Source organism: Benincasa hispida, chromosome 10 (assembly GCF_009727055.1).
Source record: "Benincasa hispida cultivar B227 chromosome 10, ASM972705v1, whole genome shotgun sequence".
NCBI lineage: Eukaryota > Viridiplantae > Streptophyta > Magnoliopsida > Cucurbitales > Cucurbitaceae > Benincasa > Benincasa hispida.
Genome location: NC_052358.1, coordinates 50,534,076 through 50,606,164, shown reverse-complemented (window position 1 = coordinate 50,606,164; position 72,089 = coordinate 50,534,076). Strand labels below are relative to the sequence as shown.

Genomic DNA, 72,089 nt, shown 5'->3' with positions numbered 1-72,089 from the left:
CTTGCGCGGAAGGTTCACTCGATCTCAAGGTTAGCTACGAATTCTGATTCAGCACCAGGATTCATACACCATCAGGCTGCTCTCCACGTTAAACAGTCAGTACAATGAGATCTGTCCTGCAAAATACCAAAAACCACTCAAACAAGAAACCGTTAACCAAGTCCCCGAAAACGGCACCATAAACTTGTTGATTCAGAGTGTGTATGTATGATATTAAATTCTCAAAATGATGCGATACTACTTCTATTTATGCATCAATTAGGAATATTCATGTAGTATGGTCTGCGTTGTCACAAGTTTCCTTACGATGGAGCCAAGTGTAACTCCACCGCAAGTTTCTCAGTATGATCCGAGGTCGAACATGGGGAACTGGTTTTCGGTTATTGCAGTATGTTCATGGTATATGCGACCAGGTTTTCAATTCTTTATAAAGGGGTTTGTACAGGTATGTAAATTGCGGTAAAATAGAGGAAAGAAGTAAAGATGCGATAAAACATAAAATACAATAACCTAAGCTAGATGTTACAGGATACAGACTTCATGTACAAGATGCTATGATTAAGGTTGGCTGTGAAGGTTGTGCAAAGATGTGGGATATGGCGACAAGTCTTATGAACAGAATAGAAAAAGAAAGATAAGTATTATAAACAACACAAGTTCTTAGTTGGATTGAAGATAAAAATACTGTTTCGCTCTTCTCTTGGCGTACACCTCTCGGTGATCGGCCATGTTCCCCACATGTTTATGGTGAAACAGAGTCTAACGTAATGAACGCAAGGTTGCTTCCATGTCTGGAAGTACTACTCGTTTTAGTTAACGCACTCTTTTGACCCTCTCTCGATAGATCAGAATGACATCTTCACTTCTGCTCTCACAGGTGAAGATGCCGTCTAGCATGGCTAAACGTATTTTATAACTTTAATACAGATTAAGTTCTTGGTGATTCATATTGCTCATCAGGAGATTTAAGAAAACTTCATGAAGAAAGTGACTAACGGGTGAATGAAAATAGACAGAAAATGGTAGATGGAATCTATGGAAACATTTATATTTCTACTAAACGTTTGATACATGATTTGTGAATGAAGAGGTAAAGAAAATATGAAATACAATGAAAGAGAGATAGAACATATACAAAAAAGTGCCAACGTCTTGGCATAGATTCAATGGAGATCTGCTTGCCGGATCAGATGGTTTCGATGGCAGGAAGAACTTCCCTCTCAGGCTTGCTCCACCGGTAGCAGGGAGTTTCGATTAGGTGTATGGCAGGTCGGATCTGAGATTCACCTTTCGGCCTTATCTCGTTCTCTTCCCGGATTTCTTCTCTTCAACACTCAGCTCAGCCTTTTCTCTCTAAAATCTTACAACACTTAGCCCCGTATCCAGTAGCATAATTTTCTCTAAAATCAATGGGGTATTTATAGGAGTAGATCCTTGACTCTGGCCTTGTGGTCCCCACTTGATGGTTATGGTAATTCCGCAGATGGAGGGATATTATTCCTTCTATTATGCAATCAGACCATCAATTCTGCACAACTGTTGTACACATGTCGCAATCCTCCGCTCTCGCGTTGCTCAGTTGCATCTTTTGATCATAGGTTCGCATGTAGTGTTTATTTTTATTATCGCATGCGGTCGAAGCATAGCTCTGGACCGACAATCGCCTTACTCTATCACGTCAATAATCGTCTCTTTATGGTTAATCGATGGGTGCAATTGTGACATAGATGCGTTGTTTAGTTTCTCATGAGCCTTGATCGCAAGCGGTGACTTGGTCTCCTGTAAAACAGGTAAAGTTTGGCTTGTCTTCCATCTTTTTGCGTTAGTGGGTGTAATCACAAACATTTATAATTATTGTCATACTAGGCTAATTTTCATACAATTGGCGCATAATTACTAACTTTTGACCGCAATATCTAGATAAGGTGGCATAAATAACTTGTATTTCTACAAGTTATCAGCCATCACCTACTTACATGTAAGTTGGTTGTATATTCACCTAAGCATGTCCAACACATGCTTACCTTTGAGATGGTTGTCCCAAATTTCGCATGCCCAACCTTGCATCTCCCCTTTCCACTTTCTACTTAAATTTGTCAAGATTTCATCCGAAGAAGTCACATTCTTCACATTGTTGCCATCCACCTTTGTTCAACGCATAGATGCTCCTTGTTGAGTGCATGGTCTCCTCTTTTATGTGTCCAACTCCTCCAATTCTTACCCCTTGAGTCTAGCTTCCTTTTCTTAGCATGGTTTCTCCCTCTGATTATGTTCAAGGTACTCCAATATGCAAGGTATGCGCCCACTTCCTCTCCCTATGTGCCCAACCTTCTCTTTTCTAGGGTTTCTTCATTTTTGTGTCCTATGTTGTCCAACTCTTAGCCAAATTCATAACCTAGGTTTCCCTGTGCGTCCACTTCCAAGGACTATATGTCCAACCTTAGTTCTTCCACTTGGTTGTGCATAGTTCAACGCATGGTCTTTCAACATTAAACCAACTCTTTCCTTACCCTAATTATCCCAAAACAACACCTCCTATGCATCCAAAACCCTCTAGTTTATGTCCAATATGCCCGAGTATGCACCCAAGGTAGTGTTCCTATGCTGTGAGTTGAACTTAAGCAACATTCCTCATTCTTTCCTATGATATGAATTCAATTCTCATAGCATAGTTTAGATACTTAGCCAAATTTTTTACCCCAACCTCTTATGCCTTCACTACTTAGAAATTTTCCTTTCATCGAGGTATAGTTTAGGTACTTAGCCAATCATTTCCTTCCAAGGCTTTTAAGTCTAAGCTCTTTTCTCAACCTAAGGAATACTTTGAGGACTAGGGTGTCACAAAAAATATATCTAAACTTTCAAAAGTTGCATTACTACCCTTACTTTAAAAAAAATGGTGTTAAAAATGCTCCTATAGTTTATCTACACTCTATCACTTCCCTCTCTCATTTCTTTTCTCTCCCCTACTTTAATCTATCATTTTAACACTTCTTTGTTTTCCCTATTTTTTTCCTCTCATTTCTTCTTTAATATCCTCTTATTCTCCTTCTTTGTTTCGGTTGTCCCTTGATTCTCTTCTTGTTACTGATTATGTTGTTTCATGTTAATTGTTCAATATTTGTTTATATGAATAAAGAAAAGAAAAAAAAAACTACCCACTTGAGTTAAGGCATATAGACTATAGTAAGAAGAAAGAAAATAATAGAATCACTAAGAGACCTTTTAGGACTTAAATGTTTTGACAAGGTTATATGTTAGTAGTTGAATGTGTGTTAATGTGTCGTTTGAGTTTAATATACAATAAGATAGGCACATAGAGATATAGAGACACATTTAGATTCTGATCATAATTTTGAGAATAATTTGTATGAGAGATGAAAAAAAAATGTGCATTACTATATTTTTAGCAAAAAATACTTTGTTGAACATTTTTGCAATTTAAGTTACTCTATTTAGTGTGATCAGTTAAGAAGCTTCAACCGAATATGATATTCTTTTGTTGGTCCTTTTTGTATGTGATCATTTATCATTTTGCTAAGTATTAAGAAGAGATTTTGCTCTTGGAGATTTTGTGGGATTTTATGTTTTAACTTGAAGTTTTGATTTTTAACTGGTTGCTAGAAAAAAATTGGTGTACAAATTAGTCAACTGAGAGAAAAATGAGAATATCTATATGAAAAAAAGAGGGTATTTATATAAGTTGTTTTAAAATTAGCTCTCTTCTAACTCAAGATAACCTCAAATAAATTAATCACTATACTAACAGTTGAGCATTTTTAAACTTTTTTTAAAAGGTTAAGAATATTAATATGAAAATTTAAAGTTCAATGATATTTCATGAAACGAGGTATTAATAATTTTATCCACATAAAATGATAAAGGGTATTTTTGAACTTTTATAACGTTTAGAGGTACTATTAAACTTTTGAAATTCAAGTGTACTTTTCTAACAAATTACGAACGGTTTTTATCCAAAACTAACGGTAAGAATATTTTTTTTTAACTTTTTTCTTTTTTAAGTTTAAGATTATTGTTGAAACTTTTGGAAATTCAGAAATATATATTTTTACTAAAAATACAAAGTTAAGAGATATTTTTTATAACCTACTCTAGAGTATATCTTTGAAAAGAATTTCATGATGACACCAAACTCTTTCCTCCAAAGTATAACCTTTAATCAGAAAAAAATGATTAACTAATCAACTAAGAGTAACTTTTACAAGTAGATTTATTTTTAAAGAGTTTAATATCACTCAAGGTTTGGACATTTAGAGTGTATTTGGTCCAAGAAATTGTAAACTTTTCTCCTCGTTTGGTTTAAGGGGGTGTTTGGGGTAAGGAGTGGAATATTGAAGAGTGAGAAGTTATGAAATCTAGGGAGTTATGAATTCTTGAGGCCCATTGTGTAAGTGGTTGATAAGATATAAAATTGATATTTTTTTGTCAGTGGTACTCACCAAATTCTTGGGCCAAACAAGGATTAAAGTTCATATACTTAGGCTTCATTTGGGATTGTTGTAGCTTTTAAAACAATCTCTGGTAGTTGTGCTTCTAGAAAAATATCAGTTGTTGATAGAAGTAAAAGAGTGTTTGGTATTTTAATTTTAAATTAAAAAAACTGGTTAAAATGTTTGGAAAATTAATACTAAATTAGTGTAATTTAATTATATAATTATTTTAAAATATATATGATTTGAATTGTAACCATTTTTTTAATTAAAAAAATTATAAGAATTTGAACTAATTAAATTTTGGAATAAATGTGATAAAATAAAATAATGAAATGAAAATTTGAGATGGGTAAGGGAAGGTACTAAATTTTTAGGAAAACTAAAATCTAGAAGCCCATCAAATAACTTTTGCATGTTAGAACAATTTTAAAATTGATTTTGGGTAAATTAATAAATAAGTTGTTTTACCAAACACCCTAGGCGATTAAAATTCTCATAAAATAGCTTTTTAGGATTTCAAAAGTAATCCCAAACTGGCTTTTAAACTTCCCAACTCCTTGGGCCAAACACACTCTTAGAAGTTAGGGTTAGTTGCATAAATAGAATTTAAGCCCAAAATTAGAGAATATGTCCTACATGAATAAAAGAATTGCATATATAGAACAAAAAATGGTAAAAGATAAAAAACCCCACGCCTAGCCACCATTTTGTGCGTTGCTTCCTGGTTTTCTCAAATTAAAAGTTATCGCTGATAGCTGCTATCAGTGATAGTTTTCAATTTGAGAAGTGTGTTATCAGTGGCTATCATCAATAGTTGTTATCAATAGCTATTACTAATAGCTGCTATCAGTGGTAGCTTTTCAATTTGAAATGGTTGCTACTATCAATGAATATCACTGATAGCTGCTATCAGTTATAGTTTTCAATTTGAGAAATGTGTTATTAGTTGCTATTATTGATAGCTGCAATCAGTGATACTGCTATTAGTGATAACTTTCAATTTAAGAAATGTGTTATCAATTGCTATAAGTGATAGCTTTCAATTCAAGAAATGTGTTATCAGTTGTTATTATTGATAGTTGTTATTAGTGATGTTGCTTTCAGTTATAACTTTCAATTTGAGAAATGGACTATTAATTATTATTACTGATATGTTTCAATCAATGATAGCCAAATAGTGACTATTGCTGATATTATTCTATTGATGGTAATGTTTTGATATTTTTTGTTGTTTAAATTTGATATCATGTTAAACTTGTGATGGAACATAAAGAACAACATGCACAACGAAAACAAGGATCGATAATGTTCTAATTAAATAAAACTAAGAATAAGCATGCATAAAAGGTTGGAAAATACAACCTTTGTAGAATCCTCACTATTCTCCGGTTGAAGAACACGGTGGTGGGACCGTTTTGTTAGTGAAGGCGATGGAATTTCACTCTAGAAAAGTCTTCGTAGCATTATCTATTAGAAATGAATTTTCTAACATCTGACTCCATACCACTGAAGGATTTAGATAGTAAATAGATTTTGATGGAAAAGTCAAGTGAAAAGTCAAAGAAGCATTAGTCTTTTACACATTTGAAAAATCAAACTATCTAAAGACAAATTTCATGCAAAATCCTATTTTGCATGTTTTTCACCTAAAAAACCACTACATGTAATCTTTAGGTGTTAAGCTTGGGAAATGTCACTTTTTGGATTTTTCCACTAACTAATTTAAAAAATAAATAAATCAATTTTTATGAAAAAACATTTCCATAATTTAGAAAATATTTAAAAATAAATTTAATATCATATATTAAATTATTTTTACATCTAAATTTGATTCATCACATTAATCAAGTTTAAAAAACACTTGCATGCTAATGTTCAAGAATACTTTAAAAAATAATTAATAAATTAATTATTTAATTTATTATATCTCATATAAAATACAATTTTTTCTAATACCCAGATTTGAACATTTCAAATTTTTACTTCACTTAGTTCTTCAATTTTGTCTGTAGTGAGCTAGTAAGGAGACCCGATAGACCTACAGATCATGGGCTCCAACGATCCGAGACTAACCGGTCAAATTCTTTAACCTAGTTAATCAACATCCATTAACTAACAGGACTGTCCACTATAGCCTGTAATTGCACTCCCCTCACTGTATATATATTATGTGTCCATTTGATATAACTATGATAAGTAAGTCAACATTTTCACTGGTTGTTCGTAATAACAGCTAGGTCATAAGTTGTTTTACCCTCGAGATTACATCTTGCTCCTTAAGTCTCTCTGTTCCTCTAATGAACAATTGTTTGTGATCCGATCACTAAATCGAGTCCCTCTCGGACAAATGAGAGGGTGGGGCCACTTGTTCAAGACCCGGAGTCAACACTTAAGGAAACAACCTCTCTACTATCCCTAAAAGTGGGTATGAGTGAATTAATTCCCCAGCTATTTGCCCGGTCTTACCCCTGATATGGAAAGTTTATTGAGCTAGCGCTGTTGAGCCAATCCTCACCCATGAAAATTTAAGGATAATCCTGAATAAACAGGAGTTCATAGTTAGCTCAGGATTAAAGTCAAGTTACCTAGGTCATCGCTTTGAAATAGTCGGTATTAAACAGTAAACAATGTTATAAAGTAAGAGTGACTTAATTCTTGGTCCGACATTATGCAAACTCATTGCGTAGGACGTCCCCACTTTTCATTAGAGATGTCCACAGAGTGGGACGGAGCCGGGGATGCCATTCCCAATCCCCATCCCCACTCCTCATTTCATTTCTCATCCCGTGAAATTCTACATGGGGATTAGAGCGGGGATTCCCGTGGAAAATTCGCAGGGATTGGGTTTTCCACGAGGAATTTTTTCTAGCTACTTTTTTTTGGTAAAAAAACAATTAATTTAAATCACTAATGTGAATTTTTTTAATTAAATAATTAACTTTATCACTAAATTGTTTATTATGGTTAGTTTTATATGATAATTTGAATTTAAAGATAAATTACTCAAATTTTGGCTTAAAGAAAGCTAATTAATTTTTTTAGTAAAAATAAATAAGTATAAATCAAATTATGCACATATATAATCTAAATTTAAATATTCAATTTAAACATATTTATTATCTTTTCCAATAAGTAATCAAATTTGAAATTTAAATGTAATATTTATATAATAATAATAATACCATAACATAGATAACTATACTAAATAAATATGTAGAAGCTAATCGGAACAGGGGCGGGGGCGGGGGTGGGGAATACATTCCATGTCCCCTACCCTGTTTAGCTCATGGGGAATTTTTTTTTCTCCCACTCCCTCCCCCATTCCCCGTTTAATCGGGGAATCCCCGCAAGCCCCGTCCCTCGTGGAAAAATTTGACATCTCTAGTCCTTATGTCAATACATAAACGAATCAGGATCACTTCGTTTGTAGCACTTTACAAAAGATTGTAACAACTACAGAGTGGGCTGCATTCGATAATGTTACCAGAATAAGGTATCCAGCCTTATTCGTATACTATAGACCATTTTGGGTATTTACTAAACTTGATCCACTTTTATGTTTCCACATAAAGTTCATGTACTCATATAATACACATAGATCTTTAGTTTATTGGATTTAGACTTTACAAGTGCAATTCACATATTCAATAATAGTTTTATTAAATAAACGTCAATAACATCTTTACGATAATATAATATGTTTAACATGGCAAACTACGAGTTTTAGGACATACAACCCAACAACTTGTTTCTAAATAATCAGGATATTTGGTTCATTTGTTGATACATATAGTGTGCTTGTATGTCGTTATTGATGCATATAGGTATAGAATGATATCCTTCTACATTGATAATCATAAAGGATATCATTGATAGTTACTATCAGTAATATTTTCTATTGTTATCAATGTAAATGATATCGTTGATAGTATTTATGTATTATGTAATGTTTGGAGAGATGGGGAGATTGGAAAGATAGAAGCAAAAACTTGAGAAATGAAAGAAAATAAAAATAATAAAAATAATTTAGAGAAATGAAAAGAAAATAAAAAAAATAAAAAATTGGAGAAAGAAAATTTAAAAAAATAAAAAAAAACTGGAGAAAGAAAATAAAATTAGACAAAGGAAAAAGGAAAAAAAAGTTTTTCAAAAAAAAAAAGGAAGAAAGGAAAGAAAAAAATAGAGAAAAGGAAAGAAAATTAAAAATTAAAAAAGAAAATGAACAAGAAGGCATATAGCAAACAAGGGATGACAAAATTGAAAATTAGAAAAAAATTCAAAAGTTGATTAGTTAATACTTTCATATTTGCAAATATTTTAAAGATGTACTATATTTTTAGATTTTTTCTCCTTATTGTTCTATCTCTTACAAATATCCTAGAAGTTATGACCTTTTAATTTTAAGATCATATACTTAAACTAATTGAATTATGCTCAAATTAATTTAAATATATTTTTTCAAAAAATAATCTAAATGTGTGGAATGAGAAAATCGAATTAACAATATTATAAGTTTTATACTAAGTTAAACTAGGTTCAAGCTAGCAATCTAAATATATTACAAAAATGAAACTAGAAAAATTAATGAGTACTTTAAAAGAAAAAAAGAGAGAAAATTAAGCAATAAAGGTTACAAAATTAATTCATAACGTTGGGAAAAAACATAATGTAATGTAACACAAACTGAATTTTAATTTTTAATTCATAAAGTTTTGTTTTTAAAAAAGAAAAATTGGAGGAAGACACGTGTTAATTGGAGGGGTAAAATGGGTAATTGGATCTACCTTACAGTTTGTCGTAAAAGAAAATGGTTATCTTTGCAAATATTATACACACCCGCCAATTTCCCCCTCTTCCCATTTCACCCTCTTACGTTACCGTCTTCTTCTTCTTCTTCTTCTTCTTCTTCTTCTCGGATCTCACTTCCTCAGCTTCCCCATTTGAGAATTTTCCCTGCAACTCTCTTCCGTTCCGATCTGTCACCGGTTCTTCCGCCATGGCTCAGCCTCTTGTCAAGAAGGACGACGACTACGACGACGAAGGTGCTTACTCCTTGTTCTTTGGATTGCGATTACTTCCATCTCTCATTGTGCTTACGGAATTCGATCTGGTTTTTTTTGGAAATTTTGAATTAGTTTCATGGTTTTCTTACCTGCAATTTGTGTTTCTATTGTCGAACTTTGGCAGATCTCACTGATTTTGTCATTTTAGAGTTACATGTTGATCTAGTCTCTTGATCGTATTATGGATTTCAGTCTTACTTTAGTTTTTTGGATGTAGTATTCGTCTTCTTTGCGCGTGAATTGAAATGTATGTGTTTGTTTTATTGATGTGAATGGAATTGTTAATGTTATGCTGCTCCTGGTTGTAATTTGGTGGATTTACCTGCGTTCTGATGTTTTGATCTCTACATGTTGATCTATACCCATTTTGCCACTGTCTTCTGATGCTGGTTGGGTATTTCTTTTTTTCTTTTCTTTTCAGAGGAATATTCTCCGTTTTTGGGGATTGAGAAAGGTACTGTTCTTCAGGAAGCAAGGGTATTCAATGATCCTCAGCTAGACACGAGGAAATGCTCCCAGGTATATGTTTTGAACCAATGGAAATGGTTGATATTTTAGACATCAATTTTTCATTTCTTCCTAGTTTAGTTTTTGCTTTTCATCGCTTTTATGTCTGGTACTCAGGTCATAACGAAGCTTTTGTATCTTCTCAACCAAGGTGAAACCTTCACAAAGGTTAAGTTGCCTCTACTTCAATTGCTCATTAACGTTTTAGTTGTTTTTCTTCCCATATTATGTTTTCCATCTTACAAATGAATTGAGTATAGACAGACACGAGTTTTTGCTTTGTGTATTTTTAGTATCTCATTATATCCTTATTGATCTCTGAATTATTATAGGTTGAAGCTACAGAAGTGTTCTTTGGTGTGACTAAGCTCTTCCAGTCTAGAGATATAGAATTGAGGAGAATGGTTTATTTAATGATAAAGGAGCTCTCTCCATCTTCTGATGATGTTCGTACTTGTTTGATTTTATTTCATGAGTTTACAGTATATTGTGAATGCAGAAATACAAACTGACCATTCTTAAATTTTCATAATTGAAGGTTATTATCGTGACAAGCTCCCTGATGAAGGACATGAACAGCAAGAATGATATGTACCGTGCTAATGCTATACGTGTACTTTGTAGAATTACAGACGGTACCCTACTCACCCAAATTGAGCGGTATCTGAAACAAGCAATTGTGGACAAAAACCCAGTGGTTGCTAGTGCAGCCTTAGTTAGTGGGATTCATTTACTCCAGGTATCATCTAGCTGTGTTTAATGGTAACAGACAACCTTTTTACATGGTAATTCTATTTAACAATGTTTGTCTCGTTACTTAGACCAATCCTGAGATTGTGAAACGATGGAGCAATGAGGTCCAGGAAGCTGTTCAGTCAAGGGCACCACTTGTGCAATTTCATGCCTTGGGTTTGCTTCATCAGGTATGTCAAATTTAGTATTCTAATTTATTATGTGCTTACTACTTAGAATTCGGAGGGCATGTTTGGATTGACTTTCTAAGTGCCTAAAAATATATTTTTTTGCACATAAAAGTCAATCCAAACAGGCTAGGAGTTTTTAATTTTATTTCATCTATCACATTTTTCCAATGCTATTGATTTGTAGATTAAAGGCTTCAACTTAGAATTATTTTCATATTTGATGTGTTCATACTGCATATTAGAGTGGTGATTAGCCTGATAGCTTTAGCAGTTTTCTTACTAAAATTAAATTTGCGCCAACCATGACTTATTTAGGCTTCTTAAGCAACCCAGTTTTTTTCCCCTTTTCTTTTTTTGATGAGAAACAGTGTCAATTCATTTCCTTGAATAAATGAAACCACAAAAAGGCAATACGCCATGGGAGTTACAAAAAGAATTTCCAATGAGTACAGAGAGATGTGAGACTATAAGGGAAAAGTTTACCACCATGAGAGGGCAATAAAAGTAAGATGGTAATAAAGAATCAAATTCCTTCGCATTGTCAAGGAATCAAATTCCATTGCATAGTCGAAGATGTGTCGGTCGTGCTCCAACCACCACAGGCAAAAGAAGGCTCTGGTGAAATTTAGCCAAAGAACTTCCTTTTCTTTGTAGAATGGATGGTCCACAAGGATGAAGTCCAGCAAAGTCATTGGGGCCTGGCATAAAGCAATGGACCTATCTCCACAATCTTTACAGAATGATTCACCACATGGACGAACAAAGAGATGCAAGTCAAATTCACAATTTTGATAGCGAAAGACATGCAAATGGGGAGCCGACCAGAGTCATGGAGGTTTTCTTTAGATAATATCAGCCATTCTAATGAGCCATGACTAAGCTCCCTTAAGAAAAATTTTATCTTCTTAGGATAAGATCCCTTTCAACTGGACTGGCTGCAATCCTTTTTTAGATAAAGAGTGACAGAGAGATTTTTTGGAGAAACCATTCTTGTTGTCAGGTCTCCATAGCCAATGGTCTTTATGATTAGGGCAATTCATGTTTGGTAGGAGAAAAGACAGGCCAGCCCATTCAACAATTTCAGCATTAGTGAGGTTGCTTCAAAATCCCAAAACCCAAAAGCCTTCATCCATGTTCCAACATTCTACTACCGAACCATCTTTCTCCAAGGAAAGAGCATAAGTACAATGAAAAACCAGCTTGAGTGGGGAGTTACCAACCCAAGTATCAGACCAAAAATTGAAATAGTGTGGAGAAACCATTGCCAAATTCTTAAGTATTAAATCCTGCTGCCTCAAAATTTATTTTCAGGGATCCTTGGAGTAATTGAGCTAATGACAACTTGGCTTATTACCAAAATGTGTAGAGACATACTTGATTGCAATGACCCTCGTCCATAATGTGGCTTTTTCAGTGTAGAATCACCAAATTCATTTAGATATGAGGGCCTTGCTCTTCAACATAATGCCCAGAAGGCCCAAGCCACCATCAGATTTAGGGAGCTTTACCTTTTGCCAATAAATGCGATGAATCTTGCCATTTTCCTGTTTTTCATTCCACAGAAATCTATGAAAGTGCTTTTCACTAGTGCTAGAAGCCGTGGATGATAGGTAAAAGAGGGAGAGGCAATAGGTAGGAAGATTGTAAAGGGTGACTTGGAGAAGAGTACGCCGCTCACTTTGGAGATATAAGATTCCTTCCAATTATTTAGCCTCCTAACCATACTCTCGATGATTGGCCCCATGGGATACAGTTTGAGGGTTTCCATTTAGAGGCAGACCTAAGTAAGTGGCTGGCCAAACACCCAATTCGCACCCAAAATCAGTAGCAAGTGTAGTCAACATTGTTGACCCTAAAAATTCAGATTTGTGATGGTTAATACTCAAGTCGTATATATCTCAAAAGAGTGAATGGTGTTGAATAAGTTTGTAAGAAAAACTAGGTCTGGGAAGGAATAGTGTATCATGTCTCTGGCGAAGAGAAGGTGATTTATGGATAAATTGCCATTTCCAATGTCAATTGATGCCTCATAAGTAATCATATGGCTCAATACATCCAAAGCCAAGATGAATAAGAATGGAGATAGGGGGGGCCCTTTTTTCGATGGACACGAGAGGGTAATATTTTTTCCCTTGGTGTCCCATTAATGAAGATCGAGACGTTTGCCAAAGAGATGCAACCACATATCCATCTCCTCCATTTTTGACCAAAACCTTTGGCCCTAAGAATGTCATTGAGAAAGTCTCAATCCACCGTTTCAAAAGCCTTCTCAATATCAAGCTTAGTGATGACCCCCTTCTTCCTTCCCATCATCTTGTATTCCTCAATGAGTTTATTTGCAACAAGGGAGACATCAAGAATTTGTCTCCCTTTGAAAAAAGTGGATTGGTAATCTGTGATAGTGGATGGAAGAACTTTCTTAAGCCTTTTTGAAAGCAACCAAGCTATGATCTTGTAGAGGCAAGATGCAAGACTTATAGGCCTGAAAATTCCTCATGGTTTTCACATCACTTCTCTTAGGAATAAGGAAAATATTTGTGTCATTTAGGCTTGTTGATGATAACACTCTCAAATAAGTCTTGGAACACCCTCTTGATATTGACTATGAGAATGTTCCAAATCTTTTTATAGAATTTAGAAGTATAACCATTGGGCCCTAGAGATTTATTAGTACCAAGATCCGTAACCCCATGCCAACTTTCTTGGTCTGAGAAGGATCCCTCAAAATCTGTGGTTTATTAGGGGATAATAGGATCCTTATAGTCAAGGGTTGGTAGTGGACCATGCCTCTGCCTTTTTGTGTACAAACCCAAGTAAAAATCCAAACACTCAGCTTCATTGTCTCTGTCAGTGACCCAACTAGCTCTTGAATGTAAAGGAATCTCCACAATTGTGTTCATTCTTCGCCCATAAAACATCAATCTATGGAAGAACGTGCTGTTTTCATCACCCTTGATAGCTCATTTCAGTCCTGATGGCAGCCCCTCTCTGTTTTTGTTGAGAGATCAATACCCTCATTATCCTCGAGCAACCCAGTGTTTTAAATTAACTTCTTTTCAAATCTGCAACTATTCCAGTATTTCTACACAATTTTGCTCGATATAGAGAGCTAACAGTTTGTCTGCAAATTTTTGCCTAAAAACTTTGTTCTTTTTCCAAACATCAGTTGTAAATCCTACTATATTGCTGGATATCTCTGTTCGTCAATTTATTATTATTTTTTTTTTTTTGATTTGTAATCGTTATGTATTTCTGTCTCTAGCAATGCCACACAAAAATGGGCTGAGATCTGGTGAGAAAGTTTCTTGATAGCTGTATGATGCGCATGAAATTTGTTGAGATTGGACATTATAGTAATGATTTAATATTTGTGTGCATAATGGATACTATTGATCTCTGGGTTAGAATTTTAAATATATAATGAAAAATTATATTTCAAAACTGCAGATTCGTCAGAATGATCGTCTAGCTGTTAACAAGTTGGTTAGTAGCTTGACACGGGGCACTGCTCGCTCTCCACTGGCCCAATGTCTTTTGGTTCGTTATGCCAGTCAGGTGGGTTTCAGAATAGGGTCATACCTAGCACCAAATTTCTCTTTTATGTTAATGCATAAATGGAAGTCATGGAAGTCTTTTGCAGGTTGCTAGTGAGTCAGCTGCTAATAGTCAAACTGGGGACCGACCTTTATATGATTTTCTCGACAGTTGTCTGCGGCACAAATCAGAGATGGTCATCCTTGAGGCTGCCAGAGCTATTGCAGAACTAAATGGTGTGACAAGCAGAGAAGTTACTCCAGCAATTACTGTACTTCAGCTCTTTTTAAACTCTCCCAAGCCAGTACTGAGATTTGCTGCCATCCGTACTCTAAACAAGGTCCTGTACATTTGAGTCATGCTGTTTTCTGTAACAAGTTTAGTTTCTTTTTCTCTTAATAGATGGTTAGGCAATATGAATTTACTTGGCAGATGGAAATATGGAAGAGAACTATTTCTTTTGTTTTTGTGTGCCCCTTATTTAATTTATTTAATCATGGGATCTAATGTGGGTTTTTCTCGTATTTCTACTCCATTGTTATTACTACCTTCTTGACGTCAGTACACAAATAAACTTGTACTTTTACAGGTGGCAATGACACATCCGATGGCTGTCACAAACTGTAACATTGATATGGAGAGTTTGATTTCAGATCAGAACAGAAGCATTGCAACTCTTGCAATAACCACACTTCTAAAGACTGGAAATGAGTCAAGCGTGGATCGCCTGATGAAGCAGATAACAAATTTTATGTCAGATATTGCTGATGAATTTAAAATTGTAGTTGTGGATGCCATTAGATCCCTGTGTTTGAAGTTCCCATTGAAGTACAGATCTCTGTGAGTAAATATTGTTTATAATTTAGTGTTTGAATATTACATTTTTTGCTCTTAGATTGTTTTCTTTTCACTATAGTAATACACGCAAGTTTCTTATATATAAAAAAACAATATTATAATTTATTGGGTGCATACCTACGGTATGTAATTTACATTTTTTTTACACAATGCACTTACTAATGTGGTTTGTGTTTTTGTTATCATAGGATGAACTTCCTATGCAACATTCTCCGAGAAGAAGGTGGATTTGAGTACAAAAAGGTGATAGTTGATTCAATTGTGATTCTTATTAGAGATATCCCTGAAGCAAAAGAAAATGGTTTGCTTCATTTGTGTGAGTTTATAGAGGACTGCGAATTCACTTATCTTTCTACACAGGTGAATCTTCCATCATTATTTTGATAATTGGTTGAGAAATTAGATCTTCTATTCCTTCTAACGTTGTATATAAGTTTGCTCTTCTTGTATTAGATACTTCACTTTTTGGGAATTGAAGGTCCCAAAGCCTCAGATCCTAGCAAGTATATACGTTATATATATAATCGTGTACATCTTGAGAATGCAACTGTTCGAGCCTGTGCAGTGAGCACTTTGGCAAAGTTTGCTGTCATGGTTGATTCATTGAAGGTATTGTTTCTGTGCCACTCACTCCCATTAAAGTGAAAGTGCACGTTAACTTTTTACTGTGCTAAACTGATTGAAAATTTTCTAAAACTGTTACAGCCCCGAATATATGTTCTCCTTCGACGATGCCTTTTTGACAGTGATGATGAGGTGAGTCTATTATTTAACGGGTAACTACAATTAGTTTTTTTATTTATAAATATTGTATCAAATACATTTTAAATAATTTTTTAAAATTAGAATCTAATTTTTTAATCTACTACCAATCAGATATTTGAAAGCATAAAATACAACTTTGTTTTCATTAATTCCCTTGTTTTCAAATTTTTGTTTTCAGATTTCCTACCAAACAGACTCTAAGTTAATTGAAATGGACCCTAGCTCAAAGGGTTGCTCTAAGCTATGAGTTAATTGAAATATTACCCCCTTAAGGGAGATTTGAGCAATAAAATAGTGTTTTTGTCAGTCAGTCCGTTGTTGACCAGTGATCACTACGAATAATAGCCTTTCTCTAAGAGCTTGTTGAAGGATAAAGAGTGAAGACAAAGAAAGTATTCGCTATATTCTTAACACACATAAGGTGTACTATGATTTGAACCAGTTTTGTTCACCTAGTCGTAGCCCTACTATCTAATTATATGAAAATTAAGATCCAGTTTTTGGTTTAGAATGTCTTGAAGTATTTAACAGAACTAAACCTGGTTAACCTCGCTAAGTCTAATCATAATGCACTCTAGACTTATTCATGGGTGGCACCAAAAAGTTGCAATCATAAAGGGAAGTTCGTTAGCTCTTCCTTTTGTGAGCAATCAATAGGAATGATCATAAATAAGGTCTACAAGTTTTCAGTTGTCTAACTATGAGGGGTTAGACTTTCTTTAAGTAGTAGAGTTGAAGATAGGGTTGTAGCTAACATCTGCTTGCCCATCCGTATATCTGACTTGATGATATGTAGTTATGTTGGTTTATGCATAGTATAGTAGCCAGTTATCACGAACATTTGTTAAAAATTTGAGTCTTAATTACTGAAAAACATGAAAGAAAAAGAAAAGAAAATTAGGGGAGAACATGCAGTTGGTAAAATGCACATCCCTACATGATATACTATTCCTTGATCATTATTAAGTCATTTATCATCATATCTTGTTGTTACAAATTTTGCATTCAATGTTGATGCTGTGTATCTATCATCATTGTTATGGTGGTTCTATTGCTTTGCTTTTTCTTATTTGTTTGGATTTCAGAAATGAACTCCTTTTGCTTATTTCTATTTCTCTGAGAATATGAACTTGGTCTTTTCCCTGAACAAATGTGCAACTATGGACCAATTGTTCGCCGCAGGTTCGTGATAGGGCAACCCTTTATCTTAAGACACTTGGAGCAGATGGTTCAATTCTTGAAAATGAGAAAGACGCCCAAGAAATTCTTTTTGGCTCTCTAGACTTGCCACTGGGGAATCTAGAGACCAGTTTGAAAAATTATGTAAGGTGTTTTAACCTGGTGTTCTTAAATTTAGTTTACCACAGTCACTCTCTCATCCTCATTGCATATGGGCACAGGAACCTTCTGAAGAACCTTTTGATCTTGATTCTGTACCTAAGGAGATTAAATCCCAGCCACTTGCTGAAAAGAAAGGCAGTGGTAAAAAATCAAATGGGCTTGGGGCTCCTCCCATTACCCATGCTTCTTCCGTTGATGCTTATGAAAAGATGCTTCGCTCCATTGAAGAGTTTGCTGGCTTTGGGAAGCTTTTCAAGGTTCTTTCATCAGTCATACAAAATCTTATATGCTAGTCTGCCATGTTTTTATTCTGGGAACTTCTTTGTTGTCCTTGCAGTCATCCGCATCTTTGGAGCTTACAGAGGCAGAAACAGAGTATGCTGTCAATGTTGTCAAGCATATTTTTGATAGACACGTTGTCTTTCAATATAACTGCACGAATACAATTACTGAGCAACTACTAGAAAATGTAATGCCTAAAATCAAATGCAACTTTTTGTTGAACCACCCAGAAAAATGCTTTTATAATATTGTCTACCTCTGCAGGTCAATGTTATTGTGGATGCCTCAGAAGCAGAGGAATTCTCGGAAGTGGTATCCAAGCCACTCAAATCTCTTCCTTACAATTCTCCTGGGCAAACCTTTGTGGCATTTGAGAAACCAGATGGAGTCGCTGCAGTTGGAAAATTCTCAAATATGTTGAAGTTCATTGTCAAAGAGGTATGGAATTTTTCCGTATTTCTCATATTGTGCAGCATCCTTCTCTGGTGAAGTATTTTAATTAATTTTGAACAAAGCTTAGTCTCTCATTTAAGCTCAATCATTTTGTTGTGCAAGTCTTTGTTAGTTCTTTGTTATCGATGGATTTGTGAGTTCTATTATGGCATTTCACTGTAAGAATGAATGTACAGATGTTAGATGAACGTTTTTGTTTTTGAGACACCAAATTTCCATGTTCTGCTGCTATTTGTAGTTATATGTCCAAATGTTGACTCTTCCTTCAAAACTTCTTTTCATCCACATCACATTTGTATGGAGAGAATTTAATGCTCGTAAGCCCTTGGAGATGTACTTTTTCATCAATAATTAAGCATTCAAATAAACTACCACGGGATATCTTATTCTCTATTTGGTCTTTCTAGACTGATTCATCTTTCTTTTTCTTTTTCCTTCTCCTTTATACTTTCTGGAAAAAGATTGATCCGTCTACTGGCGAGGCAGAGGATGATGGTGTTGAAGATGAATATCAGCTTGAGGATGTTGAGGTGGTCGCAGCAGATTACATGTTGAAAGTAGCAGTGTCTAACTTCAGGAATGCATGGGAAAGCATGGGTGAAGATGGTGAACGAGTAGATGAATATGGATTAGGTCCAAGAGGGAGCTTGGCTGAAGCTGTGCATGCTGTCATAGACCTTCTAGGCATGCAGCCTTGTGAGGTATGTGCATATGGATTTATGTCGTACGTGCATAAATATTTCCATCTTATGAAACTCTTCTGAATAATTGAACAGTACAATTAATGTGTAAACATTTGGGAAAACAAGTTAAAAAAATGAACTGTTATTAGCGGTTCAAGACCTTTCTGTTTACGATGTTTTTCTGAACTGGTGACAATTAACTGCTTTAGCTACATGGTAACAACATTAGCAACTTGGGTGTTTTTTATGGGTCAATGTTAAAAATGAATGTTGAACCTATTCGAAGGCATGGCCTACCTTTTGTTTCATATCTTTTCCCTCTGCTGCCCGATGAAGTCAACCTATCCATTTGCTCGATAATTTTGGTAATTAAGGCACTCATTTTGTTTTTGGTTTTATGATTTTGAAAAATATGCTTGTTTCCACCCAAATCTTTTTTGGTAAGTTTTCCATGTTTCTTAAAAGCATATGTAGATGCTAAGCAACATTTCAAAAACTACGTTTCTTAGTTTTTATAATATGTTATGGTTTTTGAAAAACATGTTTTAAAAGTTGGTAGTAAAGCAAGAAAACTATAATTAGAAGTAGTGATTCTAAACTTAGTTTTCAGAAGTAGAAAACAAAATAATTATCAAAGATGTAATTTCTGTTTTTTGTCTCTTCGTTTCATTGTATCCCAGGGTACAGAAGTTGTCCCAAGCAATCTGCGGTCACACACATGTTTACTATCTGGTATATTCATCGGAAATGTGAGAGTACTCGCTCGTCTCTCATTTGGTCTCGATGCTTCAAGGGAGGTTGCAATGAAGCTGGTTGTTAGATCGGACGACGAAACAGTCAGTGATCTCATTCACGAGATTATCTCCAGCGGCTAAGCCCGTCCAGTCCCTTGTCGGAAATTCTTTCTCAAGTCTTGCTGTGGATCAAAGGTTGTCGGTTTAAGAAAGATCAACCATGAAACCACTTCATTTTTGGGCGTTAGCCTTCCAGGTTTACTTTTCATTTAGCTGTGTTATTTAGCTCCATTATATTTCAGCTAAAGCATCATATAGTATAGTCCAGTCCATGGGAAGACTTAACTCCTGCTGTGTTAATTATGACCCAACCTCTACTTTGTCAGCGTATTTTTTTAATCCTCTTTTTAGGTCATATGTTACCTGGAAGGGGCAGATTTCATTCGTTGGGGGGAGCAATCAATTTGCTTCACAAATATATGTAAGACAACGCAAATATATCTTGCCATTAAACCATTTTTCCTTACTGTTGAGAAAAGTACATTTCAAATCTTCAATAAATTTCGTTCCGAACTTAGTTACTCTTTGAATTATACGCAGCCAAGTGGTTTCTGTTCCAAATAAGATTTGGCATAATATTCTCGATTGTAAGAAAGTCGATTTTCAGGTACTTGGTCCAAGGAGTTGGAGTTGGGGAGTTGTGAAATTCACTACTTGTTTGATCGAAGGAGTTCGTGAGCCCCATGACTAAAAAAACATAATTTCTTATTCTGTGGGTCTCACGACTTATAACTCTTTAAACTTAAATTCATACTTTATGGACAGATTATGCTACAAGTATTTGACGCATTTACTACCTAAGTGGTTCTACATCAAGAACTTTGAGATTAGAAGATTAATTCCCTTGTCCATATAGTTTCCTCTCATTTTGGAGAATAATATATTTTCTTCAAAACTTATTATAACTGCAATATTTCTGGAAAATAAAATTCCAAGAACGGGCCAAAAATGCTGGATTTGATTGTGGGTAAAATAATCTAAGTTAAAAAACACTTTGGTCATTGAACTTTAATTTGTAACGCTATACTTCTTGAATTTTAATAAGTGATAATAACGATATAATCTCTATACTCTGAAATTTATAACAATTTAGCTTCTATTGTTATTGTGTAATGAAGTCTTAGTTTATAAATAATTTTGATCACCGATCAGTTGATTGAGTAAATGTGCCAGCAATTTTATAAAATTCTAAAAATGTTTTTTACAAGGGGCAAAATCACTATAAATTATTAAAAAATACCAGAATTAAATTGTCAGAGATTGAATTATTACCAGTTTGAAATTACAATGACTAAGAAATAAAGTTCAAAGAATAAATCATTTATATCTATAAAAGTTTAGAGTCAGTTTTTTTTTAATCCACAATTAGTCCAGTTGGATTAAAGTGGGCGTTTTTATAATTGAGAAATATCAGATATAGTGCTCGCAGTTGGATGAAACACTGGTAGATTCGAAGGGAAAAGTACTACACAATCTCAATATTCATTATATCAAAACAAAACATAAAGACGTTTGGGACACTGAATTGAATTATAAAGTCTAGAATTGATATCTGTGAAGTTATGAGTATCCGGTATAGTTTTTGTAATATAAAAAAATATAATTTTCTAGTGGTTATTTTTGTTTACTTAACTTTTTGTTTAATTTTTCAATTGCACATATCTTTTTCCAAATTTTCAACACTTAATTGAGATGTAAACTTGAAACTTTCACATATATTTTACAATTTATTTACATATAATCATTGTTCTTAAGGTAGACAAAGAATATTGTTTCATACAAACAACAAATTAGAATATACTTTCATACTAATGGAATGTATGAGTGTACTATGCACAAAAAAAAGATCATCAACGGGTTCATGGCTTTTTATGGTCATCTTATGTCAAATTATAAGTTAGGGTTTATTATACATGTATGTTGGTGTTTGGGATGATAGAGTATATAAAGGCGGACAATTCGAGTTTGTTTGGATTGTCTAGGAAAAAAATGTTTTCCAAAATGTCATTCACATTTAAACATTTTCTATAAAAACCGTTAAAGATAAAAACATGCAATGTTTCTATTAATATCAAATTACTATATAAGTCAACTGTTAAACACTACGAACTAATAATTTCAATTTTGTATTTAAAAATACCTTCATCGGCCTTTTTATTTTTTTATTTTTTGTTCTTTTGAGTATATGCTCGGTTGAGTTGGTCATTACTGTTAGTTGTTAGAATTGATCGATAGAGTTGGAGGACGGACTTGGTCGTTGGAGTTGGAGTTGGATCATCAAAGGATGGCTGTTGGAGGAGGTACCCTAGCAAAGTTGGACCTCAGAGGTGATCACTAAAGATGATCGTCGAAATCGTTTTTCACCAGCTATGGTTTTAGAAGTTTGGCTGTCGAAGGTGGTCATCAGAGTGTGTCACCAGAGTGAGGTGGCGGTAGTCGCCAACAGTGTTTGTTGCTGAAGTTGGGCGTCTGGAGGTGGTCAATAAAGTTAGGCCGCCAGTCGTGGGAGCATATCCCTAGAGTGAGACAGCAATAGTCGTCGACATGAATTGCTACAAAAGTTGGGCGTTGGAGATGGTTGCGAAACATATCATTAGAGTTGGTCGACGATGGCTAGCAAGTGGAGTCATTGAAAATATTAGAGTGAGGGAGAGAAAGAGAGAAAGATGAAGTTCCCCGATAAATGCGCAAACTTCAATAATTATCACTATTGAAATTGGTAAAATTGAGTTATTTACACCGATTTTGAAGTTGGTAGACCCAACACTGAATTAGGTTAAAAACTCAACCCAACTCAAATCTATTGAGGTTTACACATGGTTTAAGAAACACTTGGCTTTCCACATTTTAACTAATTCTTACTATCAATTTGCATGTAATAGGGAAACAAATACATCATTCAAGAAATGGGTCTAAAGAACAAAACTATGGAGAGAGTTACCAGGAGAAGAACGAAAAGTTATTCATTATGTTGAAAGTTTTAGAAATTGAAGAATCAAAATGAGGTAGAAGGTAGAGAAGAAACACACTAAGTGGTTCGATCAAGGTAAGACCTAAATCCACTGTGTAACCAGGAGGCAAACTTTATTAATCAAAGTATAATTACACAAGTTTTCTTGACCCAACTCTCTTAGATTTAATGCCTTTTATAGAGATGAATATTAAGAAACTCGTTTTATAAAGAATCTTTGAGTGGAACCGGATCGTCCAAATCTCATTTCGATTGAAACAAACATTTACAGTGAACAGTACAGATTATGCATCAAAACATAAATTACAACATGCTTTTGAACTAGAAAAAGGGTTAAAAAGATTATACCTTTGAATAACTTTTCTTTGCGTTAATCCCTTGAACCAACTCGAACACTTTGAACAAACACGAACACTCCAAACAACAGCAAGAACTCAAACCAAAGGGAGAGGACACTACCACTTAGTTACCTTGGTAATCTCAGGGTGAGAACCCAGGAGTGGTGGACTCTGGCTATTTTGGTTAGGAAGGAGTTTGTGGTTTGGAGGAGAAAGACGACTGAAGGAAGAACAACTCTGTCGCATAGGTTTTTCTTCAATCGTGTAGACGATCAAGTCTATTGCATAAACTCTCTAAGATTTGTGTAACTCACTATCGTGTAACACACATATTAAGGAAAAATAAAATCATATTTCATTTATTCCCTTTGCCACAATAAACCACTTAACCTCCCACTAAGGTGGTTAGAGAGAAAATAGGTATTAATTATTAAATAATTAATAATATAACTAAATATGATAACCAACTTATCATATTATATTTATAAACTATAGTTTTAACATTGCATCATATACAATATATAAGTTATAGTTCTTTTTCTCTATTTTATGACATTTAATATAAATCATATTTATATTAAATTTAGCAACTATGAATCTTATTAATAGAAAATATATTTGTTCCTCCAATTAAACTATAATGTATCATATACATTATGTCAATTATATCATATATAATTGAATTTATTTAATTATATCATATATAATTAAATTCTCTCTTATTAATTTGAACATTTGAAATTAACCTAAAAATTAATTCTCAACTAAATCCTTTTGAGCTACCAAGGGGACCTTATGGATCTATAGCTTGAAGCTCCAACGATATATGAATAATTAATTAAACTCTTTAATCACATTATCCACCATCCATTAACTGTCGGGCACTCCACTAAAGACCGACAACTGCACTCTTCGCACTATAAACATATTTCTGTTCCATTAGATATAACCAATCAACAGTACGATGACCCTTCATAAATTGCTTGTAAGTACAGTTGGGCCAACTTATCATTTTTCCCTTGTAGTTACATTTAACTCCTTAAGTACCACTTATCCCTCTAATGAACAATAGATCATAGCCCCGCTATGACTAAACCTCTCTCGGGCCAAGAGAAGGTGTGGCGCCATATTGTTTAAGACTCGAAATTAGCTCTTAAGGGAGCAATTTATCTACTTACCCCTGCTTCGTGGAATGAGTGAATTTCATCTTGTGTTGCTAAGTTCCCAACTCCCCAATCAGACAAATCCCCAAAATAGTAGACTTGTTGAGTCGGCGATTTGGCCACTCTCACCCAGACAAATCAAAGAACCGCCCTTATAGGCAGGAGTTCACAATTCACTCGGGATTAAGGTCATGTTACCTACGGTCATCCTAGTAAAATGAAAGTCTTTATTATGAACGACGTTATATAACGAGACTAAACATTTCGTGGTCCGGTTTTATACAATCTCCTTTGTATAGAATATCCTCACTTACAAGTGCAATACATGAATGATCAGGAACAGATTATTTGTTGCACTTTACAATATTTTAACACTTACAAAGTGGGCCATACTCATAGTGTCACCAGGATAAGGTACCCAGCCTTATCCATATACTACAGACCATTTAGGTTATCACTTAGACATGATCCACCTGTATGTCTCCACATACATGTTTAAGTTACAACGATAACCTTGGATGTTAGTTTATTGGTTTGTGGTTAATGCAACTAAAATATCATATATTTCGTAGAATAAATGAATAAAATATCAAATATTATTAATCACAGAAATGTTTGTTCATATAAGGTTTACAAACTATAGGACCCTATGAGATTTAGGGCATCAACCCCAACAGAATATACAGCTCTTTACAACTGAATACTAGATTTTAGTTTAACAAAGAGTTTTGTTTTAATAACTCTTCAATTCTCTACCTTGAACTGAAATCAGTGTTAATTCTGTTTGCTCCCTTGTTGATCCTTCTTTAACCTTTCTCGGGATCATCAAATCCAATCACTCTAGGCAACAGTTAAGTTTCATTTGAATTATTGGTTTTGTAACCATATTTGCTGCATTTTCAGAGGTATGGATCTTCAAAACTTCAATGTCTCCCTACTCAATTTGTTCTCTTACAAAATGATATTTAATTTCAATGTATTTTGTCATGTTGTGAAATTGTTGGTTTTTCTTTTTTTTTTTTTTTTAAGATGTATTGTGCTTTGATTACCACAGTAAATCCTTACTGTTTATTGACTTATCCTAAAGTCATTTAGAAGCCTTTTTAGCCATAACCCTTCTTTTATAGATTTTGAGAGAGCAATGAACTCAGCCTATGTAGAGGATAGTGCAACCACTGGTTGGAAGGTGGCTTTTTAACTTAAGATATTATTTCCAAATAGAAAAATGTATCTAGTGAATGATTTTCTTTTGTCAATATCACCTGCATAGGCCGAGTCAACATATCCATACATTACATAGCTTTTATCATTTCTTTTGAAGAGAAGTGTTGCCATTTGAGATCCTTTGAGATATCTTAGGATCCATTTAGTGGCTATTTATTGACCAAACTAGCTGAATAGGATAAGTTCGGCCTAGTAGATATCATGAGGTACATTTAAGCTGCCAACAACTTGTGATAAGGGATTCTTGACATAAACTTTAAGTGTTCTGATTCATCAACTTTAGGAGAGTTCTCAGCTTATAATTTGAAATGTTGAGCAAGAGGAGTTGATATTACTTTTGCTTCAAACATATTAAACTTTTTTAAGATTTTATTATAGCAGGATTGCTGACTGATATAGATGATTCCTTTATTTCTAAGCTGAGTTGTATCAACTCCAAGGATCCTCTTTGATTCTCCTAAGTCATATCAAATTATTCTTTCAAAGAAGTTTTGAATTCTTTTAGATCTGTTGATCACAACAGGGGAGAAAATTTCATTGAAATCTATTCCTTCTCTCTGTGAAAACCCCTTTTACTACAAGCCTTGCGCTTAACTTTGGAATTCTTATGATTGAGCTACCGAAAAGGAAGGTGCATCTTATTGGTATAGGTAGTAACTTTTAATTCTTTTAAGCCTTTCTTAACCATACTTTCATGTCCTCAGGATCCCTCCCATTCAGATGTGATATCGGTTTATTCATGTACCCCTCCTAAACTCGGGTCATTACATGCCCATCAGCTTCCGCTTGGTTTGTCCTCGAACCACATCTTACTAGGAGAGGTTCCGCTCTGATACCATCTGTAACGACTTGACCCCCTAGGACTTAGGTAAGGTCGTTACTAAAATAAATGCATGCACAAAATTTAAAACGACGCTCAGTTATTTGAAATAAATGCTAATTAAACAAGAGGATTCAAAAGACATTTATTAAATGTAATTGTTAAAACAAATAATAGGGTACCCAAAATTCTTAAAGACTAACAAAAGTATATATAAAAAAATAATCCTTAGTAATAAATTTTAAACAGTAAAACTAAATATGAAGAGGAAAATAAGGACTCAAATTTCAAGGTGCAGAAACGAAAAAGTCTAGTCCCAGTGACACGATCATGAATTCCGCTGCCATCGCCGGTGCATCTTTACCTTTTCCTGAAATATCAATATAAGAAATGATGAGTATGAAAAACTCAGTAAGTAACCCCACCACTGGAGTCAGGCTAGGCATCTATGTCCTCTAGATACCTACCTATGGCACATAAACAGATGAAACAGACAAGAGATTGAGTCCTATCCTATTGTGGTTAAGTATGCCCAAAAAACTGATGAATCTCGAAGGAAACACGAAACTGGTGAATCCTGAAGGAAACACAAAACTGGTGAATCCCGAAGGAAACACAAACTGGTGAATCCCGAAGGAAACACAAAACTGGTGAACATCTAACTAATCAATGAGGATATTCACACAGTCTCAACATTCAAGAAATCAACACCGTACAATTCTGAAACATACATGAAATCCTTGGTACCATGGCTCCATCACATACACATAATCCTCAATAACATATTATACAACATTCATGTAAACCTTACATCATAATTCTACAACATACAAGTATGCCTCAACACCAGCAGATCAAACATCGACATATAAAAACACATACCATCACATACTAATGATCAAGTGCTTAGGTGTGTATTTAAACAATTCAAAACTCATGCCAGAACATATCTTAATTCAGGTCATACTATCAATCAACATGCTAACAATTTACCATAACATACACTCACCATGCTAGCATACAACTAAAGTCTGGCTCGTGGGTAGTTCCAGTGGTAAGATTACTTACCTCGAAGTCAAAATTATATCTAAGCGACAAGCAAATTAATCTTTCTCCTAGCTTAGATGGATCTTTAATTAGGCCTAAACATAATCCAAATTGCAATTAATAAAAGAGCTCAGTTCCAATAACCAAATTAACCAAATAATTCCGAATAATCTTACCCAAAAGCTTGTCGAAACCACAACCAAATCCTCTTGACAACACATTTTTAACTTCAAAGCTTCTCCAAAACTTGATTTTTAAAGCCCAAACAAATATGTGTCCATAGATTGAAGCAGAACACCATTAACCAATAAATCCAATTAAAAAAAATGGCACAATCTTACCCCAAATCCACAAGTTCCGACGACCCTTACTGTTGGCAGCACAAACGACGAGAAACGACGGATTCGAAGCACCCTTGCGTGAACTAACAGTGAGCGACCTGGCCTTTGGGTTGTGAATCTTCAAATCTGGGCGCGAATGACTGTGGAATCTCGAGACTCTGAGCGATGACCTGCAATCCACGGAGACCAGCGCAAGTTGGCGAGCGATACCGTTGGGGTTCGACAATCAGAGACGCGGTTGATCTCGTGAATCGAGTGGCGACGACTACTTTATGGCCCAGATGACTGAAAGGAGTCGAGTCCACTTAGGAGGCATGCCGCTGAACAGATGCTCGCAGTCAGAAGAGGGGAGGCACGACGTTCGTGGGTTTGGACGGAGGCAGCGTGCGGTTGAGAGGAAAGAAGAAAGAAAAATTGGGGATGGTAGGGGTTTAAAAAAAAAATAATAATAAATGTAATAACTAAAAAGGAAGGTATAATTATAATAAATTCTTTCCGTTTCGAAAGGAAAATTAATTTCTGTCATAACTTTCACATTGAGATTCAAAATTAAATAATTTTCCGCCAAACTTAAATTCCCGCATTTATACTTGAGATTCAAAATTCAAAAAATGCCCTCCGACTAAGCAATTATTGAATTACCAAATAATAATGTTACTGAAATTACATTATTATATATAAAAAAAATATGCGGGGTGTTACATACTAGTATCCAGGTTTTGTTTATTAATAATGAGTTGATCTCCTCATTCATTGCACTAATCCAATGCCTGGCATTGTGCAACTGATAGCTTCATCAAAGGAAGTGGGTTTAAAATCCATGGATATCATGGGGCTTAAAGCTAGATTCACATAATTAGCTTCACTGTATCTTGAGGAAAGAGTTATCGTTCTTCTTTGTCTGTCTCTAGCCAATGAATAATTCATTAGATCATCTTCCTCTTGGGTTGACTCTTCTTCAGTGAGATCAGCCACTTGGTTGTTGGTTCTAGGTTCCTCCATACTTGGATTTAATTAAGTACTTTGGATAAGTGATGGCTTCACTTCAAATCTGGTAGTAGCAGGTTGAGTGATTTCTTCAAAAGAACTTTGGTTCATCATAAACATCCCCTCCTCTCTAAATATGATATCCCTACTATTAATTCACATTTTGTCAATTGGGTGCCACATGTTGTAACCTTTTACCCTTTTTGTGAAGCCAATGAACATACAGTTTATGGCTCTTAGTTTCAACTTCCCTTGATCTTGATGGACAAAGCAAGTGCATCCAAAAACTTTAAGATAATCAGGCTTTGGAGGATGCTCTATCCATTTTTCTTCAGGAGTAATGTTTTCTAAGGCACTATAAGGACTTCTGTTTAGTACATAGATTGTATATACTACAGCCTCTGCCCAAACCTTCTCAGGTATCATATCATCAGACATTTGGCATCTCACTTTGTCAATGATGATCCAATTGAACCTCTCAGCTATCTCAATTTTTTGGGGTATATGTTTTATAGTCTATGTCTAACAATACCATATTGTTTACAAAAATTGTTAAACTCTTCACTGCAAAACTCTAACCCATTATCGATTCTAAGATATTTTATTTGTTTAAAAGTCTATTGTTCAACTAAGATCTTCCATTCTTTAAATTTTCCAAGAGTTTGGTCTTTAGTTTTAAGAAAAAAAAAAAAAAAACTCAACATTTTCTTGAGGAAATCATCAATAAAGCTCAAGAAATACCTAAAATTGCTTAGGGATGGTATTTGAGATGGTCCCCAAAGATCGAATTGTATATAATCAAGAATAACTTTGGTGTTATGATCTCCACTTTGAAAGCTTTGTCTGGTGTACTTTTCCACTGCACAGTGTTCACAGAAGCTAAGGTTCTCTGCCACTACAGCTGGCAATATCCCCTATTTAGTCAAAGTCGTAAGGCCTTTACTATTGATATGGGAGAGACATTTAAGCCACAAGTTTCCTTTTGTCAATTACTATTTGTAGCCACAAAAGTAAAAGTTGTCATCTGGACATCTTTAATCAAATAGCGACCAATTATTTTCTCTCTAACAAGGACTATTTTAGAGTCCTTTGTTACTTCAAACCTTCCTCCACCACCAGAATATTCACATCTAATAGCATCCAACATACCCAATGAAATGAGATTCAATTCAAGTGTAGGCACATGTCGCACATTTCTTAGATGTGTTATGGATCCATCAATAATTTTGAGAGAAATAGATCCAATGGCAACAATTTTGTAGACATTGTCATTACCCATAAGCACTTCTCCTCCACCCCAAGGTCTATAGGTTGTAAACCATTTTGTACAGCCAGAGTCCAGAATCCAATTTTGTGTTTCTTGGGAAGCTAAGGTTGATGTGCTTTGTTTGGATGTTGTTAAGGCCACAAAAGAAGTATAAGGGCTCTATTCTACCACTGATGCCTTGGCCTTTACCTCTTCAGCCTATACTCCTTTCTTACTTTTCTGATTTAAATTTTTCTTCAAGAAAAAAATAGTCTTCTATCAAGTGTCCTTTCTTATGACAAAAATTACATTTGAGTTTGCTTTTATCTTTCTAATTTTTACTATCTTTCTCTTAATTCTTGTTCTTTCGTTTTCATACAGACCTTCACCATTATTCTGGTCTTTCTTCTGAGCAAGAATCTCAAGCTCTTTGATTTTGATGGTTGAAATAACACTATTAATGGTTAGTTCTTCTTTCCCATACTTAAGAGCAACCTTTACCTCTCTATATATTTCTCGTAATGAGTTCAAGAGAATAAAGGACTCATTTTCTTCACCAACCTTGTCACCCAAAGTTTTGAATTTTCAGACAATCTCTTGAATTCACTCAAATTATCAGTGAATGATTTGTTTGCATCCATTCAACATGTGAAGAATTTTTTTTTCTTAAGTATGCTCTACTGGGAAGATCTCTTACAAGATATAGCTCATCTAATTTAGTCTACACCATAGGTTGTTTCTTGATCAACTTCTCTTAGCACATTGTCTGTCAGATTTAGAACTATTGTTTCAAATGCTTTGCTCTCCATTATTTCTTTTTCTTCACAGAGATAGTGGTTGGGAGTTTTGTTGGATGTCAAGGCCTTTAAGGCCTTTTGCTGTACAATAACACCTTTACCTTTACCTTCCACAAAGGAAAGTCATTTTTTTCCATCAAATTTCTCTAAATCATATCGTGCAACTGTCATTTTCTTTGATGAGTGAATTAAGAATTTTGGACTTGAACTCTTCTTGAATACTTCAGGGCTCTAATACCAATTTGTTAAAGTTTACACGTGGTTTAAGAACAAAGACACTTGGCTTTCCATATTTTTACTTATTCTTACTCTCAATTTTCATGTAATAGGGAAACAAATACATCATTCAAGAAAGGGAGTCTAAAAAACAAAACTATGGAAAGAGTTACCAAGAGAAGGACGAAAAGGTATTCATCATGTTGAATGTTTTAGAAACTGAAGAATCAAAACGAGGTAGAAGATAGAGGAGAAATACACAAAGACTTAAGTGGTTCGGTCAAGGTAAGACCTACATCCACTGTGCAATCAGGAGCCAAACTTTGTTAATCAGAGAAGAAAATTATAGTATAATCAGATAAGTTTTCTTGACCCAACTCTCTTAGCCTTAAAACTTTTATAGAGATAAATATACAGCTCTTTACAACTGAAATACCATATTTTAGTTTAACAGAGAGTTTTGTTTTAATAACTCTTCAAAATCAATACCCAAACACCCTCAAAAGCATTTAAGAATAGTGGCCCAACAAATAAAATAATATAGTACTATATGACGTATCAAATTGTGAGTGGAAAGAGTACGTGCATATGGGTGGTAATGGTTCGTCTGTAAATTTATGGGGAAGAAGGTAGGCAAAGTGAATAAAAACTAAGAAGCATATGAACTACATCCAAACTCTAAGGACCAAAGATATGTTTTTCTCTATATTTAATAAAATGGGGATACATAGAAATCTTTGTGTGGAAGTTCGAGTCTATTTGATAGAAGGAAATGAGTTTCAACTCCATGTATTTGACAAAGTTTATATATATAGTGTATATATACTATGTATACTGAAAAAATCAAACCTCTAACCTCAACACCTCTGATCACCCTTGCCAAATCTGCTATTTGGATAATCCTCCATCACCTGTTTCTTCTTGATTTTTCTTTCATCTTGAGGTTTTGAATTACATGGTTTCTGGAATTTCAATCTGTCTTAGGTTAACTAAAATTTAATTTTTAGGGCAGTTTTTTCTGCATCCTTCTACTAATTTACCTTCATTGGAGTACTCAAATCCTATGAGAAAGAATGAGAAGGGAGTAGAAACAACAAGAGAGAAGAGGGAGAGACACAAATACCTACAAATAAACTTTAATTTAATAAAATTAGGTGCCAAAAGAGTATAATTGATCAAATTGACGTGATTATAATCACCCTATAGTTTAGAGGTGGTTTTTAAAAAAAAAAAGTTTTCATTTAAAAGGTAATGGAGTGTAAAAATATATCAATTAGAAAACGGGTGAATATTTAAAAATTGACATGATAGCTGAGTTTTTATTTAATTTTTTTAGTATAAAAAATTGATTCTATATCAGATTCGAAATATTGATGTCGATAGAAATATCAAGGTCTCGATTTGGTGAAAATATCAATATCGATGAAAATTTTGGGAAACTTTATGGAAATTAATGAGAATTGTTGGAAATTGTTATGATTAGTTACTGAAACTTTGATTGTGGCTAAATTATACTATAATTGATCATTTTTAATCATCATTTCTATAAAATAAGATAGCTTTTAGATGCATATTGTAAAGTATATATATAAATGTTGATGCGGGAGTATAAATTTAAAAAGAAAATGAAAAAATAATTACAAAATTTAAGGACATGAAATATTTTCATACAAAATAATATTAGATTGTTTATTATAAAATGAAATGTACACAAAAATAAAAAGTCACAACGTTAAACTTGCATGACATGACATAACATTATAAAGATGTAAAAACCATAACATTAAACATAAAAGAGATACAAAAAACATAAGATTAAATATAACACAACAATGGAAAAAGAAAAAGATAACTCTACAAGTAGATAGAGTTTAAGAGAAAACAAGATAAATACAAGAAAACTCACATCAATTCAAGTTTGAGGTGAAATGATGTAAAACTTTAATGAAAAGAATGTTGGAATTTATGCCCTAAATCTTGTAGTCTGTAAATTATAAACAAATTATTGAATAAATAGAATATTATTTATTTTGAAATAAATAAGGTGTTCTTTATTATTTGCATAACTCAAATCCAATAAACTAAAACTAAGATCCAAGGTTGTTTATTGTAACTTGAACAGTATGTGGTTGACAAATAAGTAGATTATGTTGAAGTAATAACCTAAAAAGTCTATAATATATGGATAAGATTGGGTGTCTTATTCTGGTAAACACTATGAATATAACCTGCTTTGTAACTGTTACAAATATTATAAGTGTTACAAACGATTTGATCAAAATCGTTCATGTGGAGACATGTGAGTAGGGCTATCCTATACAATGAGTTTGTATAAGGCCGGATCACAAAATATATAATCTCTCTTTGTAACACCATTAATTGAAGAGATTAATATTTTAAACGATAATCATGTAACTCGATCTCAATCTGAGTGAGTTATGAACTCCTGCTTATGAGGATAGTTCTTTGATTTGTATGGGTAAGAGTGACCTTAGTTGTCGACTCAATAGGCCTACCATTTTAGGAACGATCAGAGTTAGGAGTTGGAAACATAACTTCACAAGATAGAATTAACTCCTTCCTACCTTTAGGTAAGTAAATGATTTATTCCCTTAAGTGGTAACTCCGGGACTTGAACAATGAGACACCATTCTTTCACTGGCCCAAGAAAAATTTGATTTATGGTATGATCATAAATAGATTGTTCATTAAAAGACCAGTAGTACGCAAGGAGCAAGAGGTAATTACATGGGCAAAATGATAATTACAAACTCATATTTATTTTATTAGAGAATAATTCTCTGTAAAAGATGATTCTCTTCCCAACCACACTAGGATCCCACAATCCTCCTTTATTCTAAGAGGGTAGCAAAGAAGACCTTTGGTCATGTTCCTGTTGTGAACATGTTGTGTTTTATTTAGAAAACTAAGAGAAGATCTTTGATGTTTTGATCTATAGAGGTAGTTAACTTTCTTCCCTATCTTATAGAGAAGCATGCTTAACACTGGACTCGTATGTTTGTGCTATATAATAATTCCTACAACAAAATTGGGACAAAATCGATCACATGCTTCTACAGGAATTTGATTCCTTCAAAGAAAAGTTTGAGTGAAGTAAAAAATAAATACGTGGTTTCTTAGGTAATAAAAAATTTTTTAGGGTAAAATAGAAAAACTTTCATTGAACTAGCATAGTTAAAAGAAAAAAAAAAAAACAAACAAACAAACAATATTTTGGTGGAAAGATCGAAATTTCGATAAAAATTTTGAAAATTCAAGAAATTAAAAAACATGAAATTCTCTCTGACCCGAATTTCGATATTTTGACCGAAATTTTCTACTATGGTTCTATGGTCTATATCGTACATCGAATAAGCTTTACTTTTAGGCCCTGCTCAATTTTTATTGATATTCCTGTGTTTTTGAAAGATTTTTACTTCTTTTTTACAAACAACTAAATAGATAAATTTAGCAACAATAAAAAAAATGAACAAAAGGTAAAAGTTCAAAATTCAATTTGAAACATCAAGTCAAAATTAGGTGATAGGAACCTCCTTTTAAGGCATCAAATTATTTTTTATATTTTATTTAATAATTTTGATGTAATTTAAGTATTTTTCAATTTTATTCTTTGTATCACATTTTAAGTAGTATTTTTGTAATTTTATTATAAATCATGATGTAACATTAGAGTTTTCTCGGGAGGCTCTTTTAGGTTGTTTGGAGAAGTTTTACGATAAATTGAATTTTGTCCTTAGTGCTTTCTCTTTTAAGTTTAGCTAGAGAGCTTCTTGAATTTTACAATTCATATATGTTGAGTTGTATGCGAAAGATATTCAAATGGGATTGACCATCCTATATTGTAGAGTATTCAAATCTTGTGCCAAAAACCTTGTTTTTTGTCTCAAAATATTTGATTTTAAGGTAACCCATGTCTAACCCAATTCTTAGTGTTGAAATCGAGTTGATTTAGGGATTTTAGTATCAAGAATCAAGGATTCTCATTCCAAAAGAGTTTCTAATTCCAATTTGCTAGAATTTTTATATCATTAGGGTATGGATTGATTTTTTTCCAAAGGGAAAAAAATACAAATATTGTTATTCTAAATGAATTTATGAAGGAAGGCACTTATCAAGAATGTCCCCCCCCCCCCCATCGGCCCACAATTTTGATGTTGACAAAATTTTGGACCTAGGGAAAAGTTCAATGGACAATAGCAAATTGTAGGCCAGTTAGATTATTGCTTCATTTGTTTGTTTTCAAATATCATAAAATACCTAAGCATTGGAGAAACTATTTTTTCCTTTTTTTTTTTTTTCTTAATCTGAACTCAAAGGCAAAATATGATCTCCCTCCTTAGGTACTTCCTCCTGGGTACGTGCAAGCATTATAACCTGAAAATCCACAGAAAACGTAAACACTTCAATAAAAGCAATAACATATAATATGTAGTTTCAAACTATTGAAAACTGAGAATCGTTGAGTTTTGACAATATATTAAAAGTACAGTTATCTCACATCTGAAAAATTCATAGAAGTAATAGGCTACACGCACCATAAAAAGAGTCTATATTTTTTTGTTTCTAATCATTTCGATTTGAAGCATTTTAAACTTTGTATACTAATTCAATCGTAATTGTGATATAACTTTTTAGAGTGCTCTTGTAACAATTTTCTACCTAGTAGATTTTTGTCTGGTCTACATTTTTTCTCCGTTTTGGAGTTATTCCACATTAATTCCTATATTTCTTGTTTTATTGCTTTCTTTTAGTTTCTCTATTGTTTTTCTGTTTATTCCCCCGTAGTAGTGGGAGGAAACCCCATAAGAAATACTATGCTCCTTTGATAATGGCCCCTCTCTCTCCCTTTCCCCGTTGCTTGTTTGTTGAATGGAAGAGATATAAGAAAAGAAAGCTTACTAGGATTTGTGGATGTTAGTATTGCTGTCTGTGAGAAATCACAGTTCCATGGATTCTTGCCAAGTGATTGATAGTAGAGATTCATAGCATAAGCAGCATGTGAATGTACAGTATTTGGCTCAAAACAGGCACCCCCTGGTTGGATTGGCCCGCAATCAATACCGTGCCCACAAGCGTAGTCGAGATTTGACTGAAGTTGATCATCAGGAATGCCTGCCTTTGGCAGGCACCAAGCAGGTGCAGTCGGTTCCGGCGATGGGGTGGCTGGTGTTGTTGGAGTTGTTGGAGTCTGGAACATAAAAGGGTTAGCTTCTAGGGTGTAAGATTAAGATGATTGGATTTGATTTACTTTCCTGGTTAAGTACATCAAAGTAAAGTTGTTGAAAACCATACAACTTGATGCAAGAAGCTTGTTTTATCAAACACATTTCAATGATTCAATCATTGACTACAGTATGAAGATTCTAACCTGGCTGTTCTTTGAGAGTCCGACATCATATGTCATGGTTAGATCGGGACGAAACAGCCCAAACGATCGTTCGGAGGTGGGACCAGGTTTCAAGTTTTCATCATAGAGAGCGAAGATATATGTATCCACTGATTTTCCAGGCATCAATGGAGTACCCACCATTGATCTAAGATGTGCAATCAAATTGCCGTTGTAAGCTCTTGCATTTTCCACACTTGGTCCAACTTCATTGCTATCCCCGCGATACGCCCACCCCGTCTCAGCCACCATGATCTCAACGTCCTTGAAATCACCAAGAGCATTCAAGGCAGACCTTACTGCATCAAGCTGTTGAAATCATTATGGGTCAGGGACCAAATAATAATAGCTCCCAATAATGAAGGTAGTAGTTCAAATTATTAAAATCTGTTGCAAGACATCATGAATACAAGTTTTAAACAGACACGGTAGTTGAAGACCGCAAAAAGAAATGCCACTAAATTCAGAATGTGCTGGTTTTTGGCTGTGCTGATGGGGACACCAACACTACCCTCCAGTAAGAGAGCCATCATATTCTGTGGTCCCTGGATAATCACAAGTATTTTCCATAATCACCCAGACCAAAGCCAAGATATCTGAAGTAATTAAGGAGTCATTTGGGGCTCAACTTGTTTTGGGTAGAGTGTGCTATTATAGTCCACTCAGTGTTTGGGTCTTTCATTCTAATAGTTGAAGTTTCCAATTATTATAACTCATAAATAGCTACAACAAAATTATTTGAAAATCCTCGTTATCTATAGTGTTTATTATTTTGTAACTATCCTCTCTCCTCATCTGTAATCCAAATTACAATAGTTTGCATCCAAAATACAGACCATTATAATTCAGACTAAAAAAGTCTACATTACAAACACAAACTATTACAATTCATAAACTATAATAACCAACTCAGTGTCCCAAAGAGTTTCTACTGAGATGTTGGATTTCTTTGATCCTTGAAAAGAAAAGGAAGAAAAATTGCAGGCCAATAATATGTAAGCATTCCTTCATCTACTATAATAATTGATATATTTGGAAGCACTTACCGACATTAAATGCCATTGACCAGCTGTAACCGAGCATAAAATAGGTCACATCACACAGAAAAAGCAAGCTAATTTGCTAGGATTCTAAAGGTGAATAATCTCCCAACCCCCATTACTTTTTTCTTAAAACTCTTTTTGGCCTTTTGGGTTAAAAATACAACAGAATATTAGGCAAGCGAGTGATCTTCATACATTTGATTTCTTTCTGGCAATATCACAAACACCTTGCAAGCAGATACAGTCTAAACTTTAAAACACATTGTTATGTTTTAAGCAAATTTAGGCAAAGTTCTCACAAGCAAGCAGCAAATCTAAATAGACCACAAGAACTATACATAGCAACAAGATCTTTAAAAAGTATTATTGTGACCTTCCACCTATTAAATTCCAGATCTAGCTGCTAGGAAGAAAATAACCCAAATTAATAAAGATTCTTAACGTCTTCCAAAATACTGACTCTGAAAATGGTAAGATTGAATCAAATATCAAAGTGCTGCTGATTTCGATGTAAATGGAAAGCTTTATTTAACCTCAATTGAATTAAATAAGAGCATCAGCGACAGCAACCCCAAAAAGAGTGACGTTGTGGTTTGGTTTCAACAACCCTACGGAACTGGACAGAGACAAGTTTGGTATATCTTTATAAATAAGTTTGGATTTTACTAGTGTGTATATATATTAACAGCCAAAGATTTTCAAAAGCCAATGTTCAAACATTTTAGCCTTTAAAAGAGATATTTTCTGGATTTCAACCTAAAACAAAGTTGGTCACTATTATAAATCTTCATGAGAAATTAATAAATTAAAAGAAGAAATTTCTAATATTAAAAATATAAAATTCACAAATTATGATTTACCATTCTAAAACTCAAAACTCTTGGAACCAAAATTTTTGGGAATTTCCATTTCGTAACTTAAAAACATTTCCAACAAATTTTCATTTTATCTAAAAAAAAAAAAACTCGTTTATTCTTTAAATTTATTATGAAATTACTACAGAGATAAAAAGTAGATCCTAGTAAAATTAATTTTTCAAAAAGTTGGAATTTTTTTAGTTTTGACTCCAACAAAGTGGATTTTTTTTTTCTTTTTGCGAAAGAATAAGAATAATTATTTTTTCCTCATAATTAATTTTTTATAAATCATTAAATAGAACTACCTTATGCACAATTTAATCTTCAATTATTTATAAATTAATATTATATAATATAAAGACAAAGTTCAGGTTTTTTTTCATTTTAGCAATAAATGTGAGAAATGAGGATTTGAATATGCAATTTCAAAATAAAGAATATGTTAATAACCATTAAGCTATACTCATATTTGCAAATGGAGAAAAGTATTGAATCAAATATTTGTTACATTTGCATTGAAAATATTTAAAATGATATTTATTTTGTTAAATGTTGATTGTTTCAACATAAATCTAAATTTCTATCAAAAGTTATAAAAAAAATGAATGTAGAATTTTAAATTACTCTTTATGCAAATTAAAATCTATTTTCGGCATGATTGGAATTGATTTTGCATGAGTTTAAAATAATTATGTGAAAATTTTAACAGATTTAGACATGCTTTTAATAATTCAAAATCAATTTGTTGTGTTTGCAATCAAAGAAATCATGGATAAGAATACAAAGACGACGTGATATATAAACGATGACACGTCAATTTTAAAAAAGTAAAAAGAAAATGAGCACAACATCGATAATTTTATTAAAATATACATTTTTAAACGAGACGAAAATTCAAAGCTAATAAGTTTGTGCATCCATATGTTTTAAAAAAATTAATTTGACGTATTTTTCTCTCAAAATTTATTATTTTTGTCCTATATCATAATGTCTCTATTTAGTATGTTTAACAAACCTCTATCAAATGTTAGACTCATATTGAGTTTAAGCAACTAAGTATCCAAGTGTTCATATTATTCTTGTCTTACTTTAATGTCTAATAAGACATTGTAATGCTAATTTTATGTCTAATAAGTTTATAAACTCTCTCACTAATTCTAGAATTACTAAACACAAAATTAAAATTGCGGCTAGTTAAATATTTACCAATCAGATCAAGATTTAAAAATATAGAAAGTTATCCAGTTTAAGAACCTAATTAGAGATTAAAAAGTTAGATAAAATACTTTTTTTACTATAAATTTTGAGTCTAGTTTTCATTTGGTCTCTAGATTTTAAAATATTACAATTTTATTCCTTAAGTTTTGAGTTGGATTTTGATTTAATCACTAAATTTCAAAATATTATAATTTAATACAAATCAAACTCAAAACTTAAAACTAAAAGTGTAATATTTTGGAACTTAAGAACCAAATAGAAGTTAGACCTAAAATCTAGGAATCAAAAAGCTATTCTTTTCCAATATGATGAATGTTTCGAATTACCCTAGAAATAGATAAAAAAAAATAAAAAAAAGTTTTTTGCTCCCTATTTGATCTCTACCGTTCAAAATATTGCACTTTTAGTCATTAAGTTTTGATTTTAATTTCAATTTAGTTTTAAATTTCAAAATGTTATACTTTTAATCCTTAAACTTTGAATATTGTTTCAATTTGGTCTCTAGATTTCAATATTTATAATTTAACCTCGATTTTTCATTAAAGTGACTCTCAATTTTGATATTAGTATTTATTAATTAATTTAAATTAATTTATGAAGTGAAATTTTAAAATTAATTCTACTAGTGATGAAAAAATAATTAACTTTATTAATTATAATTTTTTTTAAATTAATTAACTGACATTAATACTAAAAACCAAAAACTACATATTTAGTGAAAAAAATCGAAATTTTAAGTATAAATGTTAAAATTAAAATAAATGGATAAAATTATAACGTTTTAAAATTTAAAGATTAAATTCAAATCAAACTCATCTTTAAATTCAAATCAAACTCAGGAATCAAAGTGCTGTATTTTTAAAACCAAATAGAAAGTAAAAACAAAACATGGGAACAAAAATATATTTTTTTTCTCCAGAATTTAAAGGTAACAATTATTGACACGTGGCAGAATTTAAGTGTATTGCCGTTTGACTAAACTTAACGTATACGTCGTCGATCTTTAAGGAGTAGGACAAAGTTTAGAATTCCATATTTAAATATATAATTAATTAATTGATTAATAAAAATATGAAATTGAAGAGAAATGAATTGGACTATGGAGTGGGTCACTGACCTGAGCATCGAACATGTTCATATACTTTATTCCACTTCCTGAGTCGACTCGTCCCGAGTTAGGTTGAAACAAGCAAAACGCCAGCGTTTCAGGCCTCGGATCACTCTGGTACGCGAAAAACGGGTAAGGATTTATGGCAAATGGCGATTTCTTCTCCTTCAGAAATTCCACCACCGCCTTCATCGTCTGTTCAAACACCGGATTAAACCTCCCTGACGACGGCGGATCCGACTGACTCAACACCGCCATCGAATGCACCGTCGACACCTTCACCTTCCCGCCGAGATTCGCCGAATTCAGCGCATTCTGCACATTCTGCATCGCCGGAACTAACTGCGAAATCAAATTCTGATCCATCGACGACATAACCTCATTTCCGACGGTAACGAGCACGATATTACTCGCCGGATAGTAAGGATTAACATTGGTGTTGATCCACTGCGCAGCGGAATTCGGATTGGAAGCCAAGGCAGGAATGTCACCGTTAGCTACGCCAATTACGATTCCAATTCCGGTGTTGGCTAGGGCTTTGATTATGAGTGGATCGGCGCCGTAGAGACGGATTTTGGCGATGGAAGTTGAGCGAAGGAGATTGGCGGTGGAGGACGGTGGTGGAAGATTGTCGGCGACTTGGCCATAGTTGACGCCGATGAAGGATTGAGAATCTGCAAAGAAAGAGAAAGGTGTAAAGAAAGTGGAAAAGTGAAAAAGGAGAATAAGAAAGGGAGGAGGAGAAAGAGACCGGCGAGGTAAACGGCGGCGAAGAGAAAGAAAGAGAGGAAAGGGAGTAAAAAGGAAGCCATAATTGAAAAGAATGGCAGAGAGAGAAGTCTCTGTATTTCTTCTCCCAGCCTCTGTTTCTGTGTGTGGCTCTGTGTGTTGTTTTTGTTTTTGTTTTTGAGAGATGGGGAAGGTGGGGCCCTGGGTGGCTGTTGGAAGAGAGGGGTAAAATTGGAAGATTGCCTGAAAAGAACACTCCCTTTTCAATTGGGAGGCCCACTCAAGTTATTACATCATGTACCAATTAAAAAAAAACATACAAAACATAGCAAAGTATGGTATAGTTGCAAAAATGTAAGATGTCGAATATTTGTAGATTCTCGAACATCTTAAAATATCCATATCTGGAGAGTTTTAGATATTCTCTTGAAACATGAATTTTCTGAACTACCGCATTGAAGGCATCATCTTCTTACTTTTTTTTAACCTTCTTTTTTCTTATATACACATAAATATCACTTTTTTATATTTTCATTTTGTAACTAAAATAAGGTTAAATTATACCAAATAATTGAAAATTTTGTATGGATGTCCCAATTTTTGAGGTTCAAAATGTCAAATAACCCATTTTTAAAAAATAATGCCAATTGACCATATGCTGACATTATCGTCATACCAAATTACGTAAATTGCCCTTACTTCTTCGTCTTCTTACCTTTTTACTAAGAAACCACCAAAACTAAAAACTCTTCATTCAAATTTTCCAAGGGCAACGGCTTCGTATTGCTCATCAACTAAAAAACTCTTTATAATCCATCATTTCGGCTTGCAAACGATTCTACTGTCGCCGAAAAATCGAATCTGATCAGTAAATCTTTCAATCTGTGCCTAAAAATGTCTTACACTGATAGGTAATGGGGCTCTGTAGGTCGTTCTGGGTTTAGAAATACATTGATATGTTTTTTTTTTTTTTCGATGTGTTCTGTGGTTGAAGACGAGTAGAAAGAGTTTGTGAGCGAGATAAGTTAGAGTGAAATCGGTAGAGCGATATTAAAGAGAGCCACGCCAAAAAGGGTGGGTCGTTCTAGAGTTTAGAAATACTGTGAACCTATAGTTTTTTTGGTTTATTTTTCTGGTTTTCGATGTGTTATGTGGTTGAAGACGAGTAAAAAGAGAGAATATGAGCGAGATAAGTGAGAGTTACTAGAGAGAGCGACACTAGAGAGAACGATACCAGTAAGAGCGAATCCAGCGAGAGCGAGTCTAGCGAGAGCGAGTCTAGCGAGAGTGAGTCTAGCAAGAGCGAATCTAGCGAGAGCGAATCCAGTGAGATTTAAACAGAATATTGTTTTACAATTTTTTTTTCTGAAGGAGTTTACTGATTGAATCTTTATTTCATACAGAAGTGATTTAAGATGGCAACACGTTTCAAAATGCCCAAAGCCGACCGATTTCCCGGTCAAGTAACGAGCTTGGCCCACATTGCTAATACAAACAAGATTATGAAGGAAAAGCTTACGCCAAGGTAGTTAGACATGTTCAAGAGAACAGTTTTTGGGCGATTTGTAGTCGTTGACATGGTGTTTAACAACCCAATTATCCATCACATGTTGATGAGAGAAGTGAAGAGGATGAGAACAGACTCAATATCATTCTCTGTTTGTGGAAAGGTTGTCACTTTTTCGAAGGATGACTTTTTGTTGATGACTGGTTTGTGGCAATCCCCAACACGAGTTAATCAGAACCAGCAGTCCTCGTATGAACTTGCTATCAAGTATTTTGGTAATCGAGTGACGAAGAACACCTTACATCTCCGTCAACTTGAAGAAAAATACAAGGAGTTGGAGTTTGAAAATGATGATGATGCTGTGAAGATCACAATAGTCTACTATACTGAGGTCACAATGATGGGGAAAAATAAAAAGAAAAATGCAGTGGACCTCAAACATTTTAAGGACGTTCAAAACTTAGGGTACTACAACAGTCTTGATTGGGGTACCATTATTTGGGAGAGGACATTGGATGCCCTAAAGACTGCGTTGAATGATAAGAGCAGTCTATACAAAACGAGGGTAAAAGGAAATAAAAATTACGTTGTGAAGTACTCTTTACGTGGATTTCCACAAGCGTTCCAGGTAAATTTGCTTAACATAATAATCGTGTTGTTTGATTTAATATTACTATTGTTCTTAATATATTTTAAATTTTATTTAGGTATGGACGTATGAGATCCTAGCTTCATCAATAGCTGGGAACATTGCGGAGCGAAGAAGCAAGGTGGCTTTGCCCCGCATATTACGATGGTCATGCTTTCACTCAGTGTCTTTCAAAATACTCGAGAAAGAGATATTCAAGTCTAATAATGTATATTTACTCTATGCATAATATGTTTATATCTAGTTGTTAAATTGACACTAACCAATTTACTGGGTTGTTAATGCAGATAAAGGTTAAAGAGGGTACTGTCATGTCAGATGCTGAGATAGAGTTTCGGGATACCCCAGTGGACAAACGACCTATATTTGATCTAGGGTGCGGATGATGATAGTTCTGAAAGTGGCAATAGGTCGACTAGTAATGGGGGTAGTCCTGAAAGTGAAAGTGACGATGATGAACATCGTAGAGATGACAATGATGAAGTTGTCAGGGTGGAGGAAGGGGATGAACCTGAGCATTCTGAGCACGAGGATGTTGAATATGGAAAAGTGGAAGGAGGGACATACACACCTAGTGATGATATGTTCCATGATGTGATGGGGGATGTATGCGATGAAGACGAGTTGAACCAACTTGTTGTCTATCTTACGGACTCCCGTAGAGAGCGACCTATGGATGAGGAGTGTCTTGAGTGTCCAGCCCGCTGCAGGGAGGGAGCCAATCTCGACGATTCTATTTATTCGTACCTAGGACCATTGATAGCTCACTATCGAGGTTGGATGATCGTATATCAGGTTTAGATTGGCGTAACGACATGTGCATGCACAAGTTCACCATCTTACCAATTGGTGTAACGGTAAATTTTGATATTTCATTTCTTAATTTCTCATTATATTTCGTTACTTAACTTCTCATTTTATTTGACAAAGTCACCTTAATGCTCGAGGCGGGGTATTTAAACAAATAAAGAATAAGACACTTCTAGAGGTTGCCCTAGCATGGGAAGATGAAGACACGTATAAGGTCTACGTCATCGATAAATTTGATGTCAAATGGGCAGATGTGGATTTCGTTTATACGGCAATGAATATCAGCGACCACTAGATGGTCCTTGCAATGGACATTAACCTGTCTCTTATACACATCTAGATGTGTATAAGAGACAGCTAGATGGTCCTTGCAATGGACATTAACGGAGGCCACATATTCGTATTCGATTCACTTCTGTCATACACACCAATAACAAAGCTGGTGAATTGGCTAGAGCCATTGACGGTCACAGTACCATCCCTACTTCACTACTATGACGTGGATCGTTCAAAGCCAGACCTATCCACAGCCGGTTGGAAAATCTCGCGACCTATGAACGTCGACATATAACACGGGTCGCTTGATTGTGGCATCTTTGCAATAAAATTACTAAAACACCTGGTGACTGGTGCTGATCCGTCTATAATCACTCAGGAAAAGATAAGTGAATATATGATGCAGTTAGCGTGTCAACTATGAGCAAACACTTCATATTTTTTATGTGTATAGAACATGTATTTTTTATTGTATTTTTTATGTATGTAAAAAAATTTATTTTTATATATAATGGAGCTACTACTCTTTTCATTGTATAATTGAACATATATTTTTTATGTAAGTTCAAAGTTCAAAGTTCAATATCATAATTTTATCAGAACATGTATAATTAAGCTACTGCTCTTTTCATTGTATCAATGGTATGTAGAACATTATATGGTTCAAGGTTCAAAGTTCAAACATTGAGAAAGCGAGATTTTGAGAGAGGGCGAGATTGAGAGAGCGAGATTTTGAGAGAGAGCAAGATTTTGAAAGAGAGAGTTTGAGAGAAAGCGAGATTTTGAGAGAGAGCAAGATTGAGAGAGCGAGATTAAGAGAGCATGAAGTTATTATTTTTTGTTACAAGTATGAAGATTGAGAGAGTATGAAGTTATTGTTTTTTGTTATAAGTATGAAGATTGAGAGAGTATGAAGATTGAGAGAGTATGAAGATGGAGAAAGTATGAAGATTAAAAGAGTATGAAGATTGCTATTATAGAAATACTCCAGCTTGTTATTGTTTTTTGTTTACAAGATGAAAGTATGAAGTATGAAGTGTTACAAGTATGAAATATGAAAAAGTATAAAGTATGTTACAAGTATGAAAAAGTATGAAGTATGTTACGAGTATGTTACAAGTATGACGCATGAAAAACTGATCAATGATAGTTATAACAAATGAAATGTTACAAGTTAGTTACAAACTAAACTAGATGAGGGGTGTTTGTGTCACAGTCTCTGGCATTTTCAGCACGTCGCACGGTTGTAAGCGGTTCGGTATAATTTTGGCGATTATGCCCATAATTCCCACACCGACCACATTTCATTTGTCTGCGAAATTCTCCTCTGGATGGTATTCTTCTCACTCTTCGTCACCCGGCCTGTGGCACAAACTTCGGAGGAAGGATAATCTTTTCTACATATCCAGGAGGTCTTTTCCATTCAGATATGTGACCAAGTGGATTTATAGGCGCCGCTTACACAGTTATTAAAGAGTCTACTGTATAAAATCGACTACAAAGACTATGGATGGGTATATTTCGTTCCTTGGCAGCAACAATTTCATGCGAACACGGGATACCAAGTGAGTCAAATTCCTTATATGTGCATTCCTTCGTGTGAAGATTGACAATACTGTCCAATTGATTATCTCGCACATGTACCCGATAACAATCAATAGGCTCCACCCGATATCGTCTGCCCTTATTGGCCTCACTTGCCAATTGGGTTTCACAGTAGTCAGAGTACAATGTCGCTCGAGATGTCTAGTAGTTCCTCCGTTCGTAGAACCATGATTGGAGCATTCCTCTAACATGTTCAATCAAGCATACTATGGGAAATAATTGATACTCTTTAGTTAACGAATTGAAACACTATGCACTGTTAGATGTCATGTTATCATATCTTCATTCTATTTGGTAAACTCGTGCCCACCTTTAAAGATTAATGTCTTCCAAATATTTCGTGACAGCACCGTCTCGAAAACTACGGAGTTCGTCCCATTTTGTCTGGAACTCTGTCATGCGAAATGCCCTTGTTGCATCTCTAAATATCCCAACAACCGTGTCATCCTTAAAGTTTGTAACTAGATTTTGTTCTATATGTCATGTGCACAATCTATGAAATTTCGTGGGAAAAAATACACGAATAGCATTGCCGATAGATACCATCCGATCAGACACAAACACCAGATTATCGGGTTCTCCGATATTGCATTTCAAGTTTGACATAAACCATTTCCATGATCGATTAGTTTCATTGTCCACTATTGCATACGCTAGTAGGTATAATTGATTGTTCCCGTCCATAGAAACCGCAACCAACATGGTGCCTTTGTATTTTCCTTTCAAGTGCGATCCATCAACAACAATACAAGGCCGACAGCTTGCGAAACCTCTAATACAAGGCCCTAATTCTATAAACATATACTTGAAATGCACCTCATCTTTAAGTTCGATCTCAAAGACTGTACCCGGATTGTCTATTTTTAACGCTTCTCCATAAACATGTAGTATGGAGTATGAGTATTCTGAAGTACCTCTAGTGAGATCATACGCGGCTTCCCTTGCACACCACGCTTTATCATAACTTATGTTCACGCCATAATCTCTCCTCATATCCTCAACGATATGACAAGGTTTAAAAATATGTCATATTCTCGTGAACTTATCTTTAATGAGTTGACCAACAACCGTAGCAGTTGCTTGTCTATGGTCATGATTCAGAATTCCAATGGAACATGTGTGCGAACTGCAGTACTTTGTGATCTTGAATATATCAAACCCTTCCATTTTGACTGCACGAAGGCTCCATTTACATGTTCCCCAATACATTTGACAGTGAACAAAGATTTGGTTGATTTTCTGACCTTAAATTCAAAATTTTTGTTGATAGACAGAATAGATAATCTCATTTTCAAGTCTTTTTTGCTAAAAAATAGTTGACCAATTTTAACGTCCTCTGTCCCAGATGAAGAGGTGTCAGGCATAATCAACTTTATCCTATGACTTGAAGACACAGATGGTGGAACCACTGAAGCTGCTGTAAAACGACGCACATCTCCATGATCACGATCCATTTCATTCAATCCTGTTGGTTGCTCATTCACATCCACTGCAGGATCACAATCCATATAATCGAATGTTGATGGTACAGTGTTGGTAGATAATGGAATATCATCCTCTTCTCGACGAAACTGATATGATTCCTCATATTGTCTATCTACAGCCATATCATCATAACTCACATTTCCAAACCCCATTCCAATATTTTCATCCTGATTAGATTTCAATGTTACAGTTATCTGAAGTCTACTAAGCTCTTCTCGCAAAAGAAGGAAGCAAACATCATCATCATTCCTTATGCATTGTGGAAGGGCTTCAAATTCAAGCTTATATTTAACTTTCAGGATAAGATCAAACTCTGAAAAACTGACATTTATAACCCTATAAATGCGATATTTAAGTTCTTCATACTTCAATGTATGAGGCACAATGATTTCTGTCAACTGTCCCCCAATATACGAACTTTCATTCTCATCCTAATCACCTCCATATCAAATAAGTAGACACTTTTTTGTCATCCTACAAAGCAAGAGAACATTTGTCATTAAGTTGTACAAGCAATTGAAATGTACTCTCGCTCTCAATCTCGCTTGCTCTCTTTATTAATCTTGCTCTCTCAATCTCGCTTACTCTCGCTCTCAATCTCTCTAACTCTCTTACAAAATCTCGCTCTCTCAATATCGCTCTTTCACAAAATCTCGCTCTCTCAAAATCTCACTCTCTCTCTTACTCTTCATCTTTCTTACTCTCTCCCAATACAAAATTTCGTAATGCTACCTTTCAAGAAATAACACAACAAAAATAATTAAACAGATTCAAAATAATGAAACACCTTTCTGAAAAAACTGTTCCGTTCTGAAAAAGCCTCGTCTTGGAAATCCCCGTTCGAAAAATCTCCGTTTAACAAAACATCGTCGAAAATCAGAGAAGTAATCACCTTTGAAATGGAGTTTAGAGTATAAAGAAATCACTATTGTATTGTGTTTAGGTATTATTGATTTGATTTGAGGCTTCTGTCATGAAAATTGTCAAATCATTCGTACACTGACGAGCAATCACATCAAACCAGGAATTTCAAGCAAGAGCGAGAGCATTTAATTAGACGAGAGCAAGATTTACCTCGTGTGGCTGGTGTAAGGGCAATTTACGTAATTTTGTATGGCGATGATGTCAACAAAGGGTCATTTGACATTTTGGACCCAAAAATTGGGTCATCCGTATAAATTTCTCCCAAATAATTCTAGATTTTGTAATTTATGTCAAAAATACCTTTGAACTTTCAAAAGTTTGAAAAATACCTTTAAACTTCTAAAATGAGTTCGAGAATACTCTTACGGTTAGTTTTGGATGGAAATCATTAATACTTTTTGTTAGAAATACTTATAACTTTCAAAAGTTTTAAAAATACCCTTAAGCTTGAAAAATGTTCAAACATACCCTTACTGTTATATGAACAAAAACATTAATAATTTTTTACTTCTCTATTTTTCATCTTATTTCTCTCACCCATTCTTAAATATCATCTTACTCTCTCTTTTGTTAATTGTTTGACATTTATTTATATAAAATAAGTAAATAAAGAAAATTGCACACTATATATGGACTACAACAAGAAGAAAGAGAATAAAGGAAGTATAAGGGGTTTTAGGACTTAACAAAGTTGTAGGTTAGTAGTAGAGTGTATGTTAATAGCTAAATACATTTTTTTTTTTTTACTATTTATCGTTTTGGAATATTTTATGGGGAGATTTTGATTTTGAAATTTTGTGAAATGTTGTGTGATTTTATGTTTTAACTTAAAATTTTTATTACTAAGAAAATTGGTGTAAATTGAAAAGTTAAGAGAAAAATAAAAGTATCTATATGGGAAAAAAAACTATATGTATGATTTATTTTTAAATTGGTTCTTTTCGAACTTAAGGAAATTTCAAACAAGTTGATCATCATATCAATAGTAGGAGCATTTTTAAACTTTTTTTTTTAAAAAAAATTTGAAATTATTTTTGCAACAAGGTATTAATAGTTTTTGTTTATAAACTAACAGTGAAAGTATTTTTTTTTAACTTTTTTTTTTCTAAGTTAAGGATATTTTTGAAACTTTTGAACCTGCATGGGTATTTTTGAAATAAAACTTTAATTATTTCCATACAAAAGTAACAACAATGGCATTTTTTAACTTTTTTTTTAAAAAAAAAAAAGTTTTGAGAGTATTTTTAAAATCTTTTAATTAAGGGTATTTTTTTACACAAAGTACAAAGTTCATAGTCATTTCTTATAATTCAGTCTTAAAATAAATACTGTGAACTATATATTTTACTCCCTTTGATTATATTTGTTTTCTTGGAAAGATGTTCAAATTCAAATTTAAATTGATATTAATTTTATAAAAAACTTAAATTAATATATATTATTTTGTTAAAAAAATATAACAAATAAAACTATAAAACTATATTAATTTAAAAATAAATTCAAATTAATAAATAAAAAATATTTTATATAAGTTCAAATTATATTAAATTAATTATAAATTGATAAAATAGTTGTAAGGGTTTTTTGGAGCATTATGTAAATTTAAAATATTCCCGAGTAGAAATCGTACACAAGAAACACAATTATCCAAGTATTCTAAAGGTATCTTCAACAAAGCCCGAACACAGAAAGACCCTTCATTATTATTAGATAAAAGGTAAAGGAGAAAAAACCAAAGCTAGGAGTTGACAACTGCGAGAAACGTCGAATAGGAAAGACTTAGTATATAATATGTGCCTTTGTTCATTAGCAATTTCTACAAAATAAACATATTTATTTATGTTTATTTAAGGATGTTGGACTTCTATAATTCCAGACATCTAAAAATTCCAATTATCTACATTCCCAAAAAATAAATGGACCCTTAAATCCATCTTTTGGAGTCTATCATTGATAGATTTTATTATTTTTATTAAAAGTGTTATCCAGTATGATTATCTTATAAATTGTAATCATGTTCAATTTTTATAATTTGTAGGTCCAATTTTTACTACTATTAAAAGTTCAAAAACTTGTTCAAGGCTAGTGATTATAGTAGGGCACCATAGATATTAGGGTAAGCCTACAACCTTTATTAAAATTTAGAAACTTATTACTAAAACTTTAGGGGGCGTTTGGGACGCAGAGTAGGTTATTATAGTTTGTGGTTATTATATTCGGTGAGTTAATAAACTGTATTTTTATAGTCTATGTTTGGGGTGCAGACTATTATAGTCTGGTCTATAATAGTCTGTGTTTGGGTGCAGAGTACTTTAGTCTGTGTTATAACAATTTGTGTTTGGACTGCAGGTTATTATAATCTGAATTATAATAGTCTGTAATTTGAATATAGATTATTATTTTAGATCGTGTGATGTGTTATAACAATCTGTGTTTGGACTGCAGGTTATTATAATCTGAATTATAATAGTCTGTAATTTGAATGTAGATTATTATTTTAGACCGTGTGAAACTTTTTTACTACCATCTTTTATGATACTAATAATTATGCATATGAAATATCATATTTTGAAAATATAATTAAAACTATATGTTCCACCAATTTATACAAAATTAATTGGATTTTAATTTATGGTAAAAGCTAACCTGTTTTTTTTTTGTCATTTTGTGAGGTCCTTGGTTAACATGGACAAAAAAAAGTACATTACTTTCGGATGCAATTCATGTGCTTCGTATATAAAGCTCTCTTCTTTGGAGGTACAAAAAAATGTAAGACAAAATAAGTAACTCATAATTGTATGATTAAAATATGATCAGCAAGTTTTCACACCAAATCTATTACAAACTTAAACTCATAATTGAAACAAAGTAATCATTGTTCATTATTGAAAAACAATCCAAAACACGGGTTGATCAAGCATTCTCTTGAAGGAGGAGGTTATAATAGTATCGCAAACACCGAGTACATTTGTTGCAATTTCATCCTTCCTCATCCTATACCTTGGACAATCAGTTGCAATGACATTTACCTTGATGTACGTGTCATCTAACGCACCCAGACAATTCTGCAGTGGAACAAAATAAGAAATATTCATGCACATACGTTCACCTAACAAATAGGTCACGTCAAACTAATGTTGGTTTAGTTGAATTGTACCTCAATCCATTTCTATCTCTGATCTGTACATGAGTTTGTGATTAGCAAAGTTTTTTTTTAACAACACGCCGTGTAATCGTAACACCGCTAATAAAACAGTGTTGAAATGCCTAGAAACAATCTCACTGGACCGTACAAATTCTCTTTGAACTATTCGGTTCTTAATGTCATGGGTTGAGATATGTAAGAACATGGAAACCATCTCCTCTACATCTCTAACTTCAATTCTGACTAATCCACCAATTGTCTTAAGTAAATGACATAGAATGACAAAATATCTTCTATCCATTCTTATACTTTGATGACAACATAAGTCGGACTCATGAATGATTCAAAAGTATGTTTAATACGATGTCTATTTTAACTCTATTGTTAAAAAGTAACTGACATTGTGAAGTTGTAAATAATAATTACAATACTGATTTTTTATGTTTTTTTTAAAACAAATACACCATAGATGGTACTCTATTTTTTAATTCATGTCCAACAAACTGATTTTACTCCAAATATTTCTATAATTGTATGAGATTGTCCACTTGGATATAAACCCTCGTGACTTTATTTTTGGAACCACCCAAAAGGCCTCGTACTATTAAAGATAGTTATCCTCTCTTATAAACCCATGATCATCCCCTTATTTAAACGATGTGAAACTTTGATCGCATTTCCACCCAATAATCAAGGATATGATACTAGTTTGTTACGTATTCGGCAATTAAAGAATACAAAAATTTGTTAGCTACGTCCGTGAGGCTGTAAGAAAACAATATTATTAGAGAGAATATTTTCTGAATACACCAAAACAGTGCCTCTAAGAGTTAAAAGAGTTTATATAGCGCCCTACTCTAAACCCTAAGGTCATAATCGTGAATAACTACAAATCAATAAATATGCTAAATATGAATGTTGAATAGGTTTTGGGGGCGTTGCCCCTGGACCTCGGCTCACTGACCGGACAGTGAGACCCCGTACTTAGTTGTTCGAAGCGCCAACAAACAAATTTAAGACATTCCAACAGATTTTTTATGTTCTTTTTAATGCCATATTAAACATTTTTTTTTAAATCTCCATTTTATATGTTCTTTTAAAGCCCAGTTTTTTTTAATCCATAGTAAACAACGGAGACTTACAAATTTGATTTTTTAAGTTTTTTTTTTTTAATTCCATAGCAAACTGAATTTTTATTACACTATTGATTGGGACTCTTTTCTTAAAAAAAAAAAAAAAAAAATATTCTTTATGTTCTTTTTTAATGTCATATTAAACAACATTGTTTTTTAAAAGACCGACAAGAGAAACAACAAATTTTAAAGTTTCATTTGGAGAAATGGTAAAAAATGTTTCAAAATTATAAAAATAGAAAAACAAATTTATATAATAAAAAATACTAATTAGTAAATGACAAAACTACCCTAAAATAACAAAATTAAGTACAAAAGAAAATGCAGAGATACGCTGCTTCAAAAACAACTCAAAAACCACGAATACACCCTATCTAGACATTCTTGAACCACAAATACATAGTATCTAAACATTAAGCAAAATTAAAAATCACCCAATATGGTCATTTATGCAAGGGAAGATGACGAGCAGTCGATAGGGGTCATTGTCATTAGAAACAAGCAAAATTAAAAATCACCCAATATGGTCATATGCAAGGGAAGATGACGAGCAGTCAATAGAGGTCATTATCATTAGAAACTTATGTATACAACAAAGAACTTCCTCCAACGTGAAAAAGAACAAAGTTGATTTTACAAAAAAAGTTGTTGTTGGTAAATGAATATGTGAAGGAATTGTAACTTCATGACGATGTGACCATTGGAAGTATGATTGCGTTTCACACCAAACCAGTTATAGGGAGTCTTATCATCTTCATTCCATGTGACCATTTTGCTCCTTGGATCTTGAAAGCCAACTTTAAATACTATCAATCCCACAACTTCATTGTTGAAAGTGATGCTCAAAGTAGAAACAAAAGCAAAAAACATGTGTGCAAGCGAAAAAAGGTCGGCAACCTGGTGAGGGTGGTTGTTAAAAGCTAGCCAAGATGATGGAATTAAGAAAGAGTTGTTGAACCAACGATCGAAGACATGAGATTGCAAAGGAGAAAATGAGATTTTGGGGGCGGCTAAGTGAAAAGATGAAGAAGATAAGATTTAGGGTTTTTTGTTATCTTCTTTTAATAAATAATAATGATGATGATAATAAAATAAGAATAAGAATACTAATAATAATAATATTAATAATATTAATAATAAACTGAAAAATATATATACACATCCACGTGTTTCAAATATTTAAAATTTAATTCCCATTTATATGTTTCTTTTTAGGTTCAACAAGCCATTTTTACATGTTTGTATATGAAAAATTGAAAACATCGAAAATATAAAGAAAAAAAATCAAATTAATTTGATAATAATATGTATAAAATAATAAAAAAAATATTTAGATAAAATTGAATTTTTAACAAACATGTAAACAAATCAAAAGTTAGTTGGATAAAATCAAATTTGATAATAAAAAATAAATTCAAATATAAATTGGAAAGAAAAAACAATAAGTTTTTGTTTATTCTTATAAAAAAAATCGATAAGTAGCTAAATAAAATCTAATTTAATAATAAAATATAAATTCAAATATAATTCGGGGTGAAAAATCAAGAAGGGAGTTCGTTTATTTATAATTACACTGTATTCATAATTTCAATTTCATAAGCTTCAACAATTACAATGTAATTATAACTTCATCAATCACAAAAACCTATGAAAAAGTCTAACTCGTTGTAGAGGCATAGCAAAAACAGCAAGATTGCAAAAGTGAATACGTATTTGTTTGTCAAAAAGATAAATTAATGATAAAATATAGATATTTCAAATATAAATTTGATTTTAAAATCTGAATATTTTATTAAGGTGGGATAAATTTGAAAAGTGGTTAAATAGAATATAAAATAATAATAAAAAATAGAGATTATATTAACTATATGAGTAAAATTAGGAAGACACTTGTCTATCAACAATGTAGTTACGTCAACAACATCTCAAACAAGTCAAGGGCAAATTAGGAATTTCAAAATTTGCGGCCATGTGCATGTCACATGAGTTGCCATAATTTTTATTCTTGAGCGGTTTTGCTATTTTTTCGGATAAAATCTCAAAACCCGTCATACACTCCAATTCCCTTTTTTAAAGGTATGTTTTTATGTTCTTTTGAGTCCAACAAACTGATTTTTTAGTTTTTTAGTTTTTATAGACTTAAAAAACTGATTTTTTTTTTTTTTTTTTATTCCATAGCAAATTATTTTTTTATACACTATTGATTGTGACTCTTTTCTTAAAAAACTGATTTTTTTAATGTTCTTTTTAAATGCCATATTAAACAAATTGTTTTTCAAATCTCTGTTTTTAGGTTCTTTTGAGTCAAGCAAACTATTTTTTTTAGACTTAAAAAACTGATTTTTAATGTCGTTTTTCCATAGCAAATTATTTTTTTTATTACACTATTGATTGGGACACTTTTGTTTTCTTTTCTTCGTGTTATCTGGAAACGAATACGATATAGATTGGTATCCCTTTTTAATAAATAATACAACAATCTGATTTTTTATATTACTTTTTTTTCTTGTTATTCTAAAAATGAATACATTATAGGTTGATAATCTTTTTTAAAAAAAACTGATTTTCTGTGTTTTTTTTTTTGCCATATTAAACAACATTGGTTTTTTGTGTTTTTTAAAAAGAATTGTTGCCATTACTCCAAATATAGCAACAAGTATAAAGTCATGTTATTCATCCAAACATAAACAAGAATGAAAAACATTCATCCAACTATAAAGTCATCCAAACAGCTATAAATTCATCCAAACAACTATGGATACGAAACAAACATATATTATTATTTTCATCATACAAATAGCTAAAAATAAGAATATATGAATATTCGTCCAAATTACTATAGTTCATGTTAACAAACCTCACATAATGCTCGAGTATGCTAACAGTTCACCCTGACAATAGCACACAAAAAGTAATGATTAGCAACAAACATAAATAAGAAAGAAAAGTGTGTAACCTAAACCCCGAAAAGAATTACATAAACCATAATAATGGCATATAGTTATCACCTTAGCAAGATATAGTTGGTCAACAGTGTTTGACACGACTGATTCGTAACAAGACCGACCCTAAAACAAGTTACAATAAAGAACATTAGTACTATACGAAAGAAGTTATAACAGGGAGGGCACTAGTCAACACCCGTGATAGAAATAAAATGTTGGAGAAAGAGGGAAAAAACATACCATTTGCATGTTATGAAGTAGATGGAATGTATTTGTCCTTATACTTGAAGGCAAGTGAGACCATAATTACAAAGTGTAAAAAAAATGAATGGAATAGGATCCAACCTCAGAGTTATGAAATTCATTCATTGACACTTGAATTTTAGATAATATCACGAATAATGGTAAAAAAAAAAGAAATCGACAATGTAGATAGAACGACTAACAATTGATTTTAAATCAGAGACAAACAATGGTAAATCATTTCATTCAAGGAAGAAGAATTGAATGGACAATAAATAACCGCTGTCAATCTATATAAGATAAACAATGGACAAACAGAGGTAAAAGGTTACAAAATGGACAAGCAATGGACAAACAGAGACTGAAATGGACAAATAATGGACAAACAGACACCAAAATTTACGAAAATGGCCAACCAATGGACAAATAGAGGCCAAAAATGACAAACAATTGACAGACAGTGACCAAAATGGACAAACAATGGACACTGCACAGAAAAAATTCATCCTTATTCATCAGTAGAATGAAAATAACCTAATCAAAATTACCAAAATTCATCAAATGCCCTATAGACAACACAATGATAAGTATAAGCAGTAATATTATAATCAACCCAAGAAGCAGTAGCCCAAAACACATGTTTCTCCATTTTGCCATAATTTAGAAAATGGACAAATAATTGACAAACATAGACGATAATGGCAAAACAATAAACATGAAACGAAATTCGGGACATAATTTTGGAGAAAAACAATTCGGAGCTAAAAAATAAACATGAAACGAAATAATGGACAACAGTGGACAAACATAGAGTATAATTTACAAAATTTTGAGCTAAAGTTGAAAAAAAGGGACCTCATCATCGGTCAGAAAAGGGAAAAGAAGATTACCTTCAACCTCCCCCCTACCAAGCTCCAAAACTCGTCCTTCACTCCCCCCCCACCACCGACCACAATCATCCTTCAATCAAACAAATTAGGTTGAAACAACATAGTGAGAAAATCGAATGATGTAACAAAGGGAATCTAAGGTTTGAAGCGGCAAGGATATAGTATTTGTTTCGAACAACAAGGGTAAGACTGAACGAGCACATCTAAACACAGCAACGAGAGGAAGGAAGTCAAACGAAACCTCAATCGACATAGATGAAGAGACACGAATCTAGATCTGTGAAGGGTCTAGAGAAAAACATGCAAGAACCATAAACGTAGATCTATAGATCTATGAAGGGCTAAACAAAATAAAGTTAGGGGTTAAGGACCCAGATCTGGTTTCGACAGTGATGGAACTGGCGGAAATGAAAAAATGTGAAATCAGATCTAAAGATGGAGAAGTAAAGAGAGAAGGAAGAACATCATTGATCTATCGTTCGGTCGGAGAAGAAAGGAGACGGAAGAGATGAGGGAGAAGGAAGGAAGATGTTGTAAATAGTGAAAAGATTAGGAACAATGTTCCTTGAAGTTAATTTTGAACATAATATTGGAACTCCAACTAAATAGTTGGAGCCTAAACATGGAGCGGGCTATTATAGTTCACTCTACCCCACTGGCCCTTCAAGAGTTATCAAAGATGATAGTAAAGTTTATGAGCTTATTTAATATTTTTTTCTAATGTTAAAAGACTAAATAGATATGCATTAAGAATTTAAAAACAATTCCCCTACTTATATTATTGGAAGTTTGGTAAAGTAGTTTTTATTATTATTATTATTATTATTTTGAAAAAGTTTGGTAAAACTTTTGAACTCGTATTCGTCGTTAGGGAACGGTCGTGTGTTAAAGGTAAGCTTTTGTTTAATAGATTTTTTTTTCTTTTTCTTTTTTTTCCTTTCTTTCTGGTTATGTGTTTGACCGTTGCTGTTGAAGATAAAGTTTAGAAAACAGAAATGGTAGGTAAATAAATTTCATATTTTATACATGTTTAGAAATGATTTTAAATTTTTTTATCATATTTAAATCATTTTAAACTCGCTTTTAATCATGCAAATTCAATTTATTGTATAATTTTATACTTTTAAATATAATTTTCACATCATCTAAATTGCTTTTGAATGTTTAAAAGTATGTTTCGATGTGATTTTAAAAATAACAAATGTAATTTGAAGAGTGTGTCTCATTTGATTACGTTTACAGGCGAGGTAGCACCCAAGTTCTTTACTTGAAGAATTAAGATCACGTTTAAACATAATCCATCAAATGTAATTTGAAGAGTGTGTCTCATTTGATTACGTTTGTTGTTATTTATCTGTGTTCCATAATTGTAGTGAACTGTGGGACATGCCTCCAAATTTGTAATTAAAACCACAATTTGATTGGAGGAAGGAGGGTACTCAATAAGAAGAATTATGAATCTATCATTGTTACATTTACCGATTGACCCTCAACTTTAAAGGAACAGTAAAGATAAAGATAACAAAACAATGTAAAGTAAAGAACCTCAATCTTTATTAAATTATGTTTGCAAAAGGCCAAAATAAATGTGATAAGAAGTAATCCAATTACGCTTGCTATTAAGGATGCGTATGGAATGCATTTTCAAGTGTTTAATCTAAAAAATAAGTCATTTTAGAAAGAAAAAAAAAATTGGAGTGTTTAACAATCACTCAAAATAGTTTTTAAGTAGTATTTTCAACAATTTTTATCAAAGATGTTTAAATAAAAATGAATTTTTTGAAAAATAATTTTTTCTTAAGTCAATTCAACCAGGTCCTAAGACTCATTGCGATTGATCCATCCATCAATAGAATTTTATTGAATCACACCGATTTTTAATTAGGATTGGTAAACATTAGCAATCCAAAACCCTTATTTTCAAGGGTGTCAAATTTTCCAAAGTGGCAGACTTTTAAGTCGTTTTTTTGTACTTTTCTTATAGTACATTTTTTTAAAAAAACCTTGACTTTTTTACTCACCTCATCTTCGTGTAAATTCAATCCGTGTTTTACTTTTACTCCAATCATTTTTTTTGGTACCCAGAGAAAATATTTCATTTCATCATTTACGTCAATAATTATTAATATGGGTGGTATAAAATCGAAATTCAAAATACAATTTTTCACTAAATATTTACTTCATTCTATAATGCTTAAGTTTTTTTTTTTAATTATTTAAAGTTTCTGATTTCTACACATGTGTTCCTTTATTTTATTGTCTATTTTTAGAATTGTTTTCAAAAAAAAAAAACCAACATTTGAAAACTAAAAAAAATTGTAAGAACTTATTTTTGTTTTTGAAATTTAATCGAGAATTGAGACGTTTGCTTAGGAAAATGGAAAATGAAATGGTTATTAACCATGCCCAAGTAATTGATAAAAGTTTTGAAGTTTCTTCATTTAGATGATATGCTTTCCATCTAAATTTTTGTAAACATACTAAGTGTCTTGTCATACAAATTTATCATCCGTCAATTTTAATGTTGACCAACAAAAAGAGTACAAGCAACATGAACAAAGATAGATCAACTAACACTAGAAAAAAAAAAGTACTCTAAACTTCTTGAAAATAAATACTCAAACATTTGAGGCTAGATCATATATATAGGCATAGAATTTCTAGAATAATTTTGTCCATCTTCTTTCGTCATGTATATAAATGTTAGATTATGCCATTATTTTACAATTTATGGTATATTTGGAATACATTTTTAAGTATTTAATTTAAAAAATAGGTCAATTTGAAAGAAATTGGAATGTTTGACTACCACTCAAAATAGTTTTTGAGGCTTATTTTAATCAATTTTTATCAAAAACGTTTAAATAAAAATGAGTTTTTTTTTAAAAAAAACATTTTCTTTTGTCTCAAACATTATAAACGTAAAAACAAAAAGACCCCAAATTGAAAATTTAAACTATAGAGATCAATTTAAAGAAAAATCCAAACAATAGAAACTAAATTAGATATTTAACCACATTATTTATATTTGCTATTGGAACATGATTTTAAAAAGATTATATAGTTAATTTTATTTTAGTCCACCTCCAAATATTTTATTTTATACTTGAACTAATGTAGGAAAAACTAAAGTTATTGGAAAAGAATAATGTCAACGAACTGTTAATTTTAATTACGAATATGGTATCTAATAAATTTATTTATGTTCATAGTTTTGATGTCGAAAACCGTTTTATGAACTCAAACTTGCTCAGACTAAAAGTATGTACTAAACATAGTCCTAGCATGGCAATTTATTTCGAGTTGAGATACAACTTAGTTTCATATACTCTATTTCATAACTATTTCGTTTTTTGTGATTTATTTTTAAAAATTAAATATATTTCCTCATACATGTTATACATCAGTTAAACTAGGACGTTTGTGTAAGGAGTAGAGTTGTTAAATCTGAAATGTTATTTAGTTATGAGGTCTATTTGACCGTCATAGGATCTATGAACTCCTTGAGCCAAACACACCTGCAAGATTATCCATAATCGAGAATACACATGAAAAAGAGCATTCTAACTTTTAACCAAACGAGACAGAGAGATACTTTGGAACATTTCGTTAAATCAACTCTCATCAATGCCGTTTTGAAAGTAACATTCAACACTTTCAACAGAATACAACATTTTTCATACCCAGAAAATATAGCCTTACACTCTCAAAACATCTTAAATATTTAGTGTAACTGCTTCCTACTTCATGCACCACTTTCTTCCTCCTAAACTCATTCTGGGTCTGCTTGCCAATTTCTCAAACTGCAGGTAAAGGCCAAAACAATGCATAACAAGGAGGGAGGGAAGAGATTTCTCTGTTTTCTTCTCAAATCCAAAGTAGAAGTTGACAGATTCTCATTACAGAACAAACAAGGAAAACCAGAACTTCATTACACGACGTATCGTCCCACGAACACTGCCGAAATTCCTTTAAAAGATGAAATCCAAACTTTTTGAAAAGAAAAAGAGGAAAACAAATACCCAATGAAATAAGACACTATCAAGCACCACCAGATGTAATTTACTGTGACAATTGAATCAAGGGGGGAAAATGGAAACAAAAGCCACTCTCCATCCATTCAAGGAAATAGATAAAATATAAATGAAGAAAAGAGAGAATCTGTTAAAACTGAAATTCACCCTCCTGAGTGAGAGACTGGAGTGGTTTCGAAGTGACCATCCTTAAATGCATGAACGAACTGTTGCGGTAAAGCATGCTCCACCTATAGAGATAGAACAAGGACATCCATGTTAAAGTTTATAATGTATTTTACAAGTTCAACCAGCAAAGAGGCAGAGTCAAAGCATTTTTTTAATGAGAAATCAGCATTGGTTAATCTTAGAAATATTTCACAAAGTTTGACTCTGTAGCATAAAGTATGCATCTTTATGCATACATGCAATATGATCGTTCTATGGAATCAAATTCATTTGTAAGCAGTTTTGTAGGCCTAATCATCAAGATGAATACAGAAAACAATTTTATTTTTAGGAATTTAATAATTAAATTGGAAGCACAAGGCTTCGAGGAAATTGCTAATTGGAAAATTCCCTAACACGACTGGCAAACTGCACATGACAAAAGGAGAATGCTTTCAAGGACCAGAATCAAAGAACTTTACCACTACTTGAAAAGCAAAAGTGAACAGTTTTCCTTTTTTTCTTCTTTGAATGGGAAACAGAAACGAATATATTCCTCAATAAATTGAACAGCAGAAATGGGAAAAATGAATACATCTGTGTAAGAATTTGATCAACTGACAAAAGAAAATCAAGATCATGAAGCAGGTGGGCACACAGGGACCATACCCAATCACCATCAGACCCTGCATCAGGAACCAAAACATTGATCTCACTTGACTTGGCAGTTGTAATGGATGTCCCCAAAGATTCTTTGCTTAAATATAATAGACAGCCTCCAGTATTGTCCACGGAAATAGTTGGAGCAGAACCCTTGAATAATCAGCAAATAAAATAATGAACTCTTAGCAAATCCATGGCTTTAAAACTAAAAATTTTATCAGCAACTATATACCCTATCTTCTCATATAATATATTTAAAACACCAGGACTACTTCATTAAAAGTCAAAGCTATATAGTGCATAGATTCGAGAAAAATGTAATCATTAGCTTAAGAGACGATGTAGAACGTAGTACCTGACATTGTACTTCAACCCCATTGGAATTTACTATCTCAAATGCAGCCACAACATCCTGCAAAATACAAGTAAAAAGATTAATCTATGGAGGTTGTCGTTGAGAAAGGATCACATTTCACCTAATATCGCATACTGACCGTGAATACAACTCCCATTTTTGTACACTTGTCAACTGTTATGTTGTTGACCTTCCCTGCAAGGTGGAAATATTAATTTTCCATGAGCGATCAGAAGAGAGGGGCAAGTAAACTGATCGTGAGATACAATGTTACCTTGAATCTGCAAAACTGAATCTTTGCATCCAAAGATATATACCGATTGTTTAGCATCACAATCATCAATCACCAAGTTTTTTCTTCCAATCTGGTTCTCCACAACCCACCTGTATAAATAAATAAATAAATAGAAAGAGTAAGAAGGATACCTGATGTCATCAATATATTATTTGTAACAACAGAAAGTAAAACTTACTTTCGACCCATTTGAAGTTCCAACTTTGGAGGACCTGTTTTGGAAAACGAAGGAGAGGATGTACGACCGCCTTTCTCACTAGAACCCACAATGCCAACTCTATCTGCACGGTTCTTGGTTTTCATGTCATCTGTGACTTTCTTCAGACCTAGTGGTAGAGGAAGTGCTTAGAGATGTTCAAATAATAGTGAAGGGGACAGTTTAAAAACACAAGAGAACAGAGCACATTTCTAAAATTAGAGACAGCAATACCTAGAGTCACAGGCTTCCCAGAATTAATTTCTTGGAAAACAGCAGCCATTCCTTCTTTTGGCTTAGATGATGAAGCCTGAGAAGGTTCAGAGCTGAATAGTGAAGCTGGAGGGGGTGGAGGTGGGGCCGGCGCACTTGGCGCTGATGTTTTAGGAGGAGAAGCTTTAGGAGCAGCAGAAGCAGCTTTTTTCCCAGTAACACTCCATACTGGGCCCAAAGGATAAAAACTTTTGACATAGTCCCTTAAACCTGGCAAATAGAGCTCCTTTATAGCTTTGGCCCATTCAACATGATTTGGATCTTTGTTTCTGTACTCTACAAGAACCTGAATGCAGAACAGGTCGGAAGTAGACCATTTATTTAATTTTTATTCATGAAAGAGAACACTGAACAAAGTCTAAATAAGATAGATCAGAATGGACTCTAGAACAAAATGCAAAGTTCTATAGCACTATAACTATAAGAATTGTGGCTAGCGCATAGCATGTTAGATCAAATCTCTGACAAGTATCAAATATAAGTAATCAAAATATGTAATTCATTCATACTAATAATGGCAAGGTCAATGGATTCCAATGTCCTGCAACAAAATATTGGCTGTGTTAATAGAAAAGACTCTTTAGATGGCTTAGATGTTTTGTGCTAATGTAAAGTAGATTCTACACCCTATTGTGCCATGCCTTCGCTTTTTGTGCAAGGAGGACTAAATAGATTTTACCAATAAACTACAAATTTTAAGGAAACAATAGCTTACTTTGTTGTTGTAGAATTCAGCCATTTGCCAACTTTCTTCAACATGGGCAATAGGCATGCTCATACCTAGAAAAATCAAGAACCAATTAAATGGAATGAATTGGAATTACACACATTCCAACGTGGATATACTCAACTACATTTCATACCACAGTCTTTTCCAGTAAATGCAATCCAAGCTAAAGCAGATAGACTATCAGCTGCAGCTTTCAAATGGTTGAAGAAATCAGATCTTCTTCCCTCTGTAAGTGCATTTGCTTTCATAATAACTTCGTTCAATGGCTTCAAAAATTCAGCTAAGCCTGCCAAGTCAGGTTTCTGAAACACAAGATAAACAAATTGAACTTCAGAGCAACGAACTTCACCCGAAAATTTCTATTGAAAGTTATTACTAGGCACTCTTTTAGATACATAATTTCTTCGAATGTTCAGTCCTTTCTGTTCCTTCCCGTTATTGTTTCTAAAATAACAAGCAATATAACATTCATGAACACCAATGAAATTTCAGAGAAGTCAGCAAGAGCAAACTACACAAAAGTCTAGCAAACCTTCCATGAAAAGGCTCTATCTTCTTTAACATTCAAGGACTACAGAATTTCAGCTTCAAATCAAACTACCAGTAGTACAAACTTAAACTGCTAAACAATCTACTAATCCAGAATTGAGATCTGTAAAGAGATTAGAAGGTATCTATGCATTCACAACATAAGCACATTGGTAATCAAAATTCAAAGCCATTACCCCACTATGGCTCATCCTCGTCACTTATTCCAACCAAAATAGAAGCCTGGTACAAAACTTAACAAAAATTAAAAGTAGAATGCAAGGCTTAGACATAAGTTAACTGTTAGATAACTGATATTGCTAATTCATTACACCAAAAACATTCCCTTCCACAAAGCATCTCAACACGAGTCAGTAGTTTCCTAACCAATCATCCAAGATTCTCACTACCATTCCCACTACCTACTAAATAGAAAATATTAATCCCCCGATTGATAAAACACAGCTTACAACCAATCCCATAGGAACGAGAAAGTAATTAGGAGACAGAAACAAGCAACTTAAGGAGAAAATGAATTTGCCTCTTGAATCAAGAATGCTGCAGCTTTACATTACTCTAAAACAGAGTTTATCACCAACCTGAGTTTGCTTGACCTTAACGAGAAGCTCTCTCTGAACAGAAAAGGCCTCTTTCAATATCTTAGTTGCCTCAAGAACCTGCCCCCCAATTTTCTCCGCGGCGCTTAAAACCCTTGCAAAGTACTGCCCCATCAGATCGTCAAAAGCAAGAATCGAGGGGTCAGTCACCGCATCCTCGCCACTCTCCGGTGCACCACCGGGCCGGAATCCAGTAGACAAGGCCTCAAGCCGAGCTACAGCCAACTCCAACCGCTGAATCAGCTTCTCATCCATAATTGGTTGGAACCCAGAAGTGTATCTGTCTTTCCCTATGTGGGAAAGAAGAAAAGCTCAGATCTGAGAGACAAACAATGGTGGGTGGTTTCAGTGATTGGAATGAGTAAAAGTGGTGGTGATGACAAATGGGTTTGGTGTGTGGGGGTCAAATTTCTTTTGGGTAATATAATAATTTGGAATTTTGGGGTTTGGGGGTTTGGTTGAGGAGTGGAAGAAAGAGGATACTCTTTTGTGTGTGATGAATAAAGGAGGATGATTTGCCGGTTCCCATCTGAAGGGGGTTCGAGCTCCGGCGGTGAGATGGACGCGTGGCAGATTGAAAGCTGTTTTTGGCTGTAATTGGTGTGTGGCGGATGAAAATAATTAAGAGATTTTTGTACGGATGACTCAACAGCGAGTTTAATGCAAAATGATCAAATTTTAAAAGTTTAATCATAATTAATTTTCTGTTTACATCAAGAATGTCTCATTCGTTGCGAAATGGCCAAAGTCCCCTTAACACATTTTTCATTTTTAATCATCAATTATCTGATCATTCATTTTTTTAAAAAAATTGCGATCGAAATATGTTAGAACATCTTGAATTTGGTATGTGGTACTTCAAATGACCAAATTTGGAGTCTCATTGACTAGTGTTTACATTTATGATCCTAAAGTTTGGAGAAATACATTATGTAAACTCTCTAATAAGAAAATAAATGGTTGAGTTAGATCTTAAAAAAAATCAAGAAGAATTAAACATTCACTTCGAAGCTAAATCTTCAAGCCAAAGTGAAAAATCTTGGAAGTAAGCATTCTCTGACCAACTCTTTGGCTTGAAGACTTAGTTTGGAAGTGAGCATTTAATCCTTCTTAAAAAAATTTAGCACTAGCTCATTTCATTGTCACGTAATAAAGTTATTCTCCCTCTATTCAGCTAATACATTATTGATGAATCATGTAAATCTATATATTGACTCTTAACAAAATATATATTACATTAGAGCTTAGATTATCTGGAAGAGACATCCCTGATGTGATAGTACTCTGTGACATTAACAAAAGGTTAGTTTTCATGCTTGAAAAAAAACTTCGAACATAATGATTTGTTATATATTAATAATTGGTGAGTTAATTAACATCTGCGGTCCCATGGTCTAGTGGTTAGGACATTGGACTCTGAATCCAGTAACCCGAGTTCAAATCTCGGTGGGACCTTTTTATTTCTTGATTTTTCTTAGGATTTTTGCATTTTGTGCGTCCTAAACAAAGTATTTGGTTCAACTCCTTTCCTTTTTTTAGGAAAATGACCTTTTTTAAGTTCAATTTTGAAAACTATGTATTCTTGGTCCGGTTTTCAAAATCTAACTTTTTAATCCTAGAATTTTTAAGAATATATACATTTAGTCTTTAAAATTTTAAGATTTATATTTTTATTTCTACATTTTCAAATATATGTTTAATAGGTCCATAAAGTTAATTTTTTATTGTTTTTAAATTAAAAAAATAATTTTAAAACTTTATCTATTCTCTCTAAAAGTATGTTTAAAAAGCCCGTACAATCTAATTAATATAATCACCTTAAATCTATGACATGACTTTGAAACATCTACTAAACTGAACAGTGAATGGCCTTCAATCTTCATCTTCTAAACGTTTGAATCTCTCTCCATTTATCTTTTTAAATATGGCAAGTTTGTCCTCCTTGTTCATGTGTGAGTTATCCATAAATAAATGTTAATTTAAGTATTTAACCAAAAAAATTGAGAGATAATGGATTAAATTGAGTTCATATGTGTAATCGTAACCTACCTAATAGTTCGGGGTGGTTTGTTTAATTTTTTTTTTCAAAATAAAATTTTATGTTCAAAAAAACAAATTAAAAAAGAGAGAGAAAGAGACGTGTTCTAATAAAGAAAACAACGTTACTTTACATTTCTTAATTTTTATTAAAAAAAAAAAAGATTGTGCTTTAGATAATATTTGTTTTAAATTGAAATATGTACTCAAAATTCTTTTTAACCCTTAATTTTTTAAATTATACTAAACAACTATTTCATTGACTTCTCCATTGAAGTAGATAAAAATGTGACATGGTGGCGAGTTCTAAAAATGGCAGCATATAGTTTGGAGGACACTGGAATTGATTTGGGGATTATTGGAGTAAAATATTGTAATGGTTTAATTATGACTTTGGTTCCTGAACTATTTGTGTCTATCTTGTCTCTAAATTTTAAAAAGTATCATACCAACAAACTTAACTTTTAAGGGTGGTTTAGGGACTCAACATGAGATGATATATCTTCACATCTTATATGTTTGGAGACCCATTATTTTATCTCACCGATTTTAATAGTTTGTGGGCCCATTTTCGGAACGTGTTTCGTATCTCATCGTCATTTTTCTTCTGTGTATCATATATCACCTCAATACTTGAACATACTCGATCAAAACTCTTCAGACATCCGAACTCCCCACATCCTATATAATCTCAGTGCCCCAAACAACCCCTTAATGACAATCTAGAAAATTCATGCGTAAATATTATTATTGAATGAGAAATTTTGGACTAATCATAAATTTTCACGTCATTTTTATGATAAAATCACAAATTATTTGGTTTTGGCTAATTATAAGTCGATATGTGCCCCATATTAAAATTAAAGACAAGAAATTAACGAATTGCTATAAGGTTACATGTTTTCGTCATGACCATTGGATTGAATAAGATGGACAGGTCCAACTAGGTCATAATATTTGAGCACAGTTTTGATTGAGCCCAAAAATAGTCTCTTTTGGCCCGAAGACAAACGAAATCCAAAATCTAAATAATTGGGCCCAAAGGCCCACCCAAAACCACATTATCTTATGCAAACTCTCTAGGGTTTTCTATATAAAAGGCCTTAATTATAGGTCCATATTACACCATTATTTTCTACAATCCATTTATTTCAGAAATAGCTCAATAGACTACAAATTTTCACTAATGTCATGGTGTATTTACTATTAAGGCCAAATCCATTATTTTTATAAAAGAAAATAGCCTAGGATTTTGTATATCTCCTCTCCGTCCATGCGTGGATTAGGCTTTCGCATATCCATGCACCCAATGTAATCCTTTCCAAATTCCCAATTCCTAATCCAAACGACTCCAAAAAATTCCCCCTTCTTCTTCTCCAATCTACGCATCCTCATTTTTCTTCATGAATCTTCTTCAACTTCTGACCGATGATGATGGTTGTTGTTGCTATGACACCACAGCCAAAAACTTCGTTACAAAATATTTGGTCGCTCACATCAACTCTAGTCCAATCCAGCAAGGAGTTCCACATGTGAGGCCAAAACTGGAAACTCATCTCTTGAATCATCACTATATCTTCATCATCTTCTTCTTCTTGCCCTTCAAATCTCATATCAGATTCTTCAACAGTTTCTCTTTCCAAAATCTCAAATAATATTCCTCAACCTCAGTTTGTTCCTTCAATCGAAATGTCACTGAAAAAGCAACATAAACCACCATGGTTTCGGCTGCAGTACTACCACTATAGTTTAAACTTATACCAGTTAGTCTATGATATTCGACTGTATATTATATATTCAAATGATATTCCTCTACAATATATATTAAATATACAATCAAATATCGGTATATATATTGTAGGGGGAAATTACTAACACATTCCAGAGTATTATCTTAAGAATTTGAACCCTACGAGTTTAGTTTGTTTTTTAACATAATTTGATGATGCTATTTATCTTAGTTTATGATCTAATTTGTAGCATATAATATAAGGTATGTATTTTCAAAATAACTAATAAAAATGTGTATGTATGACCGAATATGTGAAATATATAACTAAAAAAAAACGAGACTAAAACTAAAATATGGAATATATATTATATAACAACTTGAGGTCTGTGCTTCTTCTAAATGCATTTGAAATAACCTTGTTGAATGAGAAATTTTGGACCAATCACAAATCACAACATCGTTTGCTAAATTAACGATGAATTTTTAAATCATTGACTTTGGGTCCAATTAGAAGTTAACACATGTCTCGAATTGAATTGAAGACAAGTTTCGATGACGTCACACGGATGAATCAGATGAGATTAAATTGGTCCAATTTGATATTACTATTTGGGCTTAAAGTCCAAACTACAAAAAAAAAAAAAAAAAAAAAAAAAAAAAAAAAAAAAAAGTTGAATTGACCCAAATTCCACATCAGACCCAAAACCAACTAATTGGGCCAAAGGTCAGGCCCATGGACCAACCAACCCATCAAGCCTACCTGAAAACTCTATAAATAGAGAAATTCTCTTCATTTGGGGACAGCATTTTCTACACTCAAAAGACCCAGAGAGAATTCACTAAACAAGCAGAGGACTCCTTGAAGAAAACTTCTGAAGCTGCACTTTTTATAAGGCAGAAGACCTTTGAAGACACAATACTCTTCCAAGACTTCTTACTCCAAGCTTCCAATACTTCTGAAGCTGCACTCCTATAAGGCAGAAGACCTTTGAAGACACAAATACTCTTCCAAGACTTCTACTTCAAGCTTCCAAGATTCCTGAAGCTGCACTCCTATAAGCAGAAACCTTTGAAGACACAAATACTCTTCCAAGACTTCTACTCCAAGCTTCTAAGACTCCTAAAAGCCTGACCTCGTATATAAGGCAGAAGACTTTGAACGAACACAAATACTCTTCACAAGACTTCTACTCCAAGCTTCCAAGACTCCTGAAACTGCACTCCTATAAGGCAGAAGACCTTTGACAGAACACAAATACTCTTCCAAAGACTTCTACTCTAAGCTTCCAAGACTCTGAAACTGCACTCCTATAAGACAGAAGACCTTTGAAAAACACAAATACTCTTCCAAGACTTCTACTCCAAGCTTTCTAAGACTCCTGAAGCTGCACTCCTATAAATGCAGAAGACCTTTTTGAAGACACAAATACTCTTCCAAGAACTTCTACTCCAAGCTTCCAAGACTCCTGAAGCTGCACTCCTATAAGGCAGAAGACCTTTGAAGACACAAATACTCTTCCAAGACTTTTACTCCAAGCTTTCAAGACTCCTGAAGCTGCATTCCTATAAGGCAGAAGACCTTTGAAGACACAAATACTCTTCCAAGACTTCTATTTCAAGCTTCCAAGACTCCTGAAGCTGCACTCCTATAAGGCAGAAGACCTTTGAAGACACAAATACTCTTCTAAGACTTTTACTTCAGGCTTCCAAGACTCCTGAAGTTGCACTCCTATAAGGCAGAAGACCTTTGAAGATACAAATACTCTTCCAAGACTTCTACTTCAAGCTTCCAAGACTCTTGAAGCTGCACTCCTATAAGGCAGAAGACTTTTGAAGACACAAATACTCTTCCAAGACTTCTACTCCAAGCTTCCAAGACTTCTACTTCAAGAACGTTCGGTGCTTTCCTTCTCCAAGTTAAGCATATTCACCCAACTGAGAGAGAATCAGAGGATTAAATATTAGAGATCGAACCACATCGCATTAAATCAACTCCAACATCAACACCAACTTAAGTTCAACTCCACGAAACACGTTTCTCCGGAAACCTTGTGCGAACAAATTGGCACGCCTGGTGGGACATTTCTACCTCTCATCTCTCTCTCGTCATCCGAGTCAAGAATTCTATAGATGGCACCAAAGAAAGTTGCATCCAAAGCTATCGTCGCAAGCAACACTTACATAAGCTCTGTCATCACGGAGGAAATCTGGGGCCAGCTGATAGAATTTCCTAAAGGCGGGATCGTCATCAGAGAAAATCCCTTGTTTGAAAACTATGCTTCTATTATTGTCAGAGAAAGAATCACAATTTGATGTAGTGTCTGTCATGATGACTGACGTAACGACTGAGTCGACCATGACAAAGATGGAGGTAAAGATAAATCTCCTAATGAAGCTGTAGAGGAGCGAGATCATGAAATCGCTGCTTTAAGAGATCAGATAAAGGCTCGAGATACTGCTAAATCAAGACAATCCCCAACTACAAAAGCCAATGACAAAGGAAAGACTGTCTTACAGCCACCACAATCCACCTCTGTTGCCTCTCTGTCAGTTCAACAGCTCCAGGATATGATCATAAACTCCATAAGAGCTCAGTACGAAGGACCGTTGCAAACCTCTTTTATGTACTCCAAGCCATACGCCAAGAGAATCGATAACCTGAGAATGCCAGTTGGGTATCAACCTCCAAAGTTTCAGCAGCTCGATGGAAAAGGCAATCCAAAACAACATGTTGCACACTTCATTGAAACCTGTGAAAATGCAGGAACCAGAGGAGACCAGCTAGTCAAGCAGTTCGTTCGTACCTTGAAAGGAAATGCTTTCGATTGGTATACTGATTTGGAGCCAAAACTGATTGACAGTTGGGAACAACTAGAAAGGGAGTTCCTGAGCCGCTTCTACAATACAAGGCGTATTGTCAACATGATGAAGCTAACAAACACCAAATAGTGGAAGGGAGAGACAGTCATCGATTACATCAACCGATGGAGAGCTTTAAGTCTGGATTGCAAAGATAGACTTACTGAATTATCTACAGTGGAGATGTGCACTCAAGGCATGCACTGGGAGCTTCTCTACATCCTACAAAGGATAAAACCTCGTACGTTTGAGGAGCTGGCAACACGTGCTCATGATATGGAGCTGAGCATTGCTAATAGAGGAACTAAAGATTTCCTAGTCTCTAAAAGGAGAAAATACAAAAATGATGCCAAGGGCACTGAAAAGATCGTGGGTAGTGCCACAAAAGAATCTATGGTCATTCATGTGACTCCGCTGAAATTTTCCTCCAAAGGAAAACAAACAAAATTTGAAAGAAGACACAATGAGGGCGAGAAGCGTCGTCCAACTCTTAAAGAACAACAAAAGAAGGTTTATCCATTCCCTGACTCTGATGTGGCAGATATGTTGGAGCAACTACTAGAGAAGCAACTTATTCAGCTATCGGAATGCAAGCGACCGGAATAAGAAGGAAAAATAGATTATCCTAACTACTGCAAGTATCATCGGGTCATTAGTCACCCAGTTGAAAGGTGCTTCGTGCTGAAGGAACGAATTATGAAGTTGGCTCGTGAAAATAAGATTGAACTAGATTTGGATGAAGTAGCTCAGACAAATCACGCTACAGTAGCGGTGACTTCAAATGTTCCAATACTGTCTGTGTCCCATGCTCAAAGAAAAAGTCCGATCTAGTTTGGAGAATT

General features: G+C 33.6%; 3 protein-coding genes, 1 long non-coding RNA gene and 1 other non-coding gene across 5 annotated transcripts; 3 read left to right on the top strand and 2 right to left on the bottom strand.

Moving 5' to 3' along the window:
* The first annotated feature begins 9,283 nt into the window (after window positions 1-9,283).
* LOC120088470 (coatomer subunit gamma-like) lies at window positions 9,284-20,187 on the top strand. The gene is made up of 18 exons (XM_039045803.1): window positions 9,284-9,496; window positions 9,939-10,036; window positions 10,142-10,192; window positions 10,357-10,470; window positions 10,563-10,763; window positions 10,846-10,947; window positions 14,395-14,502; window positions 14,588-14,821; window positions 15,071-15,321; window positions 15,528-15,699; window positions 15,793-15,948; window positions 16,045-16,095; window positions 17,287-17,427; window positions 17,505-17,702; window positions 17,783-17,914; window positions 17,992-18,165; window positions 18,642-18,881; window positions 19,544-20,187. The coding sequence occupies exons 1-18, from the start codon at window positions 9,451-9,453 to the stop codon at window positions 19,736-19,738; spliced, it is 2,664 nt and encodes an 887-aa protein (XP_038901731.1). The 5' UTR covers window positions 9,284-9,450; the 3' UTR covers window positions 19,739-20,187.
* A 9,337-nt stretch (window positions 20,188-29,524) lies between these two features.
* On the top strand, window positions 29,525-35,134 carry LOC120088043. The gene is made up of 2 exons (XR_005484804.1): window positions 29,525-30,257; window positions 30,921-35,134. It is a non-coding gene; the product is annotated as an uncharacterized LOC120088043 (long non-coding RNA).
* On the bottom strand, window positions 35,016-41,349 carry LOC120088042 (glucan endo-1,3-beta-D-glucosidase-like). Its single transcript, XM_039045064.1, has 5 exons — window positions 41,192-41,349; window positions 40,450-41,114; window positions 36,197-36,523; window positions 35,728-36,016; window positions 35,016-35,202 (listed from the first exon to the last, which is right to left on the bottom strand). The coding sequence occupies exons 1-5, from the start codon at window positions 41,250-41,252 to the stop codon at window positions 35,165-35,167; spliced, it is 1,380 nt and encodes a 459-aa protein (XP_038900992.1). The 5' UTR covers window positions 41,253-41,349; the 3' UTR covers window positions 35,016-35,164.
* Window positions 41,350-60,373: 19,024 nt separating this feature from the next.
* LOC120088674 (cyclase-associated protein 1-like) lies at window positions 60,374-65,163 on the bottom strand. The gene is made up of 10 exons (XM_039046093.1): window positions 64,602-65,163; window positions 63,608-63,776; window positions 63,460-63,524; window positions 62,706-63,030; window positions 62,454-62,601; window positions 62,255-62,364; window positions 62,120-62,175; window positions 61,981-62,037; window positions 61,632-61,775; window positions 60,374-61,045 (listed from the first exon to the last, which is right to left on the bottom strand). The coding sequence occupies exons 1-10, from the start codon at window positions 64,872-64,874 to the stop codon at window positions 60,959-60,961; spliced, it is 1,434 nt and encodes a 477-aa protein (XP_038902021.1). The 5' UTR covers window positions 64,875-65,163; the 3' UTR covers window positions 60,374-60,958.
* Window positions 65,164-66,002: 839 nt separating this feature from the next.
* On the top strand, window positions 66,003-66,074 carry TRNAQ-CUG. Its single transcript has one exon. It is a non-coding gene; the product is annotated as a tRNA-Gln (tRNA).
* The last annotated feature ends 6,015 nt before the right edge of the window (window positions 66,075-72,089 follow it).

Coding starts and splice junctions, on each gene's coding strand:
- LOC120088470 (XM_039045803.1), top strand. CDS start 9,451: ATGGCTCAGCCTCTTGTCAAGAAGGACGACGACTACGACGACGAAG. Junction 14,822..15,070: donor CCATCCGTACTCTAAACAAG/GTCCTGTACATT, acceptor GTACTTTTACAG/GTGGCAATGACACATCCGAT. Junction 17,428..17,504: donor AGACCAGTTTGAAAAATTAT/GTAAGGTGTTTT, acceptor ATATGGGCACAG/GAACCTTCTGAAGAACCTTT.
- LOC120088042 (XM_039045064.1), bottom strand. CDS start 41,252: ATGGCTTCCTTTTTACTCCCTTTCCTCTCTTTCTTTCTCTTCGCCGCC. Junction 36,524..40,449: donor TGAACATGTTCGATGCTCAG/GTCAGTGACCCA, acceptor TGATTTCAACAG/CTTGATGCAGTAAGGTCTGC. Junction 35,203..35,727: donor ACTAACATCCACAAATCCTA/GTAAGCTTTCTT, acceptor GTGGATTTTCAG/GTTATAATGCTTGCACGTAC.
- LOC120088674 (XM_039046093.1), bottom strand. CDS start 64,874: ATGGATGAGAAGCTGATTCAGCGGTTGGAGTTGGCTGTAGCTCGGCTT. Junction 62,176..62,254: donor TTCAGTTTTGCAGATTCAAG/GTAACATTGTAT, acceptor TCCACCTTGCAG/GGAAGGTCAACAACATAACA. Junction 61,776..61,980: donor GGGTTGAAGTACAATGTCAG/GTACTACGTTCT, acceptor TGATTATTCAAG/GGTTCTGCTCCAACTATTTC.